Below are 62,994 nucleotides of genomic sequence, written 5' to 3'. Positions count from 1 at the left end.
TCCCTTTTGCATGAGGACTGCGCCCAGTCCTATTTGACTTGCATCAGTGTGCAGTTCCGTTTCCGCTTTAGGATCGTACAGTGCTAAGATTGGTCGTTCTGTCAATCGTGCTTTTAACGTGTCAAACGCCTTCTCTTGCTCGGGCTTCCATACCCATGTGGCGTCCTTCTTCAGTAACTGGTTTAGTGATCCAGCTATTCGGGCGAAGTTCTGTATGAATTTCCGGAAGTATCCGGCCAATCCCAAGAATCGCCTTACTTCGTGAACGTTTCTTGGCGTTGGAAAATTCTGTACGCATTCTATTTTAGCCAGTCCTGGTTTAACCCCTTCGCTACTAACTTCCAAGGTAGTTGATTTTGTCCATCAAGAAGTAACATTTCTTTCGGTTAAGGGTCAGTTTTGCCCTCCGTAAAACGTCGAAAACTTGTCGCAAGTGGCTTAGGCTTTCTGCCACTGTGGTTGCTGGCACCAGGACGTCGTCCATGTATGCCATGGCGATGGTATAACGTAGATTTCCCAGAATCGAGTTAATCATTCGTTGGAATACCGCAGGTCCGTTGGTGACGCCGAAAGGCATTACTTCGAATTGATAATGGCCGTCTGGGGTCACGAATGCAGTTTTCTCTTTTGATGACGCTTCTAGCGGGATCTGATAATAGCCTGAGGCTAAGTCCAAACTTGAGAAAAAGTTGCTTCCTTGGAGGCGTTCCATCTGGTCTTCAATTCGTGGAAGCGGGTAGGCGTCGCGTTTAGTAATCCTGTTCAAGGCTCGGTAGTCGATGCATAGACGTTCATCTCCATTTTTCTTTTTCACAATTAGGATTGGGCTCGCATACGGAGATTCAGATTCAATAATGATACCCAGTTGGAGTAGCTCTTTCATCTGCTCCGCTACTTTTTCTCTTTCTGAATGAGAGAGACGGTACGGTCGGAAAGTGACGGGTTTCGGGCTGTTCAACTCAATCGTCATCATAGCTCGGTCTGTCCGTCCCAAATTTTCCATCCCGTCGGAGAAGACGTCTCGAAATTCGTTAACGAGGTCTAATAACTGCTTCTTCTCGTCGTTCGTTACGCTTGGTCCAACGTTTAACTCGTCCTCCGTGATTGGCATTAAGGATCTTTTCTCAATCTGCATTACGCCCGATTTTAAGTTTTCTTCCGCTGCAACGCAGACTTCGGCTTGGGCAATCTTTTGTCCTCTTCGAAAAGTTAATTTCTTATTCGAAAGGTTCATGATAGGAATTGCGGATTGTCCTTCTTCGTTTATTCGTGTGATGCTTCTTGGAATGCAGTGCTCGTAACCCGGCCTCTGACGTTGTTGCATTTCGACGAACAAATCAGATTCTGGCGTTCCAGGTGTTTCCTGTCCTCCTACGTGAACATCGATGAATCCTACATACCATGGAGGTATGACCGTGGCTTCTTTAACCCAAAGCTTCAATCGGGGTTTCGGTAAGTCTGGTATTTGAAAGTTTTTTAAACAGTCATCTTCATCTTCAGACGTTTTCTTTTCTTCAAATATTCGAATTGTATTCTTACGTCGAACGATTACTACGTGCGGTTGTTCGGAGAACGGTTGGCCCACCAGCAATGGAATGTGTTGAGCCTCGTCTGGAACTACATGAGCTTCCACTTCTGCCTTCGCTTGGTCGATTTCTAGGGTGGCTGTGAAAACACCTAGAATCTTAGTTACTCCGGCTCCATAACCTTCAATCACCGCTCCGTCCTCTGGTGGTTGGTATTTGATGCCCAGTCTGATAGCTTCGCTGGCTCGTATGGCAACACACTTGCTACCAAGATCTAGATAGGATCTTATTTCGTGGCCATTTAGTAAGGCGTCTTGAAAATACTTTTCGTTAGTTTCGTTGCCTGTTTTGTTGTCTACGTGAGCGATTGTGTTCGTATTGGTATGGCCACAGTCCTTCGTCTCGTGTCCAGTCTTGCTACATTTCGTGCAGCGGGGCTTGCGCTGGGGTTTCGGGCAGTCCTTGGATAAATGTCCATATTCCGAGCAATTGAAACACAAGGACTCACCCTTCTCGTTGACTCGTGGCTTTCTAACAAATTTCGTATGACATTGATCTTTCCCCTTCGTGCTGTCGTTTGGTAGCTGGAAGTTGCGTTGCCTGAAATCCCTCTTTCCCTTGTCCGATGTTTCAGATTTATTCCTGTCCCTACCTTCTCGCACGAGCGTTAGTCTTTCTTCCATAGTCTTGATGCACTTCAGCAGTTCTTGGGGCGTTCGATAATCTCTGTTGCTTAAGGAAGTGATCAAACGTTCATCGTTTAAGCCAGTGATGATATAGTCTATCATATCAGCTTCTTGTAATCCGCTAAGTCGGGCCTTAGCTACTTTATCATGATAGTAGGCTTCAATAGTTTCGTTTGGCTGCTTAAGCCTACGTTCCATTTCTCTGTGGAGGCTTTGTTTACCTCTAACAACTGGAAACCATTCCCTCAGAAGACATGTCCATTCTGCCCAGGTATGATTGACAGTCGCTAACCCTTCGTACCATACCTTGGCTGTTCCTTGTAGTTTCGGTATTGCGTGGTTTATTTTCATGGTATCAGTCCAGTTGTATGCGGCACCCGTGTCGTCGACTTTCTTTATCCACGAGTCGACAGTTTGATGAGGGGATTTAACTGGATCAAAGTCGGGGATCAGTTTGCTTCCGTCATTGTAATGGTGGTGTTGTACCGCATGTCCAGCTGGTTCTCGTTGAGGATTGTCTCTTTGGAACGCTTCCAATTGTCGTTGCTGAGCCGCAAGAAGTTGGTTTTGTTGTTCTAGATGCGCTGCAGCCATTGCCGAAATAGATTGCTGTACCGCAGCATCTACCGCTCTTTGTAGTGATGCAGAGAAATCGTTTATGGATATGAAACCCATAGGTGCAACCTCTTCATCCGCTTCGTTACTGGTTCGTGGCATGTTGTCGTTTTGCTGTTCCCAGTTTCCGTTATTTTCCATAAGATCTTCAGGTTGGTCTTCGTGTGTGAAGTCTTCTGGCGTGTTATTCGTAGCGTTGCCGTTGGTTGCTTTGTTTAAGGAAACGTTAGACTCAAAATCAGCTTGCCTGGAACGTTGGGGCTTGATTGTCTTTCCTCTTTCGTTTGCTTCCTGGTTGGCTATAGACTCAGGGCTTTCACCTTTTAGTCTTCTGCTTCTTCGTATTGGTTCGTTTATTCGTTGGTGTTTCTTATTCCCCTGCGTAGTGCTAATCATAGACGTTTAATTGCAAGGCGTTGGGAATATTTCATGCGTTATCATCCGAAAGTTCATGGGGACGACTTTGTTCGTTTTTCGGCAACGTGGGTCGTGGGTAGCGTAGCGTTAGGCTTAACGTTTCAAGCCCAATGATCGCTATTTTCGAAATTTTTGGCGTTGATTTTGGGTCTTATCCCACTTCTGAATTGTTAACGTTGTTTTCGTAGGCATTTAGGAAACGTTTACGTAAAGTTAAAATAGTTTAATAGTTGTGAAAAAGTAATCATACAGTACATTCGATTAGACTTTGTCATCGTGCCTCTCAACGCATCGTTCTCGTCCAAAAAAGTAAGTCACTCCCTAACAGGGCTGCCACTTCGGCCTTTCCCATATTCGAATCCAAAAAAGGGAGTCCCTGCGTAGCTGGGGCCATCTAGGCAAAAATATGTAAATGTATATCGAGAGATAAAAAGGGGGCTTATGTTACTGCCTGTATGTCTGGCGTTAACAGTACTTAGTATATCAGAACATTTACGGTTTAACAGCTCTTTTTTATCTTTCTGGGTTTTAAGGCGCTTAAGATCTTTCTTTAATTGTTTGTGAGAAATGTCGTGGGCAATTTTTTCCATTTTTAAAGAGTTATTTTTTTAATTTGCTTCATATATTTGCATACCTTGTTTGCCAAATGTTAATTAACTTCTTTTGCTTTTCTAACGAATCACAACTGCAGCAACTCTGTTTCTTTATAATGCTTTCAGTACGTTCAACAGCCTCAGGAATTATGTCATTCGAAACAGTCGGCTCCGAATCAGTATTAGAAGAAACTACATCAGAGTTTATCACAACTGTAGCAACTTTTTTTTTTTCTCTTTTTCTGGCTCGCTCTTGCCTATCATTTCCTAAAACACTGCAGGCTGAAGACGTTACTCTTAGGTTTTGAGTGGGAATTGCACATTTTTTTAATTGCTTCGCATTTTTTTTTGGAATATAATTCAGCAATTCTGCTTTAAGGTTGCGCTCGTAATCCTCTTGAAGAAAATGATTTGAGCGAATAACGCTTGTAGACGGGTTAAATTTATCCTTCCTTCTACATTTGTTGATCCAAATACTTCTACGGTCTAAATTTAAAATTGGTTAAAAGTTGGTCATGTGTAAATTGAAAGTCACATTTATCCCCCCCCCCCGCCATAAGAGTAAATGTCGTCCAAAATTTGGGGTTAGAAAAATGAGTTCGTGTGTTTCGAGAAATAATAGTTTATTCAGGTACGTAACCTCACCACTTCATTTGAAATAACATTATATTTATTACTTGACTATGACTAGCTTTTCCTTAAAAAGTTTGACTAGATTTGTTTTAAAAGTTAAGTAATTTTTACAATTGTAGTTTACGGGGTTTTTCCATTTTAAATTTATCGACAAACAATTCTAAATCTAACTCTCTAGTCAAATCTTTCTCTCATGTGACATACCTCGTCGGTGAGGAACAAATATTCGACTAAGGCAAGAAAAAGTGGCCTCGCACGTAGCTGTCGAAGCTCCGAATGTTACCGCGACTGCGAAAACCTTATATACGTTGGGGAAAATGTTTTTATATGGATAAAGTGTGATTAGAGCATTTTGAATACTGTTTTCCTTTTCCAAATTGGTTTTCTGTTCTAAAAATATTGATTTCTTCAATACCGCTGATTCTGTTTTAAATACAGTCGCGTCTACTTCTGAATGCTTAATAAGCGGGTCTAGTTGAATAGTATCCAAAAATGATTCCGAACATGGAAACAGTGCGTCAAACGCCGTTAAATATTCGATATTTCGACTAGAAAACCGCTCTGACGCTTCCAAAATAGCAAAGTCGTAAACTTCGTTGGAAATACGTTTAATTGAGATTTTTAAGGGCAATTCGTCTAAATTAGAGATTGATGAACTCTCTACGACGTAATCGTTTAGCGCGCGATTAGAGGCTCTTTTACGTTTTGGAATCGATCTTGTTGTCATTTCATTGATATTAAGATCTTTACAGTTTTCTATTGCAACTTCATATTGCTTTTCGAAAACTGAATCGTTGTTTCTGTTTTCTTCCATGATTTTCAGGGGAAAAATGTTCCGAACATATTCTAGCATATTTTGGATTGATACTCTTTTTAGCATAACTTCCCTCACATCTTGCTAACCAGAGAGCTCTTATATTTCCATTTGAAGGGAATCTATGTGATGATACTTGCGAATTTGATGTGAAATAATTTTTACAGTCAATTACAGCGCATTTATGTGGAGCCATAGCTATAAAAAAATAATAAATAATTAGCTAAATAATTGAAAACATGGATTGTAGAGCTTTACAGTACCTTGACTCATGCTTGACTACCCTCATTTAAAATTTCAACAAGTTTAAAAACTTTTGAAAAATGTTTTTAGCCCGCTCTTAATCAACCAAGGCCTAGAAAGTGAGATGCAGCCTGCCCGGGCTGCCCCTGCAGCGGCGCAGCCAGCAGAAATAATTTCAAGAAAAAGCCTACATGCATATTAAATAAAAAAGAGGATAACGACGTGCTTTTCAACATAATTATTGTATATTAAAAGCTTACATAGAAATTAATTCCATCTGTAAAAAGCCCCTCGTCCCTCAGCCAATTTAGCTAACCGAGACTGTTAGACGCGGGTGACGCGGCGTCTTGTTTCGTTTTCTTTCTCCATCATCGCCACTGTCTTCCCCCCCTTCTAACCCAGCTGCTTGAAGTTTCCTTTTCCGACACTCTGACAAGAGCCAACCTCTATAGTGCATTTCTCTACAAACCTTGACCTTAACCCAGTCCCAGATAAGCTACTGGGTTAAGCCTTGTTTTTTTTATGATTATGCTTATATTATTCTACGAATCGGAATATTAGATTTTTTAAACTTGCCAATTTTTAAAGCAACACTCGGCTCTATCGGATACCCCTTAAAGCTTTACTGCATTACACCAAAAAAATGTCATAGTAAAACAAGGAACGGTTACTGTTTACTAAATTACTTAATTATAATATAATAAATAAAACAATCACCGTTGACATGGCTCATGTCAGCTTTACTTACCGAGAAAGTGAGAAATGTAAAATTTCAATTTGAAACCAAAAGAAAACTTTGTCTTTAACTCTTTATGAAGCAGAGCCTATTATGAAAAATGGGCTGGATCCATTGAGTTGGGAATATTAATCTAGAGATCCAATCAAATCTGCTCCCCGCAAAACAAGTTTTTGAAAAATACGAATGTGCCGTCTGCTCTAAAATGACGGCAAACGATATCATATGACCCGTGGCGCCATCCATTATTTTGAAGAAAAAAAATCTTTTTACCATTGAGAGATAGACGGCGCCACGGGTAGAATGATAACGTTTTCTCGTCATTTGGGACGCCGATGGGAGCAGACGACAGTATTCTTATTTTTAAAAACCTGTTTCGCGAAATACTGAAATCCGACGTTTTGATTGGACCTCTAGATTAATATTCCCAACTCAATGGCTGGATCAGGCAGAAAACGGTCCCCTAAAGGTCTAAGCCAGTAAGCCTTGAAGACACAAATCCAAAATAAAGCTTTACTTTTTATGAAGCAGACAACTCTCATCTTATAAAATTGGCTAGAAATAAGCAAACGAAAACGGTCTAAGCCCACGACAACCCATTGTACATAGAAAATCGTCATTATTCATTAATGATAACTAAAATAGAGAAGGGGCAAAGAATAATTTTGAGGGGGCGATGGATACTTTTGAGGGGGCAGCGGGGGGCAAATCGAAATTTCATTTGAGGGGGCAGGATTTATTTTTGAGGGGGCAACGCCCCGTGGTGCCCCCCGTGGCTACGGGCCTGGGCTAACCACTCTTAGAAAGTCTGTACACCGGATTACGCTTAGATTAGCACTGCCAAAGGCAGGGACTTCAAAGATTACGCGTTATCCCCAGTGGTGTAGTCCTAAAATAAAAAGAACCTGGGCGCTACCTGGGTACGGCCAACTTCGAATTCGCGCGTAACCGAAATTGGCTGTACTGGCTGCTATAAATGTAGGTCCAACTTCAATTTTTAGCGTGATCGAAGTTGGCCGTACCTAGGTAACGATTTGAAATTGTTATGGTATTTTTCTGCGGGCAAAATTTATCATAAATTCACACACCCTTTATTCGAGAAAAATGATTTACGAAATAGAAGCAAGGCGCGCCCTGGCAAGTGGAAAAAAAGAGGCAGGGCGCGCTATGGAAAAATGGAAAAACCAAGGCGGGGCGGGGCCCTGCCTTTGAAAAAAGCACCGGGGCGACGCCCTGCCCCGCCCTGACCCGACTACACCACTGGTTATCCCATTAGTACAGTCAAAGGTACGGCTCTGTACACCGATTACGCGTAGTGATCAGCCCCTCGATAGAAACCGTAGCGACCCGACGAGCCGCGAGCGAATGGGCGCCAAAATAATCCCGCTCGCTTCGTGACTTTTCTCTTCTGGTCCGACGCTGACGTCACTAAAAACTCTCTTTCCTCCGCGAATTTTCTGTCTCAAAAAACGCTAGCGCTGGCACATCTATTATAGCGTATCTTTATTCACCTTGCGTTTTACTGTGCCACCGCTGAGGTATCTACAATAATTTCCTGACTATCAATGCCGCATTACCCATAAGGCTGACTAGGCTGAAGCCTAGTAACCCACCAAGAGCAGGGGCCAATGCAGGGGAATGGGATAATGAGGGGTTGAGGGGCCCAAAGAAGTTCGAAGCCTATGGGCCCTGCCATGGATTAATACGGCACTGCTGACCGAATTAATACCATATAATATGTAGTTACTTGAAAATCACTCTTTGTTCACAATCGTATGTAAATGAAAATACATTCTATCATAATTGTATAATATTGTTACAAAGTGTGACACTTCCTTTTCTTCACATACAAAAGTTTTACTGAGAGCTTCTTCTTCTTTATTATACGCACCAAAGCTGCCACTGGCTGCTTTAGGGCTCTGGGATTGGTAAACTTTTATCCATAAATAAAATTTTCCAGTTTATCCGATAAATTATTATTTGAATAAAGCTGTTCTTCGTATTATTCGATTAATTTTATCCGAATAAATTAACCACTTCATATATTGATTAATTTTATCACCGTTTATTTATCGTTTAATACTTTTGTTTATCTAAGGAATTCTTTACTCGTAATTAAAAGTTATTTATGTCAATCTTTTTTTACAGTTAATTTTTCAACCAAATGAAAACTAATGTGTAAACTTATTTTATTTAGTAAATGAAATTAACTGTTTTATGATTTTCGTCAAGTACTTTATTTAGATAATAAAGCTATTTTTCGATAAAGAGAATTAAATTAGTTATTGTCGGAAAAAAGGACTTTTGAACTTTTGTTTCTTATATCCTTTCGAAAATCCGAAATTCGAAAAATTTAACTACATTTGTCAAACGCTAGAATTATTTAGTTTTCGGCAGTTAACTGCTCGTTACGATGGCGGAAGCTTCGGTACAAGATGTAGATAAAGCTACCGAGGAAATGGGCCGCAACCTGGTTTCTTCAACCGATACAAATACCACCTGGTTTCTTCAACCAGTATAAGTACCACCTGGTTTCTTCAACCAGTATAAGTACCACCTGGTTTCTTCAACCGGTACAAGTCCCACCTGGTTTCTTCAACCAGTATAAGTACCATTTGGTTTCTTCAACCGGTACAAGTACCTGCTGGTTTCTTCAACCGGTACAAGTACCACCTGGTTTCTTCAACCGGTACAAGTACCACCTGGTTTCTTCAACCGGTACAAGTCCCACCTGGTTTCTTCAACCGGTACAAGTACCACCTGGTTTCTTCAACCGGTACAAATACCACCTGGTTTCTTCAACCGGTACAAGTACCACCTGGTTTCTTCAACCGGTACAAGTACCACCTGGTTTCTTCAACCGGTACAAGTACCACCTGGTTTCTTCAACCGGTACAAGTACCATTTGGTTTCTTCAACCGGTACAAGTACCACCTGGTTTCTTCAACCGGTACAAGTACCACCTGGTTTCTTCAACCGGTACAAGTCCCACCTGGTTTCTTCAACCGGTACAAGTTCCACCTGGTTTCTTCAACCGGTACAAGTTCCACCTGGTTTCTTCAACCGGTACAAGTACCACCTGGTTTCTTCAACCGGTACAAGTACCACCTGGTTTCTTCAACCAGTATAAGTACCACCTGGTTTCTTCAACCAGTACAAGTCTCACCTGGTTTCTTCAACCAGTATAAGTACCACCTGGTTTATTCAACCGGTACAAGTCCCACCTGGTTTCTTCAACCGGTACAAGTACCACCTGGTTTCTTCAACCGGTACAAGTACCACCTGGTTTCTTCAACCGGTACAAGTACCACCTGGTTTATTCAACCGTTACAAGTCTCACCTGGTTTCTTCAACCAGTATAAGTACCACCTGGTTTATTCAACCGGTACAAGTCCCACCTGGTTTCTTCAACCGGTACAAGTACCACCTGGTTTCTTCAACCGTTACAAGTACCACCTGGTTTATTCAACCGGTACAAGTACCACCTGATTTCTTCAACCGGTACAAGTACCACCTGGTTTCTTCAAATGGTACAAGTACCACCTGGTTTCTTCAAATGGTACAAGTACCACCTGGTTTCTTCAACCGGTACAAGTACCACCTGGTTTCTTCAAATGGTACAAGTACCACCTGGTTTCTTCAAACGGTACAAGTACCACCTGGTTTCTTTTAACGGTACAAGTACCACCTGGTTTCTTCAAACGGTACAAGTACCACCTGGTTTCTTTTAACGGTACAAGTACCACCTGGTTTCTTTAAACGGTACAAGTACCACCTGGTTTCTTCAACCGGTACAAGTACCATTTGGTTTCTTCAACCGGTACAAGTACCACCTGGTTTCTTCAACCGGTACAAGTATCACCTGGTTTCTTCAACAGTTCAAGTACGGATGCCCAAAGTACATACATCTTATTTCATTTCTAGGCTTTCTAATTGGAATTCAAAATCTAAGATATGACGAATTTAAGTCTATGTTATTTGCTTTGAGCCGAAGAATATTGAATTTAGATCTAGCATTATTACCCGACTTATACAATATATTTGAAATAAATTTAGTCGAGTAAAACAGAATTTGGATCATTACATATGTTTTGTTGTTCGATTAAATTAGCATTCTTTCTATTTGATTTGAAAAATATTTTTGATTAATTAATGACGGTAAAATTTGTTCAAAAAGACGATGTTTTCTTTTCTCGGAAATATGTTCATTTTCTTTCTATTACGAACCTATAATCTGTTTGGTTATTTCTAAAAAATAAAATAACAGTTACAAAATTAAATATCGGAAGCTCTTCGTGGTTTTTCGGGTAAAATATATTTTCGAAAATATCGGCAATGATAAACTTATTATGTTTAAAAAACCAGTTATGTTTATGTACATAAAAACTTAATCAGTTAAACAATATGAAATTTATTTGAACTAAAATGTCATCGGAGAAACGTGCGAGAGATTTATTCGGAAAATTATCTGTAAATTGTCCGATTATTTATAGTTCACTGAATTTTTCGATCGAAATGATCAGAAAACCCCGAGCCCTAGGCCGCCGCTGCTTATAGGCGCTCAAAAATTTAGGTTACAGAGAATACAAAAGTTTGAGATATAAAAAAAATACAAGAATATAAGGGATATATACTGTCTATGGTGGAAGGGACCAAATATTTTTGGTCGGCTTGCACAAGAAAGATAAATATTCGTGGAAATGTTTCCCCCGATATAGAATAGAAGAAGGTGAGATAAGGATCAAAAGGCTCATAGCGCCGCATACAATAGTGCAACTGCCCCTAGGTTTGTAGAAGCGCTTATCGCAACGCTTTAGTCCCATTCGACCGAAATCCCATTCGACCGAAGGCGGTTTTTGAGGTGTCCCATTCGACCGAATTCCGCCGAAACGTCCGGTTTTTATGTGACCCATTCGACCGAACGCTTTTATGTGTCCCATTCGACCGAACGCTGCTATATAAATTGGCTTTTGCTATGTTTTCAATTTAGTTACTGAAGTCGTTTGCAATGGAGCGGATAGCTAATAAAGGAGGGTATTTATACATCAATAATAAGCCATTTTAATATCTTTGTACTATGCATTTATTTGAAAATAAAATGGAATGAGCATGAATTATATTTTTATCTTCACCTAGTCAAGAAAAGTAACTGAACCAAAACTGAAATAGTAAACTTAACCAACTCTAACCTAACCTAACCTAACCTAACCTAAACATGGATCTTCGATAGTACATACCTTATAAATAAAATACCAAATCACCCCGCCAATTCGGCTATATTTTAAAATTCTTTCGGTCGAATGGGATTTCGGTCGAATGGGAATAAACGATCGCAACTGCCCGGGCCCAACCTGTCCAACTAGAAGAGGTGGTTTTACCCGGTTTTCAACACTTTTGCGATATTTCGTGACTCTTTATCTCGACGAGTCGACGATACGGGCCACCTTTCGTTCCATTTCGTTTTGTGTTACAGAACGAGTTAGTAGTCTTATTTTTTGTCTCTCCAGTCGAGTTTAAAATTTTGGCAAGAGCGGACTTCTACCTCCTCGAGGTTTAAAGAAGCCTTAATGCGCTTGCCTAAAATTTAAACACTTAGATAATATATCTCAAACCAAAAGCCTTTTTAAAGGCTAATTAGTTATTATTTTAAACAAGTCTTTTTGAAGACTATTAGTAGCTACTTTTTGAAACAGCCTAAGCTTTTTCCAAGGGTATTAGTAGCGACTAGCTACTTTTTAGAACAGCCTTTTTCAAGGCTATTAGTAGCGACCAGTTACTATTTGAAACAGCCTTTTTCAAGGCTATTAGTAGCGACCAGTTACATTTTGAAACAGCCTTTTTAAGGCTATTTGCACTTTTTTCAAACAGCCTTTTTAGGCTATTTTTACTTTTTCAAACGGCCTTTTCAAGGCTATTTGTAATTTTTTACTTTTTCAAAAGGCCTTTTCAAGGCTATTTGTAATTTTGCACTTTTTCAAACGGCCTTTTCAAGGCTATTTGTAATTTTGTACTTTTTCAAACGGCCTTTTCAAGGCTATTTGTAATTTTGTACTTTTTCAAACGGCCTTTTCAAGGCTATTAGAAGTTACTTTAAAAAAAACCCCCATTTCAAGGCTATAGGGGTGTGCAAAATATTTGGTCAGACCAAATAATTCGATCGAATATCAAATCGAATATTCGAAAAGATAGGGAAGAAGTATTTGGTATTTTCAAATAGTTTGCAAACTGGTCGAATAACCGCGGGTCTTTTTCTAATTTGTTGAAGTTCAAGGCCATCCCAGGAGAGCGTAGTGAAATTTCCGAACTAGTCCTTATTTCTGGCACCTCTCTTTAGGCCGCAGCGCCAAGGACCATATAAAGAGTAGCTTGCACGTCCATTATCCATACCGTTTGTATTAAAACTTCTTAGCGAAAGGCAGAAGCTGTTTATTCTAGCGCCTATTGGTCAGATTACTCACGTGTTCTCTTTTGTTATGGAATTTTCTAGAATAGCAAAGTAAAACTAAAATTGAGTCTAAAACGTAAACCAAGTCCAAAACAAAATTAACAAGTTGGCAAGCCAAAATATACCTCTCCTCGGAAGAGTTTTTAATTTTCAGTAAAGCGTAACTGTATCCGTGGTTCTGCGGTAGAACGCTCACCTGTCGTTCAAGAGGGCTCGGGATCGAATCCCGGCCGATTAAAAAATTATACTAATACAATGACAAAAAGAGGGCGCTTTTGGAAAAACCTTTTCCTTGATTCTAAGAAACTGCGTACGCAGTGATTACCCTTTGCCCCGAAAATGCGAACGCGTCCGCAGGCTTGACAGACAGACAGACAGACACGGTGGTTGTATAACCCCTCCTCGGAGAGGTAAAAACCGGGAGGATAGTTGAAGTAAGTAACTTTATTAATTTTTCTGTTTAGAATTTTTGAGTTAACTAAATTAATATAAATGCAATTTTTTAATTTGTAACAAAATATCTGCTCCCTCGCGTTTTACATATATTTAAAAACTTGAAATTTTAATGAAGTGTTTGCAAACTATGAAGTATGTAGCATGTCCTTTGATTTTAATTGTAGTTAGTAGTTACTAAAGGTTAAAAGTCGCTAGAAGACTTGGTCCTGGAGTGCTACCTAGGGTATTAGCCTAGTTAATTATTATTACTATTATTTTGCCATGGTACCCAATTAAAATATGTATGATAATTGATAAGTTGATATGCACTATATTTTTGTAGGTTACAATTAACTCATTTTGGTCAAATCGAAAAAATTGTTCGAAGGAAGGTTGAAAATAAAGACATTTTGTACAACAATTAGAATTAATTTGAATGGTAAGTTAGAGTTTACCGAAGTGGCGTAATATAAAATTCTGGGCCCACCTGCAGCCTGAGACAATGGACCCCCTTCAGTGTTTTTTATTAAGAGCATTAGAGAAGGCTGAGTAAAATTAAAAATTTAAAAGACCATCTTTTAGGACTATTTTCAAGTAAAACGAACAGTGATTTCAATTACTTTTTTTGACAAATATGCAAACTATTTGGCTATTTTAAAACCAAATACGTCGAATAATTTGATATTCGAAATACTATTTGGTATTTGATCAGTTAACTGGTCTAAATTTTTGCCCTAAAAATATTCGACCAAATTATTTGACGTTATAAATATTCGATTTGGTATTTGCCGTGCTTTGAAAAAAATATTTGATATTCGATTCGATCCCCAAAAAATGGTATTTGCACACCTCTACAAGGCTATTAAAAGTTACCTTTTAAGACGGTCCTTTATAGGGTTTAAGCTCTGACTTCTCCTAGGGCCTCTATGGGCTTTTCAACTATTTGCTCTGGTTAATCATTTTTCGTGGTTGGGGAAATTTTTTTCTTTTTTAAAGCCGCTCAGCCCGCTCTTATAAAGTTCATTTGAATGGTTAGTTTTAGTGTGGAGATTAAATATGAAAAGATTTAATAACACTCACGCTTCAGGGGGCCTATTCTGTAAATATTCGAAATCTAATTTTCGATCGAAAACTACATTTCGAACTTCGAGATCTCGACGAATGGTATTCGGTAAAGATTTCGAATAAGCATAAATCAATGGAAATTGCCGAAGTCGATCTCGACATGGTATAGGGTATCGAGATCGAATTCCCATTCGATTTTTTACAGAATTGCCCCCCAGGAGCCGAAAAGCGAAAGAGAAAATTAGAACAAAAACAAATTGATTCTCAAAAGGATACACTTCGAAAGTTTTTCAAAATTAAAACCAATGAAATTATTGAAGCCCAAGAAAAATCTACAGAACCAAGTGGGCAAGGAGAATTTGTTGAGGATCAATGTATTTCAAACGACTCCGAACCAAAACACAAAGAAATAATTAATAAAAGGTCAAATACTATTGGTGAGATTAACTTGGCGAATTCAATTCATGACAGTCGATTAGCATTTACTGTTTTATTGAGTAACGACCAACCAGCAAAAGATGAAAATATAGACAAAGCACATATACCAACAATAAAACCTGTTAAAGATATTAGCTTTAGTAAAGACGATGACCCAGTTCAGCCTAAATTGTAAACATTTCCACAAACCGATTTTAATGGGCAAAGAGAATTTTCAATTTAAATTGGTATGATAAATTTCCAATGCTAGAATATTCGGTTGAAAACAACAAGGCGTATTGCTTTTGCTGTCGTCATTTTTCTACTACTAAGAATTCTTTGACTAACGGTTATTCAGACTGGAAAAATACAGACATGAGATTTAAAAAACACTTTAGCTCAGATAAATCACCCCACATGTTTGCATACAAAAAGTTTCAAATGTATCGTCAGAGTAAAAATAACGGATCAGTCGCGACGAAAATCGATAATCAAAGAGAAAGCGATGTTACGCGGAATCGCGACGTTAAAATTGTTATTCTTTGCGCTCAGCAAGATATTGCTTTTCGGGGACATAGGGAAATGAGTGATTCGGACAACAGAGGTAACTTTATCGAAATTTTAGAGATGGTTAAGAAGATGTGCCCTGATTTAAAAAATAAAAGTACACTAGTTGTATAATTCAGAGTGAATTAATTTCTTTGAGTGGTAACATAATTAAAAAAATGATAAAATCAGAAATTGATTATTCTGGTGGATACTACTCTGTAATTGCGGACGAGTCGAGAGATAAAGGTGGATTAGTGCAATTGAGTGTATGCGTCAGATACACTGTTAATGGGGCCGTTAAAGAAAGGTTCATTGGATTTTTAGACCTACAGTCATTTGACGCCAAACCAATTTCTTCTGGTATAATTAAAATTATTGAAGAAAGTGGACTTCGCATTAACAAACAGCGTTTCTCAAAGTTATGATGGTGCGAGTGTTATGTCAGGAAATATAAGGGGTGTAAACATATAAATTCAAACCGCTGTTGGTGGCCCTTGTCCCTACATACACTGTTACGCTCATCGTTTGAATTTAGTTTTAATAGATTGCTGTTCGAAGTTAGGGCCCGTTAGAGAACTTCTTGGACTTCTTCAAGCAATTTACAACTTTCAGTGCAGCTCAGTACTTAGATCCGAGTTTTCTTAGAATCACAAAGTGCTCTCAATTACAAGGATGTACTGAAAATGCCCCAGAGTTTCCATACAAGGTGGTAGAGTAAACGAAAAGGGGGTTAACTACTTCAGAAATAGATTGGATGCCGTATTATTAGGTTTAGACAATATTATTGAAAATGGTAAATCGGAAGAGTCGGCGGAGGGTACATTTCTCAGTTAGAAAACTTTCAAAACTTGGTACTGTTAATTGCTTTAGACAAGGTTTTAGGAACAACAAATGGTCTTTCGGAATATTTACAAAACTCCAAATTGGCATATTTACGAGCCGTTGCTTTGTGCAAAGCTACAGTTAGTGAACTTAGATAAATGAGAACTGATACTAAATTTACTGAAATATGGGACGAAGCTTCCAAGCTTGCCAAAACAGTAAATGTTTCAATACCAGATCCAAAGAGTGAATTTGGTCCCAGGAAAAGGGTAGTTAGTAAAAAATTGAAAGAGTTCAAAGTTTACGATAGCTTAGGAAACAGGGAAAATGAAAACATGAACGTGAGCCAGAAATTAAAAAGTACATATTTCGAGATTTAGCGCAGAAATGAATAGAATTGACCGAAAACTCTTCTGTATTAAATTATTTGTTGGCGTCTGATTTCTAAACGAGGCTGATGTTATAAATTTTTGTAATATTTTTGAGAGAATTCAGTTCAATACTAGAGACATTAAAGATGGAATAAAAGTTGTTAAACGCCTTATGACAACCGAAAACTTTGTATCAACTCAATACTGCCACAAGAGTATTTTGGACATCAAGGATGGCTATCCAGAGATTGTGAAGTATTTTAATGTAATTCAATGCATCCTGGTTTCCAGCGTGGCATGCGAGAGGAGTTTTAGCACCCTTAACAGAATAAAAACAAACACGAACGACAATGCGAGAAAATCGTCTTTCAAACTTATCTTTGTTATCTGTTAATAGAGATCTAACCAATATTTTGAAAGATAATCCCATGAAAGTTGTTGATGAGTTTTCTAAACAGAACAGAAGAACCGCTTTTTCTTTTTGAATTTTTTTAAATAAATAACTTAATTTGTCTCACTTAGCACATTCAACAATTTTATAAATTTAACATTTAGTTTTTAGAAAAATATGTGGTTGGGGGCTCACTTTTAATATTCTAGCCTACCTCGAAAAAAATCCTGGATACGCCACTGGGAGAACGTTCGATTTGGCTGCACCCTGGATAGATCAGACTGGAGTTCAGCGTGGGATGTGCTGGTCGAGAGTACGTGGATGAGTTTTGTGTCGTCTGCGAATAAACTGACTAGGGCATGGTGGACAGAAGCTGGTAGACTATTGACGTAAATGGCGAAGAGCAGGAGGGCCCAATACCGAGCGCTGCGGCACCCCACTGGTAACAGGACGAGAGGAGGACTTAGCACCTCTAATGACAACCCGTTGAGAACGTTGGGTCAGATAGGCCTGTATCCAGCGGAAAAGTTGATGATGGGCGATGGTATCGAAGGCCTTCTGTGTGTCGAGGTAAATCACGTCAACGGCGTGCCCAGATTCCAGGGCAGAGGTCCAGGAGTTTGTTGCTTCCAAAAGGTTCGTGATACAAGACCGTTTGGCCGGTTTGGGTAGAAAGTCTTTGACAAGTGATTCAAGAGTTTGACCATCTGACTAGTAAGACTGATGGGCCGGTAATTTTGCGGTTTGGTTGGGTCCCCTTACTTTGGGATAGGAGTAACGTAGGCCGTGCGCCAGTCTTCGAGAACAAGACCCGTGGTCAAACTTAAGTTGAATATGTACGTCAAAGGGCCGGCAATACTGGTTGGGGCCTTAGCTGCTTTTAGGCCTTTCAATTTTTTCAGTACGTCAAAACTTAGGAAACGTAGGAAACTTTGAAAGAGTCATCTGGAGATAAGAGTGCTTCGCTAGCCTTGTCAGTTTGAGATGGTATTGGTGCATGTGATGCAGTAAATATAGATACAAAGTAGGCGTTAAACGCATCCCCAAAGTCGGTATCAGCAGTGATTGGTTTGTCATGTAGTCTTTTTTTTTTCAGCTAGGTTAATACCCAAGGCACCACCTTAGGCCTAAGTCATCAAGCGACTTTTGAAGTCATTAATTCACTTGGCCGGGTTACAATGCGTAGGAGGGTGGTGGCAAGCCACGCGAGCCAACAGCTCCCTAAACTAACTATTACCGTTAACCTCAAAAAGTTTTTATGGAAGGGGAAACCGAAGACCTTGGGGAAAACCCCTTAAACCAGTGGGGAGAGAACTTGCAAACTCAACCCAGAAGGAGTTGTTCCGAGTTTTTCAACCAGTGCCACAAACTGGGATTGAACCCGGCTCCTCTTGGTTTCTTGGTATTTAATTTTTACGTAAGTGACTTCAGTTATAAGAGTGCGGTAGTTTTATAAATATATTTTTTGTAATTAATTTGTTTTACTGTCATTACGGGAAATTACTTAAGCTTAAGGGTTTGCCACCACGCAAGATAAAAAAGGACCACAAATTATTCCAAATCTTAAACTAAAAAACCAAGAAACTATCTCCAAATACACTCAGGCCAAGGCTATAAATAATGCACAAAGTGTTACAAAGTTTGTTTAACGCACCACTGTTTTGTAATTTTTCTATTATGATCCTGTAAATTCCACTTTCGTCTAACTCAAAAATATCGTCCTCAAAATTGTTTATCAATTGTTGACATAAACCGCAAAACTCCAGTCAGGCAGACTATTACAAAGCTTAGTGCAACGCTAATTTCTTGATGACGAATAAACTTGTCTATTGGTTTCCCTAGCGTTAGCAAAGTAGGAGGAATCTCGTGAGAAACAAACTTAACGTTAAGTAAAAAGGTTCAAGAATGTCTAGGGGTAAGATATAGGTAAATATACAACGAGAGTACGGGTGTCCAAAAGGTTTTATATATTGTAAACCAAAATAATAATAGCAATACAAATAACAATAAAATACTTAAACACTTAATAATAATAAAAATAAGCATGCAATAACACGAACGTCGCGGGGGGGGGGGGATACGCGGGCTCTCTCTCTTTATAACAATAGTTTGAAGCCTGTGGCTTTCGCTCACCGATTGATGAAACGGTCTGGTGTCGTTGAACTTCTGGCTGGTGGTCCGACTTCCCAAAGACTTGCTCTTCGGCGTGGCTAGCTAGCTCCTTTTCCTGGACTTCGTCCTTGATCGATATGTCGCTCGTTTGGGTCTCCTTAACCCTTTGGCTCTGTCCGCTCTTTAACTAGGTCCACTCTCTGGCTCGATCCGAACATTTACGATACGACGAAGAGTATTCAACAATAGAGAGAGAGAGAGAGAGGGGTTATAGCGCACAATGGATGAGTCAAGATGTGCGCGCTTTAGCAGCACCGAACACTGGTTAGGGGAGAGAGACATGTAGAGGGGATATGATACTTTACACGGACAACAATAGTACATTTTACAAAAAAAATACTAATGATACCTTTTTACGACTTGGACACCCATAAGAAATTGAAAAATATAAAAGGGACTTAAAAACTAAAATGCTCGGGGATAACGTGATTTCCTTCTACAGATGAGAACGCATATGGTAGGACGTAATTAAGGAAGTGAATGTGATAAAAGGTAAAATAGGTAAATGTTAAATGTCATAAGTTTTAAATAACACTAATCTAAATAGGAAATATTTTAAATGCAATAAGTTTTAAATAACACTTTTAAAAATGAGTGTTACATTAGCAAACACGTGACGAAATATCCTTTTGATATAAATTTCGTAATTGAAATTGACACGCCTTTCCTTTATAAATATAATATTAAGTTAAATATACCATAGAAAACAATAATTTACTATTTTTCGAGCGCACGGTAACAAAACCAGTCGGCCCAGGCCGTAATATTAGTTCCACATCAGTGTATTCGAGTGGGCAAACCCATACACCCTTAGTAGACACAGGTAGGCAAACTAATACAAAAACTGTTGAGGCTACGTGATTCCTTATCGTTTGATATATAATTTACCATCCTATGTTATAGGGTGGGCACCGCCCACCGTCAGGATACGCGGGTGGGCAAACCAATAGAAAAGCTGTTGAGGCCATGTGATTTCCTATCGTTAGATATATAAAATACCATCCTAAGTTGAAGGAATAAAACTTGGGCGCCTCCGACCCTCAGGATACGTGGGTGGGCAAAGAAATACAAAAGCTGTTGAGCCCATGTGATTTCCTATTGTTTGATATATAAATTACCATCCTATGTTAAAGAGTGGGCACCGCCCACCCTCAGGATACGCGGGTTGGCAAACCAATACAATAGCTGTTTAGGCCATGTGATTTCCTATAGTTAGATATACATGTATAAAATACCATCCTAAGTTGAAGGATTAAAACTTGGGTCCACTGAATCCTGACGATGGACAGTCTCCTGGTCCCGAGAACTGGCGTAGCTGGAAAAGACAAGTCAGCGATGTCCTGATAATCCGAGATGTCTACGGTATTTTCACAGGTGATTGGACAGAACCGATCAGATCCACGTCGACAGAAGAAACTTATCCGGCTGCCTTTAAGAAATATCAAGTAGCGGTCAGCACAACCCGTAAGGTCATTTGGTCAGCGTTATCCCGCAAAGTCCATAACATGATTGACGATTGCGAGACCCCCAAAGAGATGTGGGATAAGCTCCTCGAGATTTTCGAACAGAAGACATCGAAACGGCTCCGGAAGCTTCTCGCTCAGTTAATGCGAGCCACAAAGTCCTCTGACGTTGATATGGCAACACACTGTGGGCTGACATTCTGACCACCGCTAAAAGAGAGAAGGATATCTCTTTTGATGACTGTATCCTGATTGCTTGCATCTTCGAGTCCTTGCCACATGATGAATACCGAGAGTTCAGTATGCTGTGGGACACACTGCCGGACGAAAAGCAAACAGTCGCTGAGCTTGAGCGCCTTCTAATTGGTCGCGCAACCCGAGACGACAACGCTTTGGCAGATTCATCCGGGCTAATAGCTCGTCGAGAAGGCAACGGTAACTCCGGACGGGTAACGAACCGAAATCCTCGGAAGCAACGGCCGAGATGCTACAACTGTAATCAGCCAGGTCATTTGTCAAAAGATTGCAAGAAGCCCAGGAAATCTGCCGCAACACCGCAGAGGTCAATAGTAGCGACGGTTACTTCGCCGCAAATGGTCTGATGGCTGTGTCATCCACCGAAAGCCGCTGGTACTTTGACTCGGGAGCAACACAGCATGTTACGAATGATGTGACCAAGTTTATCAACTTCCAACCCTTTGATAGCCCAGCTACGCTGCACGTTGGTAACAAGGCACACATGACAGCAGATGGAGAATGGGACATCGGAATACGTTACAAAGTTTGCAATACCGTTCAATGCAACATTATCCATGACGTCTGGCATATTGGCGATTTTGCATGTAATGTCTTCTCACTCAAGGCTGCCATGAAGCGTAATCCGAAGCTAGAGATTCAAGCATCATCAACTACCTGTGGGCTGTACGACGTAAAGAGTGGCAAGCGTCAACTATGTCTCCCTTTTGAAAGTCGAATCTATGTACCGATTGGATATCACGGTAGACCAGCCGACAACTCGAGTCTATCTTGCCTCAGATCCAAAGAATGACAAGAAAACTGATCTCCAAGTAAGGCATGAACGCTTGGGTCACCAAGACAAACGCCATGTTGCTGCTACGCTGAAAAAGCTCGGATACGAGGTCACCGATCTGAGAACGGACACGCTATGCGAGGGCTGCGTTTATGGGAAGATGACTCGTCACAGTTTCGGTACCCGTACAGACAAGGCCACGAAACCTGGAGAAAGAGTACATTCAGATCTCTGGGGGCCATCAGCAACGCCATCGCTGGGTGGAAAGCACTATTACCTCCTCTTTAAAGACGAGTATTCCAGTTTACGAATGACCTATCTCCTGTCGAAGAAATCTGAAGTGGTCGACTATCTCAAGCAGTTTCTCGCGTTCTGCAAGAATTACGACCATACCGTCCGAGAATTGATCACTGATCACTGATCACTGATAACGGGACCGAATATGTCAACGACGAATTGCGCCGTATTACTACTCAAGAGGCTTGTCTAACTCATCGAACGTCAATGCCGTACACTCCGGAGCCGAATGGCGTCGCTGAAAGAGAAAACCGGACAATAATGGAATCCGTAAGAGCCATGCTCCATTCCAGACCTGATCTGCCGCCGAATCTCTGGGCCGAAGTTGTCAATACGACAATCTACATTCTCAACCGATCAGCACCGACTCGTATTGCTGGGAAGACTCCACTTGAGCTATGGTCTGGGAAACCTGCCATGTCCATCACGCATCTGAGAGTGTTCGGAAGGTGAATCGAAAGAAATTATCCAGAAAAGCCTACAAGGGGTTTCTGGTTGGATATGAAGCTGATGCAGATGTATACCGAGTTTACGTTCCAGAACTAAGAAAAGTTATCCGGTCCCGGGACGTAAAATTCAACCCCGAGCGATGTTCCATTGAAACTTCTATCCCTGCTTATGATGATGTCACCAGACAGGGCGAGCAGATATCAGAGTCCAGCAGCCAAGATGAGCCATCCAGAGCCGTTGACAACTTGAAAGACGAGCCTTCCAGAGCCGGTAACATTCCGAGAGACGAGACATCCAGATCCGTCGATGCATCCCGAGACGTGCCCACCAAAACCATTGGTGTATCCCAAGACGTGGCCAACACACCCGTCGAAACGCCCACCGAAGTCACAGGTCCTGTCCTTCGAGATCGATCGACACTGAGGTCAAGGAAAAATGTTTGCTGCACATGCACACCAGTCGACAAGGTCTTCCTTATCTGCGATGATCTTCCGAAGACTGCAGCGGAGGCGCGCTCTAGTCACGACTCTGTCAAATGGGAGGCTGCAATGCTAGACGAACTAGCTTCAATGGAGAAACACAAGGTGTTTGAAGTGGTCGACTTACCACAAGGAAGAAAGACCATCGGGAACCGTTGGATTTTCAAGACTAAAAACAACGAAGATGGCACGGTACTACGAAACAAGGCCAGACTCGTCGCAAAGGGCTATTCCCAGCGGGAAGGCATTGACTTTGGAGAAACGTTTGCTCCAGTGGCCCGTTTTGAGACGCTGAGACTTTTTCTCCGTACAGTCGCCCAGAAGAAATTGCATATGAAGCAGTTCGATGTGAAGACAGCGTTTCTCCATGGTTATCTCACAGAAGAAATATTCCTACGCCAACCAGAGGGTTTTGATGATGGAAGCGGGAGAGTCTGGAGACTTCAGAAAGTCTATACGGTCTAAAACAGTCGCCAAGGTGTTGGAACGAGCGCATTGACCAGAGAGAAGGATTATAACCTGGAGGACGAGGTAATCAGTCTGATATCTTATCTCGTCCTCCAGGTCACAATCCCTAGGATCTCTCTCTGCTTTCCCTCAAGGGTCCCCAGAATTAGTTTTCCTCGTGCAGATTTCTGGAGGATGGACTTTACCCCTCCGCTTTCTCCCGTTCTCCAGAATTAGTTTTAATCGCGCAGATTGCTGGAGGAAGGATTTTACGCCCTCCCCTCTCCCCCTTTCTCCAGAATTTGTTTTCCTCGCGCTGATTTCTGGAGGACGAATTTTACCTATCCGCTTTCCCCCGTTCTCCAGAATTTGTTTTCTTCGCGCAAATTTCTGGAGGATGGATTTTACCCCTCTTTACCCCTACCCCTGATCGCTATAATTCCGAAACTCTATAATTTCTTTATCGCTTCCAATCCCCTTAATTTCTAATCTCTAAGCAATAAAAACAAGTTATTTAAATTGAATTAATTTTTATTTTAGAACTTTGTTTACATGATTACGTAAAATTGGTTCTACGACTAATCCGATATTATATATAATCCGTTTAAATCGTAATTTTTCTATATAATTGTAATTAATTCGATCTTCGTAAGGGATAATAACAATTTCATTTAAAGAGTTGAAACGAATTACCTTCTGCAAGTGCAAGTTGTATAAATAATTTAATTAAAAGTTCCACCTCACGACGTCTGACCGGAATAGAGATGAAGTCGTCCTGCTCCAGTGCCGCTGACCTTGGTGGGGCCTGGATATGCCATTCTTGCGAGATGTACTTTTTTCCGATGGTGAATTATCCCTCGACGGACAGTGAGGAAAGAATCTGGCGTGTTCCCATTCTGGTACGTCTCCTGATTCCCAGTCTCCTAAGATTCCATGGCATTTGTAACATAATCTCCACGTTGAATATAGTAGAATCCGGCCTCCGCTAGTTTTTCTTTAGTGACGTGGGGATTTTTCCAGTGGCGAAACGTTTCAAGTCGATACGCTTCGATGTCCATAACTGATCTAGACCAAATATTTGTCTATAGTTTCAAATGATACATTCTCTAAGCCTACATGCTAAGCCTAAATTTATCACTAAGCCTACTAAACCTAATTTCATCAATGGTTAAATTTTATTAATGCCATTGTCAGTGGCATTAATACCGCCGAAACTAGTCGACCTCCATTAAATGTTTTTAAATATGTAATAAAGGAAAATATTTTAACTTACGCAATAATTCGTAAATGTTTTTATAACTCTTTTAATTTTTAATATCATTTGTAAAGTTAATTTTGCCGAAACTGCAATGGGAGTTATTGCTGCTGTCGTGGGAATTGAAACGATAGGCTTAGCGGAAGAAGTAATTTTTTTTAACGAAGGTAGCATGGAATTGAGAATGTTTAGCTAAGCGCATCATTGAAGAAGCAGGTATTTAATATGTACTTTACAATCGTCGAACATAAGGTTATAATTAATTGGCGTTATTTTTTACAGATAAGGCTCTTTTCAACGTGTTTTGTCTAGTAACCACGAAACTGGGCTACGTTCAGTAACGCTCATCAACACAAGCGGCTTTCAGGTACAAAATGATAAAATTGAAGAGCCAATGGTACAATACTCTTTGTAAATTACGATTACATTATAAATTTGGAAATACAAATATTTTTATTTGCAGATGCATACTACCGAATGAACTTAATTAAAAATGCTGAATGTAACAATTATCTCCTCGCATATTACCACTCTTTATATATTCCAGATTTTTCACAGAAAGCCCCGATTCAGATGTAAATACTACAAGGAACTCCTCCGTACGACACTTATTCAATAATATGTACAAGTGTTTTATTTTAAGTGGTTCATTTTTAAGTTTGTCTGGATATTATCCGTTACCAGTATTGTTATTTCTTGCATCAGTTTTTAGGTTGTTCCATTATTTTCATATCAGATGAGGAAATTTTGGGAGCTAGCAAAGCAGATTAACCACGAGTGCAACTGTGTCCCATCGATTATTCTGCTTATAGTTATGAGCACTGCTTTTATGCCGCTGAAGCTCTTCACATTTGGGTTCATTAAGATGGGGAATAGAGGCTTTCACTTCCTCCACAGTATATGAAGGGTCTTCATCACTCATTTTTAAACAATTGCTTAGTGCTTAACAAAATATTTCACAAAATCGAATTGAGTCAAATATTTATTTCACAAATTTCTACACATTTTCCAAACAATATACTAAAAACCTTTATTTATTTTTGTGATTGGGAGAAAAAAACCTGTAGGGATGGCGAATGGTTGAGCAGTTATTTTCATAGGTGGATTTAAGAGCCATCCCTATTTGAATACAGCCAATTATAGCAACATAAAAGGTGTAATTATCACCACCGCCTACATTTGGCTGTTGGAACAGAGCTCCAGCCGCTTAGTAGCTACTGATAATACAATCACTAATTCGCTACTCCTACAGGTTCCTATTTCGATATGGCTTATAGGTGCATAATTTTATATGGCCTACAGGTTCATATTTCTTGTTAGAATTTAATTCCATAAAGTAAACAAACTAAAGAATATTCGTCACTTGTTGGAAACTTCACGAAGCTCTTCCGTTTTTCCCGCGCAACTGAGTGGTCAAAGTTGGCTGTACTTTTATGTAAATTTTATTCAATAAATTGTACACTAAAGCTGAATATGTAATAAAAATATAGTAAAAAATAATTATTTTTATTCTGTTTTAATTTCAAACAAGATTCAGATTACTATGGAAGGTTATTTTTAATTATTGTTATTATCATAAAAGATGTTGTTCTAAAGTTAATGAAATTTAAAGTAGATGGCATTGTTTTAGGGCTATTACTTTTTTGTTTGTAAGAAGATGGCATTACAAAAGTTTTGAATAAAAAATGAAAAATAGATGGCATTGCAAATTATCTTCCCTAAAATAACACTAGATGACACTATACGCTTAATTTTTGTGTAGGGGGCGTTTTAACGTTATTTCCGGAACATTGGTCATCAAGAGTCACGTCACACTAGTGACGTCGCTGCTGCCCTTCAATTGGCAAAGCAAGAGGGGAAGAAGAGGGAAATCAGTGAGCTCTCGTCGAATGGTAGCGCCGAAGGAAGTAGGCGTTTCCCTTCTTACTTGCGGGGTCATGCAGAATACGGCCGTAAACTGCCTCTAATGATTGACGTCACACATTAACCCACTTGAGTATTTGGAAAAAACCCTTTGCTACTCGAAGGAGAGTTTTGGAAATACCACGTTGACGATATCAAAATCGAGCTCTCACTTAAAAATGTTTACGGAAAACAATCCTCTTGGAAAATTGAGTTACGTAGAAGATTGCTAAAAAATGGGTAAGTGTTATGTTTTTTTCAATAATGAGTCTTTTTTTACATTTTAAAGTATTTATTAAGAGTGAAAAAAGTTACATAGGAAAAATTGTTTACAATTGTTTTTTTTCGCGTACATAAGTTTACATTATTAAATAAAATGGCCGAGTCAAATTTCAATCTTTTTTATCATTACAAGGCCCAAAGCTAACTAAATCTCAGTTAAATTATCTAAGGCAATGTTTTTTTTCACCAATCTTATTTTGCGTGTACTAAAGATATTTTGTTAATGACTGGTAGAAAACATCTTTCAATGGTTCATGACGGTAACAGATTTCAATGACTTTTAGAAAGTACTTTAAATAGAACGTGTGGGAATAATGCAATAATATATTTCTACCAATGTTTTGTTTTCATGCTAGATTGCGTAAACCACCCCGTTGTCCTAATTATTATACCAATACTTCCTGATTCTATTTGCATTTTTTTTTGTTTTTGGATGGTTTATTTTATTCGAAAGTAAATGGTTTTCGCTCGTAGAAGCGCGCGCATGTTTTCGAGAGGGTTGAATCTTATCTCTAAAAGATACCAGATGGCGTGGGAATATATTGTTTTATCCTCTGGAACCGGATTTTTTCCAGTCAGTCACCATACCCCTCTCTCTAGCTAATGGAATCGCCAATTCGATGTGATGATTTTTCTAGCATGATTTGCGAAAGATAAAAATATCTTGTGGTCGTTTTTTCCCCAATTTTTGGAAAACTTTTGGTTGTACGTTTTTGTACTCTGTCCTTTAGTTCTATGCAAAATATACATTACGCAATATTCGCCGCAAACGTTACTAGTTAGTCCTTGCAATCGTCTTTTACTAAATGTCCACGTCTTACACATTGAATTTAAATATTTCCTGATTGGTGGTAAAAACGGGGGAAGCCCCATTGAATCAAAGTAGAATCCTCGTTTTCGGCCATCGACGTAGACGCAGATCCAATGAGAACCTGTTTCGCCCCTTTTAACAAAATTAATGATAACCGATTGTGGGTATTTCGCGACGGGTTTTAAATTATCGGAAGAAAAAACGCCGAAAAAGTTCGTTGTTTTATACAGTGCCTGAGATAAGTCAACGTTTTTCGTAGTCATTTTAATAGTCTCGAATAATGTTCCTATTTTTATCCATCTGTAAACAAGATTGAAATTCGGCGTACACGATAACGACCGTAGAATCTTTTAAAGGGGTACCAAATCCTAAATCTAAGCATAGTTGCCCTCTCTTTACGGGGTTCCAAAACGTGACGACACTAGCCGAATTATCGGGAGTCAGATCAAAAGCGTATAAGGCAAAGCCTAGAGGAAAGTCAGCCAACGCGACGTGATTTCGCTCGTCTTTGTAGTGAATCCCAGTTCCCGAAAATAGCGAATGATAGGCTAGCGAAAATGGTTTACTATTAAAATTAGGAGTCAAAGCTTTCGAAGGGATTTGTTCGTTATCGACGTATAGAGCCAAATAATTTAGATCGAAATTTTTAAAATTATAAGAATTAGACTTAACGGAGCCCTTATACGCTTTGTTGGTGGCTTAACCAATAATGACTCTGTTTGGCATTGGACCTAAGAATATATTGTCAAATCGAACTAGCCAATGTTTTAGCTTTAATTTCGGTACGAGTAAAGGGATATTTGGCATTACTACGTAATAATCCTTGCTGATGGGCTAATAAAATTTTAGGCATAATTTTAACTTTACGTACAATTAGAGCAGCGTCTATAAATTCGACTTTATACGCGTCGACAGTGTCGCTAAAAAGGGTAAAATTATCGCTATTTCTAGTTAGTGAAACCTTAAGTTGTACGCCATTAATTAAATATTTGTTGAATTTAAAAATGTCACAAAAAATGTTCCCTTAAAGTTCAATTTCTTTCGAATCCGCGGCGAGGGCTTGACGTTTCGTGAATCCGGTGTTTGTCAGGAGGTCCATACTTCCGACCGTGTCATTTTACCATCCATATGTCGCTAGGTGAGTGTTTCGCATCGTTCCCAAAGTTGAGCAAGGTTTCGATATACGCCCGATAGGGGTAATTAGCGGCCGATGATGAAACCATCGTATCATTGAGTTTCACTTCGCATTGTTTGAATAGCGAATGCAGAGAATTGTTCACGAGCGAAACGTTAGACCCGGCATCCAAGTTGTCACCGTTGGTCTTGACGATTTTGACTTTACAATATATCATTGTCATTGCCAAATCTGTGTAAGAGTCTCCCGTACAAGGTAACGCAAATTCGGTGATAGAACTTCTGTCGATAGACGAGATTGGTTTATACCATACCAGTTGACCTTTTTCAACGCTGACTTGAGTTGGTAGTTCGTTGAAAATATTTAATTCGCTTTTAGGTACTTCCATTTTAGAGAGCAAAAATATCGCGAACCGTACGCATGAACTTGCGGCGTTTAACTGAACCCTTTTTCTTAGCGCGGGGCTTCTTCAATGCTTTCTTAGTAGTTTTTCTTCTCTTGCGACGACCCGATCCTTCTTGCGCAGCCATTTGGTCCACAGTTTCTGGCATTCGTTTATTGGCTGACGTTTTTAAGTCCTGACCTTGCAAGACGTCCCGAGTGCTTTCTTTCCTGTAGAAAGAGCCCTATTTCAAACGTATTTTGCGGATTGTTTTAGGAATGGGAATACAAATCTAGCTAGCCCTGAAAAAAAGCTACCAATTCCGTGCCTTTTTTGTCCCGCAAAACCCAGAGAAATAAGGTAAATCTACTCCTCCCCCCGCCTGTTTTAATAAATGTTGCATGTAGGGACAATTTCTATCTACGTACTGATAAGCCATTTTTACGGAGCTCGTCGTAAATGTACTTTACACGTGACTGTACCAAACTGAAATGGCACGAATTCACCTAAACTAGTTCTTACATTAATGTCGATACTGTCAAAATAATTTCTACTCAGTTTAAGGTAATGCGGAGAATCGAAAGTTTTTGAAACGGTTGATCCATGGGGCGCGTTTTGGTCTACAACAATTGTTCGCAAAAGGGGGGCTAATGTATCCCCCACCATTTCATTTCCAACCAAATCGGAATACACGAACATTAGATCGGGTACCAATAAGTTTAATTTCATAGGGGTATCTGATCTGATTGCTAGCGTAGGTGATATATTAGTAAAATTATCTCTAAATCCTAAAATTTTCTTCAACTCCGACGTTAACTCGAGTTTGCATTAATGTTTACTATAGGAAGTGTATTGTACGTATCCACTTTCTAAACTATATTCAAATTTTCCTAATGAATCATTATCGAACTCTGAATTAGCGCTTTCCTTTAAACAAAGGTTCAAACTTTTAATACTTTCATTAAGTACAGGCAAAAGTTCATGAGGATTTTTGTAGTACCCCTGAGGTATCTCGGGGAAGTCGTACGTATATTTGTAATCTACTATGTGGGCTGGAGGGTTCGATAGTAATTCCTTAATTTCTATTCCGCATCCCATTGGTTCGCTTACGTTATAAAAATATAAAGGATAAATAATTTCTACCAGGGCAATTTCCCAATCTCCGCGTAAACTAATGGGTTTGGCCAACGTTGTAGAATACGAGGCTAGAGTATTTTCAAGATTGTTTTTATTCTTATCTCTTGTATTACTAGGAAGAGTTATGTAAATCCCAGACGTCATCTTGATTAACCCAACTATTAAACGATGGAGGATATCCTAGCCAACTAACGTACAATTGTTTTACTCCGTTTTTAGCTCTCTGCCGTAAAACCTTGTTTAACTTGTACGAACGAGGCGCGCTGACCTTTTGAAGCTCTCTCGAATAGAACGTCCCTTCCTTTTATATCGATTTCTGATAGGTCTTTTATTTTATAAACGGGAGGATGTCTTTTAACTATAGCTACGACTTTAAATATTTCTTCGGTATAATTAGCTTCGAATCCCTTTTGAAGTATCATTTTAGTTGTATTTATTCTAACCAAATCCCCTACTTGGAATTGCGGTTTCATTTTCAGTTTCTCGGCATAATATTTAGAGTAAATATTATTGTACACACGTAATACTTTAGTTTCCGAAACGTCATTAGGGGCCAATTTAATTGAGCTATGGTAAGAGGAATTGTACTCTTCGACCAAGTCCTGTAAGAATTCCAAATATCTATTTGTGGAGTGATGGGTAAAATATCTATACATTTTTGTTAACGTTCTATTAAACCTTTCTACGATAGAGGCTTTTATCTCGTCATTTTCGGTACTAAAAAATGTAACTTTATTATTTTTGAAATATCCTTGTACTTCTTTATTCCTAAATTCCGTGCCCTTGTCCGATTGGAATTTATCCGGAATTCCGTCTTTGAAAACCATTTTTATATTTTCCAAAACCTCTTTCCCCGATTTAGTTTTAAGAGGTAACCCCACGCTTTTCTACTAAAACAGTCTATAATTGTTAAAATATATTTGTATCCGTCATTATCAGCCTCTAACGAACGCATATCGTTAATATCCGCCTGGTATTGTTCCCTTATATTACTAATTACTATTTTATTTCGTTTAAACTTTTTATATCTAGGCCTATGCATCGTAAAAGCGTCGATTCCTCTTAACCATTTTTCTACAGTTTCCCTACTTAGGCCGTGAGACTTTACGGACTGGAATAACCTTTCAACGACTCCGAAAGACGCCGGATGCCTTGGGTCAAAATATATTTTTTCTAAAATAGCTTCTCCCATACTTTCGGCTTTCGCGCGCGACTCCTTGTTTGTTTATACGAGTGATGAGAAGAGTCCCCGTCTGACGCTGAGTGATCTCGGTCGAGGCTACGGGTGAAGTGGGGCTTATCTGTCCTGCGCGCGCGCCCTCTTTGAGGAACCGGGTACTCTCTCTTCACATTTGGTTTAACGGGAAAACGTCTAGTTTGTTGTCGGGCGCTTTGAGCTAGTGGGCCGGGAAAGCCGGGGATCGTCGGTGAAGAGTTCAATTGGGTTAAATTGGTAATAAACGCGAAATATCCGATAGGTTTTGGGTAGGTTTTAGGATTTAAATACGCTTTAGCAATTTCGCTAATATTGGAACCTTTAATAGGACGACCGTTTATTACGAGCTCCCCGTTTTCATCCCACCGTATTCTATCGGGTACAGTTTCAAACTGATCCACCATGTTTTGCGCTTTATGGTAATATATCAAAGGCAAATCATCTATCCAGTCCCTACTTAGCGAGTCGATCGCGGAAGCAATTTCGATTTCTTTAGGAGCCAAGGCCTGTTTACGTAGATTTCGGTGTCTCATTAAAGCTTGTTCGTATAAAATCCATTTCGAGACGTCGTCTAAATCTTTCATATTTAATATTTGGTCCATCTTAGCGTCTAATTCAGAGACGGTCAGAGCGAGGGGTGCGCGAACGGGTCGAGCTTTAAAACGTCGCTAGGGACGATAATAATTTTTCTGGCGTGTTTAATTGTTTACTTCCGAATATAGAACCAAGTAAGGTTGAAACGACGGGTAGAAGAAACGAGAAAAATCCGCCTCCAGACTGTACTAACAATTTCTTTTTACTTTTCCAAGCTACGCGTTTACTGGCAAATTTTCTAAGGGTATTTTTATGACGAGATAACCTGGTTTTTTGGGTATTTGATAGTTTGACGTTACCAATTAAAGTGTTATGAATACACTCGGCTATTGCATCTATGAGGGATTTGTCGGCTTTAGCTAAAATGGCTTTTCGTTGAACGGGTTTGCAACGACCGAGATAATGGAGAGCGTCTCTCTCGATACGCACTCTACGAGACATCATTCATAACTGATTGAGATTACGAAATGTTAGTTCTTTTTATTTGGGGAGATAGGCGTAGCACGTTTCTCCCGGTAAAATATTAGTTAAGACTCTTTGATCTTCAGGACACGTTTGAGTTAAATTGAATACTAGATAACCGTGAGGTCTGGAAGTAGCGTCTTCGTAGGCGTCTACTACAAAACGCCATTTATCAGGGAACATTTGTCTAGCGAGATAAGCCACTTGTTGACGGTCTCGGGGACTTTTCAACAAAATAATATAATGCGAATTCAAGGAAACTGTTCGGCTATCTTTCGATTGATGGAATAAGTTCTGAGTAATAAAAATAACGCTTAGAGAACGATGATGCGTCCCTTTCACGAATAAATCGAAAATTTGACCTTTACTCTCGCTCATCTGGTCGTCGATAACTAATAATATAGGATCTTTTCCGTCATAGTCTGATAAAACAGGCAATCCTTCTTTAAAAACTACGCGATGTTTCATTTTATTGTATAAAGGCTGCCACTCTCCGTAATACCAATGTATTTCTTTGAAACCCGGAACAAACATTTCCTCTTCGTGATTAATTATAGATTCAATTAAATAGATTTTGCCACTCTGACTCGGGCCTGCCGTTACGCAATTAAACGGATGAATAAATTGCATGGTTATCTCCCTTCGAGTACTAACGTACAAATGAAAATGTAAATTAAAATTCGGTTAAATTTATGGGACTCTTCATCGGAGGAAAAAATATAATCGAATAACCTATTTCGTCCCTTACCCCGTATAGGTTTTATATTCACTTTAGAGTCGTGAGACTATATTCACTTTAGAGTCGCAAGACTGAAACCTATATTCACTTTAGAGTGGTGAGACTAGAAGCTTAATTTTTAGCGCGAATTAGCGATTGGCAGCCGCTACGTCCCCTTCCTCAGGACCAATAGCTGTTTCAATAAAAAAAACGTCAGTCACTCGGACAAATATGCGATAGAGCAACGGGACATACAACATCGTAACTTTAGTCTCTAATTTAGTCTTTGGATTTAGATTTTCATAGTGCAGGGCTACCAGCCAGGTGGGTTACCGCCAAAATAATTTCGCAGATCGCAGTCTGTCAAAGGCCTATTGTGTGTTGATAAGTAATTTGAATATTCGTATGATTTTATTTCAGTCTAAGTTTAATTACATTAAATTACGTTCGGAATGCCTAAAAATATTAATTGGTCGAGGGGTAATACCTGTTGTGTTCCTAATTGCCTTAGCAATACAATGTCATCTCATGGTATAAGCTTTCATCGCTTTCCGAAAGAAGAAGTAATAAGAGATGAGTGGGTGAGAAGAATAAGATTTGTCTCGCATAAACTTATCGATAGTAAATCACCAATAACCAAACGTAGGTTAAGTGGTAATACACCATTAAAAGATACCATTACTTAGATGCCTTCTAAAAGACAGTTAGTTTGCGGCCTTCATTTTCGAAAAGACGGTGTTAAACAAAAACAAGACAAGTTTCCGGTATTCATTGGGAACTACACCTTTCCAGAGCACATATCTACCATAAGGGAACGTGAAATGTTTATTCCTGAAGTTGGGGCAAACGTAACAGTTGGCTTTGATAAACCCAAAGAAGATTTTTTGAATAACGTGTGTTCATATTCTTGGGTATCTGATGTCAATGACTGTAATGACCATACGTATCACTTAACAAACTGCCCGATACAGGGAAAACATCGACATCTTTTATCTAATAACAGCAGAAGCAGTGAAGGCCAAATAGCTCTCTTAGAGGAACAGTTGTCCGAATGCCAACAAGAAGTAATTGAACTTCGTAAAAGAATATCTACTTTTGAAAGCTTATTGCGTGATAAGGATGCTGTTATTGAAAAAAATGCTGTGCGTGATAAGTTTTCTTTTGGAAATATTGCCAAAAATAAACAACAATTAAAGTTCTACACTGGCTTTCATACTGAAGAAGATTTAAATGGTTTCTATGACTATCTGAAAGATGATTTCCCAAAATTACATTTTTACAATAGTGCTAAAGGTTATGTGCGTAAGCGACCAAGAGACGAGTCTAGCCAAGGTAGAGCGCCCTTATTGGATTTCAAGAATCAGCTGTTTTTAGTTTTGTGTCGTATAAGAGTAGGGTTATTAGAAGAAGACTTAGGCTATCGTTTCGAGATAAGTACACAAACGGTTTGTAATATTTGGGTAACGTGGGTAGATTTTTTGTACAGAAGATTAACACGAATACCGATATGGCCATCTCGCAAGATTGTGGACGAATTTATGCCAGACGCATTTCAAGAGTTATACCCTTCAACTCGGGTTATTATTGACTGTTCAGAACTATTCATAGAGAAACCAAACCACTACACAACCCAAAGTGATACGTACTCGCAGTACAAAAAACACAACACGGCTAAAGGCCTAATAGGCATCGCACCTAATGGATTTGTGACGTTTGTTTCCGATTTGGCACCCGGTAGGATTTCCGATAAAGAAATTACAATGGACAGTGGATTGATGGATAAGTTAGATAAAGGAGATAGTTTAATGGCTGACCGAGGTTTCATCATAGAAGAGGAACTGGAACATCGGGGCGTAAATTAAATATACCACCATTTCTAGGAAAAAAAAAGAAAGAAGAAATTGAGAAAACTCGAAAAATTGCTAATTTGCGTATTCACATTGAACGAGTAATAGGAGAAATAAAAAATAATCGAATTCTTAAATACGTTTTCCCCAACACTATGCACGACCAACTTAACAAAATTTGGATGATATGTAGTTATTTAACTAACATCATGAACGAACCGCTGCTTGATAGAAAAGAGAAGAAAACACCTGAAAATGATACATCACCTGACGACGAAACTGAGGGTCCATCAAATACTCAAGAAGGCCATTGAAAAATATTACATGTAATGTATGTTGAAAATAATTTTTAACAAATTAGTTTTTTTATAAAAAATATATTTAATTTTCGTAATAAAAGATCATTAGCACCTAGTATTTGGACGGTTTCATTTGTTTATCACTTAAAGCTTTTGCACAAAATGAGTGTAATAAAAATAACATAATTTAGGAACAATTATTTGACTAAAAAGATTTTCATCAAATCTTATTCTTTGGCAAAAAAAATCTTCTCCGGAAACTATAAAGAAGTCGCACCATTTGTAACCAGTAACTCCAAGCTGCCCTTGTACTTGATAATAGTAATTATGATTTTCTTTTAGAGCTAAACTACTATCTTTGTTAATTTTCAAACATGGGGCGTGCTTTTGTCCGATAGCTTCTTTTATTGATAGGCCTAGCTGTTTAGCTTTTGAGAGAGTTTTTATTTCGATTAATCCGTATTCGTTGATACTACTATCAAAGCATAAGCGATCAGGGGAGGCTCCAATTATTGGTAATGATGGATTAACGCAAAATCCAATCTTGAACGTTCTTACTAATCCACCCTTGTTAGTTTCATACATAGTAATAGCATTCGCTTCGTTATTAATTCCTTCTTGAACGTAAGCGTTTCGACTCAGATCTGCTCCCTTTCTGATTGTTTCAACATATTTTTCAGTTACAGCTTTTTGCCTCTTAATTATTTCTCCAAATTTTGATGCGGTGATTCTAATTTCTCGCTCAACTTCCCACAACTGCCAATTTTCTGATTTTTTATCCGATTGGAACCGTGTTAGACGCTCCAGTTCTTTGGCCTGTTCTAGCGTAATCAAACAGTTCGCAGGGAATAACATATCTTGATGAGCGATGTTTGGAAAAGGTATTTCGTTTCTCTGAATTTCTAATTCATTGCTCGTAATCGAATCATTCGCTTCTTTTCGATCACCAAATTCTGGAGTAATAGGTCGATCTGTTGGTGTGAAGTCTCTTTCCGAAAGAATTTTTTGAAACATGGGTCTACGTTGCCCGAAAGCCTGACAAAAATTTTTCATTCTAATATTCAATTTTTGATTATCTTCAGCCAACTCAATATCACTTAGCTTTGGTAGGGAAGAATACTTTGAGGTACCGTTTGTGCGCTTTTTATCAGAAACGTCTGATATACGATGTTTAAGCTTATGCCTCACGAAGTTTAATTTAGAAAATGTTTTGACTTGAAGTTTAGACGTTTTTGAGGTTTGATTTCCCCACTGTCTTTCACCTTCGGTACATGAAACATCATCTTGAATGTAGATTCGTTTATCGACTTTGCAGTCCCAGAGATAAAATAGAATGGCACTCACGTGTTTACAAACACCAGCAGTACCGCAGGGACATTGACAATGCGCAAGATTAACGTCTCCTCTTACGTTATCAAGACTAATTTGAACTACATATTCCTTTGAGCTGTAGGATGACGTGACAATGCATTTCACATAAATGGAATCTTCAATGCGACACAAAAAAACACTTCTAACTTTGCCCGCTTTCACCATTCTGTTTCCGTCCTCTAAATGTTTGGTAGCCTTGTTTCGATTGAAATAATCAAAAATGATGTTGATACTGTATTGTATAGGGAGATCTTTCAATTGCTTGGTCCAAGGACCTGTTGTGAAATTTTTCTTAAAAGGAGCTAGTTTTTTGCTAGGTGTTGAGAGTTGCTCTTCATTTGAGTTGGACTTTGTTTGAGTCGTAGTTTCTGGCTCTGGAAGATCTAATTTTCTTTTGGCTGAAGGTGTGTTCGATTTATTTCGCGGACTTTCTCCCAAAACAATTCTTATTTCTGGCGTAATTCCAGTCTTAGGAGATTTAGGACTAAATAAATTTTCTTTTACACTATGGCCTGTAGGTTGTAGGCCTAAAGTTGTCTGTGATTTCGGTTTGCAAAGCTTTGGTGTGTTTAAAACGTTCTCCATGTGAAATTAAATTCTAGGCCTATATTAAAAAAAAAGATAACGTTAATAATTATATTTAAAAAGATGACGAAAAGAAAATTTAATTCTTACCTTAAATCAAATAGTTTAGGAGACGAACGGTCACGAACCAGGCATCGCCGAGGCCCTAAGCGGAAGCGAGCGAGCTAAGAAAAGGACTACCAACCATTTTACTTAGCTAAAGCCGTGAATAGAGTAAACAAAGTTGGCATTCGGTTGAACCGAACTCCGAAGCTATTCAACCAACCAACCGAAATTTTTATACAGTCTTTCCTCTCGCAGAAAAGTCGGGGGGGAAACAAGAGAAAGAAACTTTTATTGAAACAGCTATTAGATTCGCTTTTTATAGCCGTAGGGTACCGTAGTGAAGTCGTCCAGTAACCGTACCTTGTCTACGACGGGTCTATAGATTTTAGTACGGTCGACGGAAACGACCGTATGGTCGGGAAGCCGTAAAATCTGCCGCGGCTGGGGCACGGTTACTGGCTCGTTCGTTTCTCCGTCGACGCCTATCAAACTTTTAAGCGTATCCATATTAACCAAATCTTTAATGCCTTGATTTATACGGAACCCTTTGACCTTCATCTCGTAGGAGACTTTGCCGGTCGTAGGGTTCAGTACTTTAAAGGCGTAATTTTTTGCACCACCTGTAGCCAATTCTTGGATGTACGAGCCTTTTCCGTACTTTTCCAACTCATCTGTCATTTCTCCGAGATAGTTTCCCGTCTCAATCTCTATACCATCTCGTTCTTTTAGATAAATGCAACTGTCCGTATCATAATAATACGAAAGCGGACCTAATCTCCTTAAATAAGAGTATAACTTGATCCTAGTCATTACCGTAGTACAGGCGGCAATAACTACGTTCGTGTTTGGGTAAACAAGATCGATATCTTTCAAAAACGCCCACTTGACCACGCAATGCGTTTGACTTAAGGGAATAACCGATTTAACTTCTATGTCGGGGTCTAAGAATAAATCGAAAATTTTTTTGGGTTCGCTAATAATAGCCGATTGGTCTTTGCGCGGGTTAAGACCGAACCGTCCCCAAAAAGAGTTAAGGCAAAGCTTCGCGATGGTACGAAGTCCGGGGTTCATTTTAATATTGCTAGGATCAAGTTTTACTCCTTCCTTATCGTAATATTCGTCAACGTATTTCTTAATCTCTTCATCGGTCTCTATTCCCGAGGGTAAGCCGCTGGATTCCTGTTTGAGTTTAAGAAAAGCGTTGACGTATTCGGAGAAAAGTCCACCCTCTTTCGATAACGGATCGTATTTTACTATCTCGTATTCCCAAATTTCGTGAATAGAAATGACCTTGTAACCCATTTCGATTGCCAACTGTACCTCGTCAGAGACCCAAGTACCAGTTATTTCTCGTTCAGAGTCTTCGTGGGGACAATCCTGCTGGTTTCGAGACTCGCTACATTTTTGGCAGTTGGCAAACACTAGTTTCGAATCTATTCTTTGGGGTAAAACGGAATGATAGAGAGATTGAGGAGTTAACATTGTCGCTTTTATTAAACCGTGTACGGTAGAAATGTCAGGGAAAGGAGCTTTTACGTGTATTTTAGGGTGTCCCACGGGTAACTTGCAATACTTGTTACACCCCGGATAGAGTGAACAAATATCAATGTATTTAATTTCCTCCCCCTCTTTACACTTGTGATGTAATTTCAAGGCTGACGTACGTCCTCCGAAAAAGGCTTGGCGGGGACGAATTGGTTCTAATGTTTTTAATTTTAAATTTTGAGTAGAAAGATAGGCGTCGATGGCGGGGCTAGTACGCCTCTCGGCTTTGAAGGTACATTCCCATTTTTCATGGACAGTGTATCCCAATTGCTTCAAGCGGTTTGTGGTAGCAACGGTTGACGCGTATCGTGAATTATGGGTCTGTGTGTGGTCGCCGTATAACGCTAAGTTTCTATTCGATAGGAAAACACTTTTTACAGCCGTGATAATAACAGCCGTGATATTGAAACACTTCGTTGCCGAGAAGTCCGTCCACGTTAATGTTAAGAATTCTAGATTCAAATCCATTAAAAGCAGACTGTATTTCCTTCCCTCGTAAGTGAGACATCCATTCAAGCCATTCGATCGCGCCAAAACTCTGGGGCACTACACCAATCGTATCAGGCTGTAAAAAGTGTTTCCTAAAGATAAAACTGCATACTCCCGCAATCGTTATCGCGGTTAAGAATGGGTCTATTTCGAATTTATCCATGAAAATAGAACTATAAGATATACAGCCTTGCAAAAGAATATTGATGTCCTGGCGGCAGTACCGAGTCTCTTTTATAATCAAAATAATTAAAGTTGGGGTCCGAATTACTGCAAGCTTCCGACAGGGAATCGTTATACCACTGGATAAATTCATCGTAGGCCTTACCGCTTAAACGATTAGGGTCGTACGCTTCGATCGGAGGCATGTCATTATGTAGTACGTAATTGGTTTCGTTCGAACGGGCAGGATCAAATTCATGGTCTACGGCATTAAGCAATAAATGTGGGAAATGTCCCTTATTTAAATTATTATCTAAACCGAATGTAGAAAAGAATTGAGAAAGAGCGAAAGGCATAAAATTTAGGGAATCTAAGAATTTTAATTTTTTATACTGTACGTTCATGAATTTGGTCCCGTCAGTCAGGACTTTAGGAGTCCACTTTAAATCGACCATTTTACGTACTATAAATTGCGCATCGTAACCATTAGCGTTATGGGCGATACATATTATCTTATCAGCCACTCTGTTAAGCGTACGAAGATACTCCAGAAAGTCACCGACGGGGTCTTTTGAGAGAAATATTTTCTCCCGAGGACCACCACCGCATTTAATGCACGCGTACCGACTATCGTTTTCTTCGAAACAGAATTTACACGCTTTTTGCGAAACGCATAAAATTGGTTCGTGAAAATGTAGGGGTACGGGAGACCAAGGTTTGGCCACTGAGTTATTTGTTGTCCAACCGAATTGAAACCACAGGATTCATTCTTAAAAACTCTTTATTAAACCAACCGATTACAAATTAAACTTAATACAGGAGGTAAGTCGATCGTTGATCGGTCCCAGGATTTGCAATGACCTCGGACTCTCCAGCACGTTCTTTATATCCATCCGAAAGCCCGCTGTTGTCGACCCTTGAACTCCAGATACGGCCGACCGCCGCTGGACTGGTGACGCCATCTCTCCACTCCCGAGGGTACTATGAACGTAAACGAACCCACCGAGGCTTCCCGATACGGCTCCCCGTTACATCTTCCCCCTCCCCAAAAAAGGGAAGCCTCGGGCTAAAACACACCAGAGGAAAACACTACATTAACAAGGAAACAACGGGAAAAGCAACTTTATTCAGGGGGAAAAAAACAACCACCCGTACAATTTTTAATCCGACAGATAAAGTCTATAAAATTCCAGTACATTCCGTAACAAAACCGCCGCCAAAGGATCCACCTCACATCCCCTCAAAGATGCCAACCGACCCACGAGCACCCCCAAAATCCCCGGCAACGGAACCGAAATGTCCACAAAATAGTCCGCCGGAAGACCCCGGGAACAAACAACGGTGCCGCCGACTCCACAATAATCCGGCCCACCGCTATCCCCCGAAAAACTTCCCTCGCTGGCCCCAACGATGGGGACGTCGCCATAGGCGAATACCCCAACCAAAGGTTCGGAAAATACCCCAAAAACTGGTCTGCATCCCACCGAGACCCCGAAAATTGTGCAGAAGAACATGATGGGGCATAGACGTGTTCCCTCAACAACCAACCAAATTACCATGAAGCCTCCCAAACAGTCTCAAACGGAGAACGGGAGGGAAAGCAGAGAGAGATTCTAGGGATTGTGACCTGGAGGACGTGATAAGATATCAGACTGATTATCTCGTCCTCCAGGTTATAATCCTTCTCTCTTTGACCAGGTCTTACGAGATAACGATTTCAAACGAGCTGACGGCGATCCTTGTCTGTACACATACACCGATGGTGACGTATACTTGATACTCATTTTGTTTGTAGATGACGGTTTAGTTGCCGGAAATTCAACTAAGGCCGTTGATAATTTCCTCGACCATTTCGCTGATGAGTTCGAGATCACTGCAGGAGACGCCGCAACCTGAACCAGAAAGCCTCAAGATAATCCCCTGTAGCATTTTAGAGTCGGGCCGACGTCGGCTAGTGTCTTAAAACAGAAAGGTCGGCCTATTGTCGGGCCACGCCACTCTGAAAGGTCGAAATGTCCTAGTAGAAAAGTAGTCGGCCGACCGTCGATCGACAAAAAAATTCGACTCACTTCCGATGTATGTCCTACTCAGAAATGACTATGGGCCGACTCAGAAATGACTATGGGCCGACTCAGAAAGGACTATGGGCCGACTCAGAAAGGACTATTAGCCGACTCAGAAAGGACTATGGGCCGACTCAGAAATGACTATTTGCCGACTCAGAAATGACTATGGGCCGACTCAGAAATGACTATGCGCCGACTCAGAAATGACTATGCGCCGACTCAGAAATGACTATTTGCCGACTCAGAAATGACTATGGGCCGACTCAGAAATGACTATGGGCCGACTCAGAAATGACTATGGGCCGACTCAGAAATGACTATGAGCCGACTTCAAAAAGGCATATTTCCGACTCGGAAATGACGTTGGGCTAACTTCATATACATACAATTCCGACTGTGAAACGATATTGTGCCGACGTCAAATTAAATCGCACTTCGGAACTCCCACTTAATACCAATTTGATGCCTTAACAGTATTTTAGCTGAGATTGAATCGATAATAACTAATCCAAACAATATACAAGTCTGAAAATCTTTTGGCGAAGTACATAGAATTAATATAGTAGTGATATAGAAAAGAAACATTTTAATTAACCTTCTAGATTTTAATACGTAAAAACATTTACAATTCAAATACTTTTAACAAATATCATTATCTTTTGAAGTTGTAGTCTATTTTATATGTTATTTATAAAACACATGACCTTGTAATTGCCAAGGCCTAACAGCTCATGTAAAACATTGTTCACAAAGCTATAATTAATTGATATAGATATTATTTATATTGATATATTATTGTAAAACTTACTTTGTTAGTTTAGATTTAATGTATTTCTCAAGATTTCAATGATTTTTCCATTAATTTTGAATAGAAAATTAAGCGCACAAGTCAGCAATTACACCTCTCATCTCAAGCGAGTTCGCCAATAAACTTCTAACATGCTGCTAGTCCGGAGATGGCGCTGCGAAAGTATTAACTGGCGCGTGCTTTTGAATTTTTTAAACTATGAAGCGTTTGAAAAACGTTTGTGCTCGTATCAATAGGCCTATTTATTAATACATTTTAAATTTTTTAATCTATTTAGAGTATAATTAATCAATATCAATAAAAATCGGGAATTAATATTTTGAAATAATATCGTAAATCGCAAACCCCTGTAGCACATGAAGTCGGTTTAGATCAAAGACTATATACGCTTCGCTTACTAGACAGGCGTCTCCATACAAAAAACCTGTTAACACTTTCGAAACCCGGGAGAAGCCTTTGACCAGCCGTTAGAGGCGCCACTAGTAGCACTCTGAAGCGCGGGTAAAATTTTGACCAGCGTCTGCTATCGTATGCAAGTTGAGCCATTGAACACGCCAATCTATTTATATATAGTCTTTGGTTTAGAGTCGGGGTACGGTCGAAAAGTCGGTTTATAGCATTGAGTTGGGAATAAATAGAGGTACAACTAAATCTGGCTGGCGCGGGACCAATTTCGTTCCATAAGGAGACTTTATCAACTTTATCGTTCTACCGTGGGGGCATCTGTCTCTATTGGTGGCAACTATTGCATTTGAATTTTTTCGCGAATCTGATGCGAAATTGAAATGTATGATTTCTCGTAACAAACAAACCTTTGAAGTTGTTTAAAAATAATTTTATTCTGTCAACACGATTCTTTTTAACTCAAGTTACGGTGAGTTAGCTAATAATTATTTATTTTTAGCCATATAACTTTACAAAATATAGATGGCGCTACCGCCTAATTATAAAGATGAATTTCGTACAGTCTTATCAGAATAGGTCCCGCGTAACCATGGCAACTGGAATGGTAATTTTAATTCTAGCAGTATTATTCCCAATTCAATGGTTTATAGTCGACGACCAAATGCCGACCTAAAAACGTCGAAACGTTTTTCGACACTAAAACCGTAAATCCTTTTTTTGGGACTATTTATGGTCGGTATGCCGACCATTATCCAATTTAAAATATACCTTACATTTAATTATTGGATTCGACATTAACTTTATGAAACCGACCATATTTATTTAGGAAAAGGGGATATTCTAATTATTTTCTGACTATTTGATGATGATGAATTTTTTATTCACTTTTATTTTTTCTTCAAACTTATTTGTATTCGAAAATCTAATAATGAGATCAGTTTTGGGTCGGAAATAAGCATTAATATAAAGTCGGCTCGACGTCCTTTCGGAGTCGGTTCTTAGGTCTATTAATTGGCGGTAAAGAGTCGACGTTTTGTAGTCGGCCGACCATTTTACCCCTACGACATTTCGACCCTCAATCCAAAGTCGGCCGACTTTAGTGTTTAGTACCTTTTGCCGACGTCGGCACGACTCTAATTTGCTACAGGGGAAGTAATTTCTTATGCAAATTAATTTCTAAAAATTAATTAATCATAATTAATAAAAATTAACTTCAAGTATAATTATACGATAAAATACAATTATTTTAAAAATATGAAAAATACATGTGTGGTCCTTATCAAGTCGGCATATCGACTGTGCATTAAAGTCGACTTGCCGACTTTATAAAGTCTCAAAATGGAAATTTGTCGTTTTTGGGGTTTAAAAAAATTGAACAATTTGAGTCGGCATACGGTCGTCGACCTGAAAACGACTTTTAGACCCATACCCGACTCTTGACCGACACCCTAATGCTACAGGGGATCTTTCTTGGAGCGGTTCAATATGAGTGACTGTAAACCCGTTAAGACCCCTGCTGTCACTTCAAACCTGAAAGAAGTGAGTCAAGATAAATTTGAAACTCCAGCAGTCTATTCTTCCGCCATAGGGAGCCTTCGTTGTGCTGCTATGGGCACACGTCCCGATATCGAGTTCGCCGTCAATCGTGCCTCGCAAGCAATGACTAACCCAACGAAGACTGACTGGAATGCCTTCAAACGTATTTTCCGGTATTTACGAGGAACAACGACAATGGGCCTCTTGTTCCGGTCTGACGATACTTCAATCCTGGTCCCTTACTGTGACGCAGATTATGCAGGCTGTGACAAAACCAGACGTTCCCCATCAGGCGTTGTCTGTCTACTTGGATCCACTCCAGTCATTTGGGCTAGTCGGAGGCAACAGTCAGTTGCGCTTTCCACTACCGAAGCAGAGTTGGTTGCTGCCACCGAAGCTGCCAAGGACGTTGTCTGGGTTAAAAGTATTACATCAAGCCTGGGCACCCACGATCAAGACCAGATTCCAGTCCTGCAAATCGACAACGCCGGAGCGATCAAACTAATCCATAATCCAGAGTTTCATCGTCGCACGAAACATATCGAGGTCCGGCAGTTCTACGTTCGAGAACTGGTCCATGAGGGTATCCTGAATGTAGCCTATGTGCCTAGCGAAGATCAAGTCGCATATATCCTCACAAAGCCACTACCTGATCAAACCTTCAAACAACATCGCCAGAACCTGAGTCTTTACCACTCCTGCGATATCTTCATTGAGGGCGAGTGTTGAAGAAATAAAAAACAATGAAGATATTTTTTGTAACAAAGTCTTATCTTTCCGTTATCTTTTAAGAGATAAGACTTCCCCTATATAAAACTAACTTGCGTATAGCTGTTATCGCCATTCAACAATACTAGTCCGCTCTTACTAGTCAGTTTTTCTGTTGTACTACCATCGTTTCATTAATTGTAATGTATATATATTTTAACCAAGTTGTAAATAAACCGTTCATTACTTTTAACTGACGTCACTGGATTTATTTCGGTATCTGCGCTCTGCTCAGTGTTGCTGTTAAAATTTCAACACCATCCTATGTTAAAGAGTGGCCACCGCCCACCCTCATGATACCCGGGTGGGTAAACCAATACAAAAGCTGTTGAGGTCATGTAATTTCCTATCGTTAGATAGACGGAAAGTATCAAAGGTGAAATAGGTAAGCAAAACACGTCGAACATAATTCTTTTAAATTATTGAGATTAGTGGAAATATGATTTAAAGAAATTCTTAAACTGGGATTCAAATGTGTTTATTTTAGGAAATTTATATCAAACATTTGGGTAGTCTAGGCACCAAAAGTCATGTAAATTCGGAAATTCATAAAAAATACCCATTAATGTAATTTTGCAGAACAGAAATTAATAGAATATGTCATTCTCGAAATTCATAATATCTCGTTGATTTAATTGGTATTTTCTTAGAGCAGATATTTAATATGGATTATTAACAACTGCATAAATCATTATTTCAAGAATGTATTTATGTACTGAGATTCTGTCCCCATGGTCGCATACTTTGTAGCTTAAGGGCCTGTTGCAAAAGCCCTAGCCAAAGTGCTAGCCCATTGAAATTAACATGTGTGATTCAAGCAAAGCAGACTTTTGCAACACGCCCTAAGTTCGACTGCTTTGGATTTTTTGGTCTCACTCTTTCAAGTAGACGCTAGCGTAGACGATTCCAATTTTTACATTTATTGTTCTATCGAATGAGGGGGTTGGTCGGAGGCGGCGGAAATTAACGGCACTGCGTGCGCGTCAAAGAGTGCTATCGAATGAGATCAACTTGTGTTTTTTCGGTCACTCTCCCTTTAAGGGGGTTTGTCGGAGGGGGCGGAAATTAACGGCACTGCGTGCGCGTCAAAGAGTTCTATCGAATGAGACCAACTTGATTTTTTTCGGTCACTTTCCCTTTAAGGGGGGTTTTATACAAACTATAAAAGTGTTCAAGGTTAAAAGTTCAAGCATGAAATTCGTAGAGTACGGCGTGACTTGCTTGGTAAAGGCGTCGGTTTTGGAGATTACGCGGTCAGAAGTCTGGGTTCGAATCCCGGTGTCGCCAATAATATAAATATAAATTATTTTTCGCAGCTCCATCTCCCGTGCCAAACAAACAAACAACACTTAACATATCTATTTATTTGTGTTTTAGTTACTTTTTAATTTATGTATTTATTAAAATGGTAAAAATAAACCTATGCATTAAAATATAGAAAGATTGAAAAAACGAACCCTCTTGCATAGTAAAATTTAAAAATGTTTTATTAAAAGACACGACTAGTTTCACTGCCGTTCGGTCGCATCATCAGGTGCGATGTGCATCTGATGATGCTACCAAACGGCAGCGAAACAAGTCGTGTCTTTTAATAAAACATTTTTAAATTTTACTATGCAAAAGTGGTAATTTTTTTAATCTTTCTACATGTATTAATTAATATTTGATATTTACTTTATTTTCATAAAATTGCTTTTCAAAAATATCTTTCGTACCGTTCGCATTGAAACTGCATGTGCTGTGATCGTAACGACCTAGAATGCCCCCTGGTAGTTGAATGTCAAGTCGGGCAGTCTTGAAACAATTTTTTTCGAACAAAGCGCCACATTTTGACTTAGAATTCGCCTCAGAACATTTTTCATTCGAAATTGGCGTTAAACCAAGGACGTTTTTTTATTAGAAAACGAAGGGTGGGGTATCAGATATTATTTAATATTAAAATAAATACTTAATCAATTTAATCTAATTAAACTTTGACCTTCTCCAGAGCAACAGGGCTACTTTGAAATATTATTTTAAGTTTTAATTAATAAGCAATATGTAAGAAATATACCGTTTTTCGTTATAATTTAAAGAGGTTTTAAATTTTTAGCTTGTGACCTTTGACGTTTTGATAAAATCGACCTTTTAAGAGCTTATAAAGAAGGATAAGACAATTTGAAGAAGAATGACACCTCATATGTTCAGTTTGGGTAAATAAATTTTGAATTATAAGCGAATATAAAATGGCGGTCATTTTCCAAGATGGCGGTGAAAGTTGGCTAGGCAGACTTTAGGACTTTGCGGAGGTTCTATAAGACCATAACCTCTTTCGATTGTGAAATTTTTAGGTATGGCATATTTTTTTCCACAAAAAAAACATGGAAGCCGTACTAAAAACATTGGCACTGCGATTGCGCAGAAACGACTGCTCAGACGCTAAATTCAAATAAGACCATTCTTGTCAAAAACGTGCTCAGCATTAATTTTGTAATTGACAGTATAGCTGTAAAAGTAATAATAACGAAAATATTGGTGAAAAACCATTTTTGCCGGGAATTTTCCCGCCAAAAAAAAAGTTCCATACACCCCAATGATGGGGACTTTTGACACAACGTTTATAGACACTAAATAAAGGTGTATGCAACAATTCAGCCCGGGGGAATTTTTTCCGAAGTGAAATCCTCAAGTTACTGGACTATTTGGGAATTTGGGGATAAAACCCGATCAAACTAACTTCTTGCCGCCCCTCGTTAGGAAGGCTTGTGGAAGCTACTCGGTATAGTGATTTCTTTTACGAACCTTGGGTATAGTCTAAGTGCACCCTACCAAACAAGAGGGGTTATACTCCCTTTAAAGCTTTCCTTTCTACGGGGTGTCTGCTTTTCATTGGGTTTTGAAAATTTCAGGGTATTCGTATGAAGTAGATAATTATCTAATATTTCAATTTCAGAAACATTTTAAATTATTTTCGTGTTTTTCAAAAATGCATGTTTTTACCGGTAGGTGACAGACGAAAAGTGTCAAAGATAAAGTTGTAGAGCATACTTTGAAAACGTACAAATATAGTTGATTCGGTCGAAAAAGACCGATTTTCTACAAAGATATTAGGTCGTGAAAAATAGCAAGTTGGTCATAGGAGGCAATAGCTATGTTAAAAAATGTGGAAAATTAACTTCATGTGTCTAATTTGTAGCTGATCAGCATTACACACTTCATTAGTTTTGTAAGAAAACAAAGGTTATAATTCCGATTCCACGTTATTCCAGTTTTTGCAGTTTCCAAGTTATTCCAGTTTTTGCAGTTTCCACGATATTCAGGCTGCACGTTATTTCCGTTTTACATTTTCCACGTTATTCCAGTTTCTGCAGTTTCCACGATATTCCGATTCCATGTCATTCCATGTTATTCAGGTTCCACGTTATTCAGTGTATCCGTTCCATCGCGGCCAATTTTGATGAAGCGCTGTTGCACGAGCATCACGTCATCAAAGTTGGCCGTAGTCTTATCTATAGTTGGTTACCATGGAGCTAATTGTTTCTGAGTTTTAACTGAAAGTGGGTAAACGCTATTGACTACGCGCGAGGCTGTTATTTCGAATCGAGGGTACGACCTAGTTATGTAGTTTACCATAGTTAAAAACCAATCACATCTACCTTCCGATAATATAAATATATCGGGGAAACCAAAAGACCCCCCATTTTGTAAGACCGCCTATTTCGATAACTTTTTCCGTTTTTAAAATCGGTATAACATCGGAGCTCCCCGGACAACAATTTGGCCGTTTAATAGGTCTATTAATGTAGATTAACATAATAAAAAAATAGAATGTTCTACCTGGCGAGAGTTTAAATATATCGGGGAAAATGAGCTACCCCGAGCGTATTATATTTCATCGTTTTTGGTAAGTTTTCCCGTTATTCAAAGCGCCAGTTGAAAATAAAATTAATTTGGCTATTATCGAGATATAACGGGTTAAATGCTCCGCTGTCTTAACCAGTTGTTCAAATTCTGGTAAATCGTTTGTTGTTTTTAAAAATGCACGCGTCGCAAAGCAGAGAAATTATTTGTATTCTCACGCTATCTGTTTTCATTTTGAGGTTTTTAGTATAGTCTAACCGTGTTTTCGTCTTTCTGAGTCCTACGTTACCCCAAAAACCTTTTTCTTTGAAATTTATTTCGGTGCATTGACGGCGCTCTCACTGATGTAAAAGGGACCCCAAGTTAGGGTGGGAAAATAAAGATTAATTCATTCTAAAATCCTAGCTATAACTTATTATTTTACTCACTGGCCCCTGAATGTTGATTTCCCGCCAATACCCAGTGAGAAAAATTCAATTAGCTGCTATTTAGAAAACATTAATTTCCGTGTTTCCAGCATTTTGTGTACACACCCGTGACATGACTTTCAGGGGAAAGAATAGGAATGAGAAAAGTGAGAAAAGTGAGAAAAGTGAGAAAAGTGAGAAAAGTGAGAAAAGTGAGAAAAGTGAGAAAAGTGAGAAAAGTGAGAAAAGTGAGAAAAGTGAGAAAAGTGAGAAAAGTGAGAAAAGTGAGAAAAGTGAGAAAAGTGAGAAAAGTGAGAAAAGTGAGAAAAGTGAGAAAAGTGAGAAAAGTGAGAAAAGTGAGAAAAGTGAGAAAAGTGAGAAAAGTGAGAAAAGTGAGAAAAGTGAGAAAAGTGAGAAAAGTGAGAAAAGTGAGAAAAGTGAGAAAAGTGAGAAAAGTGAGAAAAGTGAGAAAAGTGAGAAAAGTGAGAAAAGTGAGAAAAGTGAGAAAAGTGAGAAAAGTGAGAAAAGTGAGAAAAGTGAGAAAAGTGAGAAAAGTGAGAAAAGTGAGAAAAGTGAGAAAAGTGAGAAAAGTGAGAAAAGTGAGAAAAGTGAGAAAAGTGAGAAAAGTGAGAAAAGTGAGAAAAGTGAGAAAAGTGAGAAAAGTGAGAAAAGTGAGAAAAGTGAGAAAAGTGAGAAAAGTGAGAAAAGTGAGAAAAGTGAGAAAAGTGAGAAAAGTGAGAAAAGTGAGAAAAGTGAGAAAAGTGAGAAAAGTGAGAAAAGTGAGAAAAGTGAGAAAAGTGAGAAAAGTGAGAAAAGTGAGAAAAGTGAGAAAAGTGAGAAAAGTGAGAAAAGTGAGAAAAGTGAGAAAAGTGAGAAAAGTGAGAAAAGTGAGAAAAGTGAGAAAAGTGAGAAAAGTGAGAAAAGTGAGAAAAGTGAGAAAAGTGAGAAAAGTGAGAAAAGTGAGAAAAGTGAGAAAAGTGAGAAAAGTGAGAAAAGTGAGAAAAGTGAGAAAAGTGAGAAAAGTGAGAAAAGTGAGAAAAGTGAGAAAAGTGAGAAAAGTGAGAAAAGTGAGAAAAGTGAGAAAAGTGAGAAAAGTGAGAAAAGTGAGAAAAGTGAGAAAAGTGAGAAAAGTGAGAAAAGTGAGAAAAGTGAGAAAAGTGAGAAAAGTGAGAAAAGTGAGAAAAGTGAGAAAAGTGAGAAAAGTGAGAAAAGTGAGAAAAGTGAGAAAAGTGAGAAAAGTGAGAAAAGTGAGAAAAGTGAGAAAAGTGAGAAAAGTGAGAAAAGTGAGAAAAGTGAGAAAAGTGAGAAAAGTGAGAAAAGTGAGAAAAGTGAGAAAAGTGAGAAAAGTGAGAAAAGTGAGAAAAGTGAGAAAAGTGAGAAAAGTGAGAAAAGTGAGAAAAGTGAGAAAAGTGAGAAAAGTGAGAAAAGTGAGAAAAGTGAGAAAAGTGAGAAAAGTGAGAAAAGTGAGAAAAGTGAGAAAAGTGAGAAAAGTGAGAAAAGTGAGAAAAGTGAGAAAAGTGAGAAAAGTGAGAAAAGTGAGAAAAGTGAGAAAAGTGAGAAAAGTGAGAAAAGTGAGAAAAGTGAGAAAAGTGAGAAAAGTGAGAAAAGTGAGAAAAGTGAGAAAAGTGAGAAAAGTGAGAAAAGTGAGCCAGTGAGAAAATGTGGACTACCCAAGAAGCACTGGCAGTTCCAAGAAAACTTACAACAATAATCCTTTTCCAATGACAATTTTGTACGCAATGCCAGTATAACAGAAATATATTATTACGATTGATAGTTGTATTTAATCTTGAAAATTATAGGTAAATTTACCTTTTATCTCTAAAAATATCGACGTTGTTTATTCAGCTGGTTGCCATAAAGGAGTTTAGTTTCTTAGGTGGCCGTTTGTGGCGCCACGTATTTTCTTCCTTATAACGCATAGCTCGCGAAGGGGGATAGCACCGCGGAACAAACCATTTGATTTCATTGGCCCCCTACTTATTTTCTATCTCTATGGTCATGGTGCACGCCAATAATCTAGCCAAAATCTGAAGGTTAAAATTCGCAAGGTCCTCTGCCCAACACTACGTCCTAATGTCTCAGCCCATGAACGTAGTGAAATCAAACCATGGGCAAGGTCTTAAATGAGAAATATGGAGTAGTTCTTATTCTTTATGGGCCTGTTCTTGGTAAAGAAAAGCCCGCATATCACGCTACTTGACATCAAATACGCTAGACCTTGCAAGGCCTTTTTTTTTCATGATTTGGAAAATCTTTTTAATCATAAAAAAAAGGCCGCGAATTTTAAGCTTAAGGTTTTTGGCCAGATTTCATATATTTTTGTAGTTCCAGAACTATTAACCACTCTTCCACCCCACCTTAACCACTATTCCACCCCGGTAGATTTATAGTTAAAATTATACTATAGTTATAAGCATATTTGTGTCGGGAAATTTAGTTGTAAAAAACACAAATTCCAATAAGAAACTACAAACTATCATCCCGACACTTTGGGAAATTGGGACCTAGACTGCTCTAATACTTAATTGGCACCTCTAGAAAAGAATTAGACAACGCGAGAGAATTTTCTTTGCGGTTTGGAAATCTTATCCTAAAACTTCCACATCCCAAATTAAATAATTTTGAGGCAACAGAGATTTTAAGCTAACCCCCCCCCCTCCTAAACAAGAATGTAGTGGAAAATTGTATGATTTTAGTAGAGCTCGGCGAAACGGATAAATTAACCGCTAAAAGTTCGATTAACTGTTGATTCGTAGATTATTCCAAACTAAAAGCAATTTAACATGTAAAAATAATAGATTTTTTTCTGATTTGTGGATAATTGTGTGTTTTGGATAAAAATAAATTAAGTGATTAATTCTTATCCAAACGCCGAGCTCTAGATTTTAGATTCTAAAAGTACGCTAACCATTTTACAATTTCTTACCTGGCACGTCTTGTAGTATTTCAATAATAATATTGAATATTCAAATTATTCAGCTAAATAAAAATAATATTGAATATGTATTAAAATTATTCAGCTAAATAAAAATAATATTGAATATGTATTCAAATTACTCAGCTAAATAAATATAGTGGGAGTTATGACAAGCTTTTCTTATTATATGACAATGTGTATTAAATAAAAATCGTAAATACTATTTTAAATTGAAACATGACGAAGCGTTCTATAGTTTAGGTCTAAATCGTTATGATAATACATTTGTAGATATAGCGGAACCACGAAAAAAAACAGGTTCTGTTTGGACGCAAAAATTTGATAAAATATTGTGGTGGAGCTTAAGTTTTTCCTCATCAACTCGACGACGGTTAGGCACTGAGACTATTGGAACGCCACAATGGGAAAGCAAGTGGAAGGTGGTCACCAATTTTTATGCAAATCGGTTAAGTAGTTTTTGCTCTAGAGCGGTCTGCAAGAAGAAAATGAAAGTTTTTTACATTTTGACTATCTTTGAACTACGTCGCATTATTAGCATAACAGCCCTAGATTTATAGTTTTATTGTATGTTTGCCGTACGCGCTTGTCTCGCTACTCTTAGTGGTTGAGGAGATACAAGGGGCTGAAATCGGCCCTTAGTTGCTTCGGGATAATACTAGCTCGGTCTCGAAAAGCTAGTCACTTTCCCCGACCTTGCTGTGGGGACTACCGTCCCCTCTGATAACAGCTTCCGCCTTTCGCTAAGAAGTTTTAAAACACAGAGTATGGACGCGCAAGGTAGCTCTTAAAACACAGAGTATGGACGCGCAAGGTAGCTCTTAAAACACAGAGTATGGACGCGCAAGGTAGCTCTTAAAACACAGAGTATGGACGCGCAAGGTAGCTCTTAAAACACAGAGTATGGACGCGCAAGGTAGCTCTTAAAACACAGAGTATGGACGCGCAAGGTAGCTCTTAAAACACAGAGTATGGACGCGCAAGGTAGCTCTTAAAACACAGAGTATGGACGCGCAAGGTAGCTCTTAAAACACAGAGTATGGACGCGCAAGGTAGCTCTTAAAACACAGAGTATGGACGCGCAAGGTAGCTCTTAAAACACAGAGTATGGACGCGCAATCTTAAAACACAGAGTATGGACGCGCAAGGTAGCTCTTAAAACACAGAGTATGGACGCGCAAGGTAGCTCTTAAAACACAGAGTATGGACGCGCAAGGTAGCTCTTAAAACACAGAGTATGGACGCGCAAGGTAGCTCTTAAAACACAGAGTATGGACGCGCAAGGTAGCTCTTAAAACACAGAGTATGGACGCGCAAGGTAGCTCTTAAAACACAGAGTATGGACGCGCAAGGTAGCTCTTAAAACACAGAGTATGGACGCGCAAGGTAGCTCTTAAAACACAGAGTATGGACGCGCAAGGTAGCTCTTAAAACACAGAGTATGGACGCGCAAGGTAGCTCTTATAACACAGAGTATGGACGCGGAAGGTAGCTCTTATAACACAGAGTATGGACGCGGAAGGTAGCTCTTAAAACACAGAGTATGGACGCGGAAGGTAGCTCTTAAAACACAGAGTATGGACGCGCAAGGTAGCTCTTAAAACACAGTGTATGGACGCGCAAGGTAGCTCTTAAAACACAGAGTATGGATGCATGTCCTTGCCGCTGTGGCCAAAAGAGGTGTCAGAAATGAGGACTAGTTCGGAATGTTAATTGCTTTCTCCTTTGATGGCCTTGAAACTCAACAATTTAGAAAAAGACCCGCGGTTATTCGACCAGTTGCAAACTATTTGAAAATACCAAATACTTTTTCCCACCCTTTTCAAATATTCGACTATTTGATCAGAAAAAAACGAATATTCACGAATTTTTCCAAGCGCTATTCGATTCGACGAAAGAGCCAGTCGGGTTTTGAACCCTGCCTCTCCTGCTTGGCAGGCGAGTGTTCTACCACAGAACCACCGATACGTATTAAGCATACTTGATAATTATAAATTCAGCTTAAAAGAGTTTTACGTTTTGGTTCTTATTTAAATATAAAGGGATTTTGTGTTCGATTTAAATTATTTCATAGAGGATTTCAAATGTTGCCACTTGTCTATTAAATAAAAACAAGCACGGCCACCGAGAATTGAACTCGGCTCAGCCGTAATATTAGTGTCACATCAAGGTATAACTTCGGGGCACCCAATATCCCAAATGATAAAACAGTCGCGAAGACTCGAGTTTACCTATCAATTGATGTATCATTGACATTGATCGCAATAGCAGTACAATATACAGCTGATGCCAAAAATCTTGGGGGTCCAAATGCCCAAATTGATGTCACAGCTCCGAGGTCTCGAGGTTACTTATTGATTGATGCAAAGGGTCGCAATTTCCCAAATTGATATAGCTAATGACGTTTGATTTAAATTTATATCGAATGCCGTTGAAGATAAATCAGAGTTTCACCTCGACCGATACGCCGTAATTTTCATTCGGGGGGTGAAAATACCCCCTTTATTAAAAAGTCGAAGCTCAACACTAGGGTGGTTAGATAGACAGCTAATATCTATCGAATAAAACAACAAAAATTATATCGAGTGCCGTATAAGAGTCCTACTAAAATTATCTAGGTTTAGAGCAAAATTTCCAAGAAAAAAGTTGTTCTTCGTCACATTACCATTAACTTTCTAATTGGCATTTCTGCTCTAAGCCTAATGGTTCTCGAGATAATTTTAGTATGACCTTGAAGACATGGTTCAAGGTCATACAATTTTCCGAATAATAAAATTTCCCACCATGATGAGATTGTCTAGCAAATTTCGACAATGTAACACGACTTGTTTCAGAATTATTAGCGCTTTCTTGCAATTTTCAATTTTACGACCTTTGTGATTTTGGTAAATTTTTCTAGACTTCCTATTGGTCGAATCCAATTGGGTCTACACGATTCAAACCTAAAACGTGATGGGGAACACTTTTGTAATTGGAACCAACTTTCTAACACTTACGGTTCTCGAGATAGTTTTTGGATGACCTTGAAGACATATGGTTCAATGTCATCGCAATTTTCAAAGGTTTCCCATACACTCTTATGTGACCCAAAATTTTCAAATAGAGACTTGGCACTCCGTAGCTTTGGCCATGACCGCCATTGTGGTAACATTTTTCTCCCCACGATAAAAACTATTGAAAAAAAAACTGTGACGTAGTACTGCCAAGTCCCTATTCGTACCTAAAACTGTTTTGGAGATATTCGCCCTGGTTAATATTTTAATGGACACCCTGTATATATAAAACCGCCATCGAACAATTTCCTTCTTCGTGAGAGAAGGCAGGGACTTCAAAGATTACGCGTAATCCCATTAGTACAGTCAAAGGTACAGCTCTGTACACCGATTACGCGGAGTGATCAGCGTCCAATAGAGCTTTTTAAGTGCGTTTTTACTTTTGTGATAAATTACCAGTCAACCAAAAGATAGTTTAGCTAGCCGGCAATCTTAATCAGAATCCGTTTCGTAAATTCATATGCGCGAAGAGTCTGATGTTTCCAGTCCGTCACTCCCTTCAATTTAAAATAAATTTTTAACAAAGTTAATCAATCAATCAATCAATCGGTTTTATTCGATATATAAATCTTTTTACATTAGTTTGGTTTAGGGGCCAAGTCTTCTCGCGACTTATAGGCCCCTGTATAGCAATCATTAAAATTAATTCAACAATATAAACAATTAATACTGTAACGCAAAAAAAATAAAATAAAAATTAAAAAGTTTAAACAGTAGAAACAAGTTGGCAAGCCAAAATATACCTCTCCTCGGTAGAATTGTCCCTAGTGGTATTAATTTCTCGAGACGACCCTTAAAGATATCTCCGCATTTCAGAGTTATTTACTAAAAACCTAATCCCGGTTCAATACCGCCCTGTATAAAATTTTAATTTTAATTAAAATAATTGAGACGAAACCACCGAGTTTAATTTATTCAGAATAATATAAATTAAGTAGTTACAACCGCGAGTTAGACTTACTAAAACAATGTACAATTGAATCTAACCCTATTTACAGAACAAGTTTATCAGTTAAATATAATACGAATCAAATTTTAATTAAAGAATTATCTACAGAGGGTATTTGTATTTTTCTCGCTTACGAAATACTTGCCGCATCTTTAACGCTCATTTTATTTCAACACTCGCCCTTGATGAAGATACCGTAGAATAGCTATATTCGAATCTGGTAATGGACGACTCGTAGACTTCCAGTTGACGTTGTGACACATACCGCATGAAAAAGACCAATACCGTCCAATTTCCAATATCATATAATGACTCGCACACCCAGGAATACAATGACTGCATTAGGAATCGTAGATGTCCAAATATCCACACCAATAAAAAATGTATTAACAAGAAGCGAAAAACTTACCATTCACAAAGCACAGAAAGCCCCTTGACTAAAAGACAGCTCGTATATCAATAAATGACCGTAGACGGAATAGTTAGGGCTCTTTATAAATAAAAACAAACGAACCCAATTGATGAACTGCATTAAACATCTTAAACGTTTAAAATAAATTACGAAGTAATGACGACCCAGTTAAGAACCAGACCAACATAAGTGTAAGCGCACGATGTATACAACTCGATAAAAATATACGACTGAAAAAACGAAATAAAATACAAATAAAACAAAAGATATTAAAAATTAAAAAACTGATCCTAATAAAACGTGAAAATACCCTCCACGTCACGCACATTCGAAATACGCAGAAGTAACGTTATACAATATCCAGTTTAAAATATTAGAGTATCAAAAAATAAAAATAACGAATAGAAAAATACACAATAACAACCCAATCAATCAGACTTCAGAAACAAAACTCATAGAAAAATATTATAACGCAGTCAAGCAATCAGACTTCAGAATCAAAATAATTCATAGAAAAATATTATAACGCAGTCAAGCAATAAATTAGTTCAAATACTTAGAAATCAAGCAATAGATAATATAATATCAAGAAGCGCAACACCTTACCATTCACAAATACGAATTTTCATGTTATTATAATGAAACCGGATAAGCTTTTGGGCATGACTTACGCTCTTAAAGGTTCCTCTAAGACTGGACGATTTTGCGGGAAAAAGGAAATAAACTTAAAAAATAGTAGATACAGAAAAAAACCAACAATACCAAAGATTAGACAAAAAAGACCGTAATCTCGATCAGTTAAAAAACACAACAAAAAAGCGTATCCGAAAAAATAAACCGAATAAAATGAATTAATAACACAGCGGCAACGAATCAAAGTCCTACAACCGCGCTCCCGGTTCAATTCCCGACGAAATAAAAACAAATTCACAAAAATAAAAAAACAAAGTTCAATAAAAAAATATCCACAGATATTGTATTCATCCGTTTAGTAAAAAAACCCGCCTTATCATAATGGTTCCTTTACTTTAACATTTTCCCTAAGGAAGTCATAGGCTCGGCGGTGAACTATCCGCGTGATAACAATGCGACCCGAGTTCAATTCTTGATCACGATCAACTTTTACATTAAAATACTTAATTATTTAATAAAATATAAGATGAATATAATTTATAAATATTTAATTAAATATAAGATTAATATAATTTATAAATATTTAATTAAATATAAGATTAATATAATTTATAAATATTTAATTAAATATAAGATTAGTATAATTTATAAAAATTTTATTAAATATAAGATTAATATAATTTATAAATATTTTATTAAATATAAGATTAATATAATTTATAAATATTTAATTAAATATAAGATTAATATAATTTATAAATATTTAAAATGATGTAACGTTATAACTTTGTAAAGGACATTCGCCAAAGCGGTTTTTTAGAAAAATTAACAAGCGTTGGTGGCTGAGTGGTTAGAGTAAATCTCTTGCACGAGGCAGACCCGGGTTCGTTTCCCGGCCGGCGCCAATAAATCGCAACTTGATACTAAGACGAATACCGTGTACAATTGGAGGAAACCCTGCCATTGGACATTGAGAGGTTGCATAACACTCTGCACTCGGTCCGTCCCAAAGTCATTAAGAAGAAGTTGGAGAGAAAACGTCCGTACAGACTCAACATCCACAACCATCACAACACAACAAACTCAACACCCACAACCGTCATAACACGAACTCAACATTCACAACCTACACATAAACATAACAATAACGAAATATCCAATCAAACTGAGTTAAAACTGCCGCGACGATGAGCGTTGACGAAAAAACACCATCCAAACCAAACCGCAAATGCATCCGTTAACGCTCACCGTCACACGGTGGTTTTGCCAACCCTTCGAGAAACTGCGAACGCAGAGATCTCGAGAAACTGCGTACGCAATGATTAACCTTTGCAAGGATAATGCGAACGCAGGACACACACACACACACACAGACAGACAGACAGACAAAGGAGAGAAGCATGGGAATCCCAAAAGAGAAATTGAGATTCCTAATAATTTTTCTTCAAAAGAGCTTTTTCTAAAAATCCGAATTGTTTGAAATGCGCAGACGCATTGTATCAAATTTTTATACAACAAAAGGCAACACGTGCTTCGTCAATTTAGCACACGCCTTTACGTCGAAAAGGTCCATAAGAAAATATTTCGGCAACTTGGTGCGCTTTGTTAGTTGCACCAAGAACCCATAGACGTACCAAGAACAGAGGAAAGGAAATTTTGCTGGATCGCCTCCTAATCGATTTTTTTAAAGAGGCGGAGCTATTGAGTCTTCTTCCACTATTGTTACTTCTAAGAAGAAGGCGCGAACCCTTACATATACAGAAAATTACATATTATTTTTAAGTTGTTTCAAGTTGGCTTTAAGTTGTCGTTATTAAGTTTCAAGTTGACTCTAAGTTGGCTTTAAGTGTTCTCCATTAAGCGAAATTAGAGCTGGTTTTAAGTGGTTTTTCAGTAGGTTTTTAGTTAGTTTAAGTAGTTCTTAGACCGCTTATTTTTTTGGTTACTTAAGTTACTACAGGCGGAAAATATGAAAAGGCGGGGCTTATTTTGAAAATATAGATTAGGAGGCTCCACGACGGGCTAAAGCTATGATTACGTGTTTTTAGTACGTCTATGGGTTCTTGGTTGCACCCATTGATCTGGGAATATATAACCATCGATAAATACTTCCTTCCCCCCTTTTTAGCCTCTAACAACAGAAAGACGAATAATATTTTTACATTAATTTACTTTGTATAATTAATCACTGTAACTTCGAGATACGTTTAGTTTGCTAATCCTAATTCTCCGTTTCAAATTTTGCGTCAATTTCGCGTGAAACAACGTCGCCTGAAAGTAAAATCCACGTAACTAAATACACAAATTAGAACGATATATGTGGATTTTGCTTTCAGGCTTTAAAGATTCCCACCGCTAGAGATAGATGGCAACATCATCGAGTGATAACATTTCAGATTTTAAGCAAAATTTTTGTCAAGCGACTATCAGATTTTAATTCTAGGAATATGAAAACTCGGTACCCTGGAATAGAAAAGTGTATTCCCAAACTACGAGCTCCCCCTCTCTCTACGGCAACGCAGCGCGAGCCAGAATCGAGGAGGGTCCACCTCACAACGCCGAATTCTCCTTTCTCCGAATTCCCATATCACCGAATTCCCATTTCTCCGAATTGATATAATTCCGTATTGCTTTTACTCCGAAAGTTCATATCTCCGAAGTCCCATTTCTCCGAAATGTATTTAGTGACCTCACATCTCCGAATTCTCGTTTCTCCGAATTCCCATATCACCGAATTCCCTTTTCACCGATTGACATATTCTTGCTTTTACTCCGAAAGCTCATATCACCGAAGTCCCATTTCTCCGAAATGTATTTAGTTACACTATGCAGAGATAAACCTCCTACGTGTCACGCCCGCTTGTGGCTAAAGCAAGATTATTTAAATTAAATAATCTTGACTAAAGTTTTACCTTTATTTTAATTTTTGGTCGTAATTAAATATGATGTTTTATTTCAGTATAAGAAAATTGTTTGGTAGCATATTTTATTGTTACAATACAAATTCTATAATGTAGATGGCGTTGTGTTTTCCGTCCTCTGTCAGAAGGGGACAGAAGAATGAATTTTTAATATAAAAACACATATTAAGCTTTCAATATCCATGTCAGCTACATAATTAAATAACAGCAGGAGCCGCGGAATTGGGGGGCAGGTAGGGCCAAATGCACCCCCATTTTGCATGGTAATGTAGGGTTCTTTATGCTTTAGTCGTAGGAGGAGCTATATAGTCATGGAGTACTTCCGCGGTTACTGAATAAAACAGCTTTCAAAAAAAAATGCTTACAAAAAATGTCAACGTTTTGTAAGTAGAATATGTTAAGACAATATAAATTGCGGAAATAATTTTAAATAAAAAACACCAATATCAGGACCCTAAAAACTACGACTTTTTAAAATCGCGCGGGCAGACTGCCGTGGCTCCTGACAATCGTACCTTTATAGAGTCAGAGAGAAAGAGTAGTAGCACTCTGTAGCTTTGGCCATGGCCGCCATTGTGGGCGCGAATTTTTTATGAATAGGAAAAAGCATGGATGACGTCGTGTGACGTAGCACTGCCGTTACTCTATAGTACAGGCAAACCGGAAGGTGGGAAACATGCATTGAAACAGGGTCAATCGATAAATTTCGTGAAATCCAAAGTATCCAAATACTATAATTAAATAATTTGTTAAAATTTCACTGTTTAAATAGTATGAAGCGCTCTCCTACGAATTCTTGTCTTCCATACGTTTAAAGAAGAGAAAAAAATCGCCATTTTGGTAAATGGCGACCTAAATTATGAAAAAGCCGAGCGAAAAAAGCTACATTTTAACATAACGAGTAATACTTTAGAACGTATTGTATAGTTATCTACCATATTATTATTAGCCTTAAAAAAACGTAACATCATTTTAGTTTCTAATTATAATTGCAATTTTATATTAATACATAATAACTATAAGTATGACACGTCCTATTCTCCCAATGCTACGTTAGTTAATGATAGTCTGTCTCGGCAATTAACATTCATCCTATGGACGAACAGATTTTTGCAAATTAAATCGGGACGAATTTTAAACATTACCCTGGTGTTTGAAGGAAGTGCTTTGGCTGGTATATAATACGTAGGTGTCATTTTTTTCTAATCCTCCAATTACGCAATCACCCCGCGACAGATCATCATTAATATCATTAACCGACGTCGTTCAGGGAGGCTTATGATTATTATGTTAAATATGATATTATATTAAATTTTATTCAGTTGAGTGGTAATCAGCTTATTTTAATAACAAGTTTTTAACAATAAAAATATTTTGGTACAAGCTAGAGCAGTACAATTAGAATAATTACGTGGCGAATTGAACTAGCGACGAAACAGAACTTAATCGGCGATGATTAGGTTCCATGTCGCCGCTAGTTCATTCCGCACCTAAGTAATTATCCCAATATAAGAGTCTCTAATAAGGGTACAAACTGGCCACTTACAAGGAGAGTCCCCGATGTGTTATTGCCAATTTTGTTCAAAGTCGGGCGTATATAATCAAAGATAATTTAAACTCGTACCCTAGATTCGCAATCACTCTCTCACGCGTTGCCGATAGCGTTTACCCACTTCCCGCCGGAACTCAGAAAAAATTCGCTCCATGGTTTGCGCCTTACCGCAACCGATGGAGCCCGATTTTTCTGAGGTCACGTGTCGGAAAAGGGTAAACGCTTCGTAACAAAACCGTCAATGGGAAAGCTCTCAGTATTCGAATCTAGGGTACGAGTTTAAATTATCTTTGATATAATGTAGACCTATCTGAGATATGAAATTTCCCAAAAGGAGACGTTGCACTTCCCTTTCGATTAGCCATGGCAACCGAAAATGGTTCTGACCACTTTAAACAAAAAATCTCCATTTTAAAAAGCATGGAATGTTTTCGGTTTAACCTACGAAAATTTAAAAAAAAAATTAAAATCACGAAATAGGTAATTTCGACCACGTTTAGGTAAATAGGAACATTTTTGGGTAAATTTTAACATTTTTGGGTTAAAGTTGTAAATATTTTTGGGTAAAATAAGGAAAAAAACTCATTTCTGTTTTAGGTGGTCAAAAACATTTTCGGTTGCCATGGCAAAACCAACGGATAGTGCACCGTTTCATTTTGTGAAATTTCAAATTTCATATTGGTCTACATTACGCCCGACTTTGAACAAAATCAGAAAAAACACCTCGGGTACTCTCCTTGTTAGTATCCGTACCATGGTTTATGAAAATTAAATCTGGGGATCTAAATAGCGGAACTAACTTTTGTAAGTTATTATATTGTTTTCAAGAAATTGCAGTCCATTTTCACTTGGAATGGGGGCGTTAGTAGTTTAGATTATTATTACTGTGTTAAAGTATTACAAGTAGAAATACAGAAAATGGGAAATAGAGTAGTATCAGTGTGACGTCTCCCATACTTTTCACACGTTCCTAAAATTCTATAACATTCTGAGATTATGAACGTTAGGTTAGGTAGAATCCGACTCCTGGAAAATAAGAGCTGGCCTGTAGTCGTTTATTCACTTCATTGCATCGAGTTTTAATTTTTTTAAACATTTCTGCTCATTTTGTTCTTTGAAATCGAATTTGGAATTTTCTGGATACAATTTAGTTTTACCGAAGCACGTCAACAAAAAATAAAAGCAGACGAGGAATCGGAACTTTTTGCAGGTAAGCTAGACGGAGAAATGAAATGCGCCCAACGGGGCCAAACCCGAGGCCAAACCGAGGGGCAGTTCGTAGAGTGCAGAAGTAATCAAGGTTAAAAATTTAATTGGATTAAATTTAATACAGTCAAAGCTACAGACATCAAATTTAATCAGATTTAATCAAC

At 38.5% G+C, this 62,994-nt stretch overlaps 1 long non-coding RNA gene and 1 pseudogene across 1 annotated transcript; both read left to right on the top strand.

Annotated features, from left to right (window-relative positions):
* The first annotated feature begins 24,512 nt into the window (after window positions 1–24,512).
* Window positions 24,513–24,910, top strand: LOC149925664 (uncharacterized). Its single transcript, XR_016477124.1, has 3 exons — window positions 24,513–24,567; window positions 24,634–24,748; window positions 24,815–24,910. It is a non-coding gene; the product is annotated as an uncharacterized LOC149925664 (long non-coding RNA).
* An 8,766-nt stretch (window positions 24,911–33,676) lies between these two features.
* Window positions 33,677–35,151, top strand: LOC149925663 (uncharacterized; annotated as a pseudogene).
* Window positions 35,152–62,994: the final 27,843 nt, after the last annotated feature.

The sequence above is a fragment of the Leiobunum rupestre genome, chromosome 10, assembly GCF_980474605.1.
Source record: "Leiobunum rupestre chromosome 10, qqLeiRupe1.1.hap1, whole genome shotgun sequence".
Taxonomy (NCBI): domain Eukaryota; kingdom Metazoa; phylum Arthropoda; class Arachnida; order Opiliones; family Sclerosomatidae; genus Leiobunum; species Leiobunum rupestre.
Note: the sequence above shows the minus strand (reverse complement) of the source record. Positions and strands in the feature narration are given on the sequence as shown.